Source organism: Apium graveolens, chromosome 10 (assembly GCF_009905375.1).
Source record: "Apium graveolens cultivar Ventura chromosome 10, ASM990537v1, whole genome shotgun sequence".
Taxonomy (NCBI): domain Eukaryota; kingdom Viridiplantae; phylum Streptophyta; class Magnoliopsida; order Apiales; family Apiaceae; genus Apium; species Apium graveolens.
In genome coordinates, this window is record NC_133656.1 from 202003194 (window position 1) to 202074888 (window position 71695).

The following is a 71695-nucleotide window of genomic DNA, read 5'->3' on the forward strand; positions in this document are numbered from 1 at the left end:
TCAAGTCAAGCAAAATGAAGAAGGTACTTTTATCTGTCAATCCAAGTACACCAGAAATTTACTAAAGAAATTTGGAATGCAAAATTGTTCAACTGCATCCACTCCCATGGCCACTGCAACCAAGTTAGATAAAGATACTGGCTCACCAATAGATATTACTAACTACAGAGGTATGATTGGTTCTTTACTCTATTTAACTGTAAGTAGACCTGATATCATGTATGTTACCTGTTTTTGTGCAAGATTTCAGGCTGATCCAAGAGAACCTCATTTAATAGCTGTGAAGAGAATTTTCAAGTACCTTAAGGGTACAATTGATCTGGGATTGTGGTATCCTAGAGAATCAGATTTTAAACTAATAGGTTACTCAGATGCAGATTTTGCAGGATGCAAAATAGACAAGAAAAGCACTAGTGGAAGCTGCCAATTTCTTGGAGGCAGATTGGTTTCTTGGTTTAGCAAGAAATAGAAGTCAATTTCCACATCAACTGCAGAAGCAGAATATATTGCTGCAGGAAGCTGTTGTGCACAGATTCCTTGGATGAACAATCAGTTACTGAATTATGGGTTAGAATTTTCTAAAATCCCTATTTACTGTGATAATCAAAGTGTTACTGCTATGATAGGTAATCCAGTTCAACACTCAATAACAAAGCACATCAGCATTAAGTACCATTTCATAAGGGAACATGTGATGGAAGGTACAGTGGAATTGCATTTTGTTCCAACAGATCAACAACTAGCAGATATCTTCACAAAACCACTATGTGAAGCTACTTTTACAAGACTGGTAAATGAACTTGGAATGGTTTCAGGTTCTTTCTCTAAATCTACTTAGTTTTTGTTCTCATGTATCAGACTTTATGATCAGTGTTTACAGATTGTCTTATCTTCATGAAATTTGTTCTTTAATTGAAATACATTAAATACTGATTGTTATCTGATGTGGATCTTTAAACTCTGATAGTGTTTTGAATGTTCTATTACTATTTAATCTAATGAGGATAACTGTGCTAGATGCTGACCTAGTAGTCTTTAACATACTAGAAATCCCATGTTTGAATTAGTTATTTATGTGGAAACTCATTAACATAAACAAATTCTGATTTTGAACTTAGTCAATTTTACTTTGTGTATCTTATTACTAAGTCACAAACTAGATTCTTGCTTCTTATCTGTCAGATTCTGATGTCAGCAAATCTTAAGAATGAACTAAATGCTAACAAGCCTCACTTATCAAAAGAAAAGAAAAGAAAAAGGAAATACAAGTCAAGTACTCCTTTGAGATCTAGAGTAAAAATGTGGAAGGGAAGACCCAAGTGCATTGCTGGTATTAAGTAATATGCATTAAAAAAGTAAATAAATTTTTTTGATGACTTTTCACATTCTCTGATTACTGGAGAAATACTCTGACAACAACATAAATTCTGATAAGCAGTCGTGACTCACTTACACTGAGAAGCCACTGTAAAAAGGAATTTCAAAAGATGCATAAAATGAGCACAAACAGTTGAGGTGGATTTTTGCATAAATTTGTTCTTGAGTAGACTTTGTGATTTAAGACATATTTTAAGCACTTTTCTTAGTTATGCCTTATTTTTAAGATGTACTGAAGTTTATCAGACTTTAATCTTTATCTGATATTATGCTGATTGCACACACTTTCACTCCATATGAATGATGAAAATTAATATGGTGATTAAGTTGTTTTTGACAAACAGTTAAGTGTCATTTGCATAAATTCCGAGGACTAGTTCTGATGATTAGACTCTGAAGAAAACAAGTCAGTATTTGTATGAAAAATCATAGAAAAAGATATTCACTTTTTGAGTTCAGAAGCCATATTCTGATGTCTATTAGAATATGATATAAGTTTAAGTTCTGATATTAAATCCTGATGGAATCCTTGATGCTTACGTGGCATTATTCTTTACTTGACTTATTTGTGGTAAAAACTGAAACAGTCATAGTTAAATCAGAATATATTTGGGTAAGATAAAAATAGTCATAATCATTATGGGTTAGTGGTAAACGTGTTTGCCCTGAAAAACTACATGTGCCCAGTAATTGTTAATTATTTCTCGTGCCCATTAACTCTTGCTTTAACTTTTTACTGACTGTTATTATTACACATCGGTCTAGGGAGACGAGGCATCATTATTTTTTACTCTTAATCGTTAAACAGTCCTCGCGTCCCTTGGTATTCCATTGGCTATTTAAATCGACAATTCATCTCAGCCAAATCATCTTCCATTTTCTCACAAACTCACTCTCTCTTTTAATTCTCATCATTTTTCTTCTTCATAAACAAAAATGGTTCTTTTCAACTTGTTCATGAACTATGAAACTTTCACTATAGAGTTGAGTTGTGATGACTGGCAACAGGAGTGGCATGTCACCGCCATTTCTGAAGAGATCTGGAACTCTGTTCCACAAGAGGTTCACACAAACCTCTTGTTCTTTTCGATGGACTATCAGCTCCATCTTGATCGATTGGAAGAAGAAAGGAGAGAGGCTCTCCTTTAGCAAGAATGGATCATCCGTCTTGCGGTGCTCTTTGTCAGCAACAGGAGGAACTAGTCGATAGGTTTTCTTAGACTAGGACTAAGGCTGTTGATGTTAAGATTCTTAGACTGGGACTATCTTGTAATTTTTGCATGTAATCTATAAATTTCATGAAATGTACTCGTTTGATATATTAATGAAATTTCTCTTAATTGCAAGATTTAGTCTGTTTCTCTCATATTATGTGACTGTGCATGTTCTAATTGTAATTTGTTAATCTTTACTTCATCTATTTGAACTTTATCCTTTGATGAATGTTTTGATTAAGATTATGGTCAATAATAAATTGTGATGATGAGGAAACAGTTGAAGCACGGGTTCATGCATCAGAACCTGTGATAGTTGGAGCTGAGAATGTTACTTCTCAGAAAGAAACTGCAGCTCAAAGTTCTGATACTTTGAAAAAGGAATCTGTAAGTTCTGAAGCTACTAAAGCAACTCCTTCATTCGCAAGGAGACTAAAGAAAATGAGGGAAAAAAGGTACAAGGCCAAGCCTATATCTGAGGATTCAACTGAAGCTAAGGAAGGAGATCAGGAATCTCTGATCTCATCAGAACCTGTGGTAATTGAAGTTCTGCTATTCCCTACTCAAGCTCAAGATACTGTGCCAACGCCTCATGTCTCTCCTATTAAAGCTACAGATGATGCTGAAGAACAAACTACAACTTCTGAAATAGATATTCATAATTTGATTATACCAAATGTTCTTTATCTGGAAGCTCCATCTACAGAAGCTCAACAATCTCCAACTCATTTTCCAATTTTAAATGTTGAGATACCATCTACATCGACCACACCAGCTCTGGAGATAAATTCTGATGTTCAAAATTTAAATGAAGTTGTTCATGAATCTCCAGTTGCTTCACACACTGTTGTGCTGTCAGAATATAATGAGTCTTCCTCAAGTTCTGAAGACAATGTTTCTGTTGAGACTCCAGTTCCCATTCTAGGCAAGGAAGAATTAGTGAATAAATTTATTGAACAGGAAGCACATATTCCTTGGGAGGACACTCACAGAGGTGTGGAGTGGACCAAGAAGTAGAATGACACTGATTTCATTCCAAGTTCTAACATTTTGACAGAGCATATTGCTAAAGTTGATGAGTTGCTCACAAATGCTGATTTAAAGACACAACTCAAGATCACTACTCTATCTACCAAACATCTTCAAGGTCTACATTCTTCTACTCATGAAAAGGTTGATACACTAAAGGAACATGATGATAAGCTAGACCTACTGATCAAGCTTGAAAAGAACAGATATATCAGACCTACTTTTGAGAAAATTGAAGCCATTGAGAAGATTCAAGAGAAGCAACATGCCCAAATTGCTGAGGTCCTGGCTAACCAAGTTTCTCAGAAAGCTCAATTGGATGAATCCAATCTTCAGTTGAACTTCTTCTTTCTCTCTTACTTCCTGATGATGCCAAAAAAGGGGTGAAGGTAGTTAAGTCCAAATGCTCACCTACTCAAATACTGAAGAAAAATGATGATAAAGGTGATGACCAGGGAAACTATGATAAGAGTAGAGGTCAAGGAAAAGTTCAAGGAAAATCTTCTACACAGAACAAGTCAAGTTCTGATGCTATGAATGCTAAAAGACTGAAGTCAAGTTCTGATAAGCAAAGTCTGATGTCAAGTTCTGATATTCTGATTCAGTCAGGATCTAAAGACTCTCAGAAGTTTTTACAAACTCTGAAGCTAAAAGGGAAGCAGACTACTATTTATTACAAAAATCCTAAAATCCAGACACTTGATGAGGAGATAGCTAGAAGATTATTTCGGAAACAAAATCCAGGAATGGATTTGGAAACTCTCAAGGAGGAAGAAGCTAGATTTGCAGCTGAGAAGACAAATCTTAAGTCTAAAGCTTCTGATGCAAAGAAACCTCCAAAGCCTAAGGAAAAAGGCATTGTGATCAGGGAAAAGTCAAATTCTGAGACTTCAAAGTCCAAGACTAGATCACAAACTGAGATTGATCCTAAGTCAAAAGGAAAAGAAAAGGTTAGTGAACCTTTAAAGATTGAGAAAATGATAAGTTCTTCCATTCTAGTCTATCAAACTATAATGCATGATGATGATTTGATAGAAGATGAAACTGTTCAAATTCTGAAGAGAAGAAAGATAATTGAAGAATCTAAAACAACCTCTGACACTGCTCAAGTTGTTCAGAATGAAGAACAACAAGCTACAGAAGAAACATCAAATTCTGATCAAGTTAATTTGGAAAAGATGACAATTGCTTATAAGAAGAAGTTGTTATGGAAGAAGCTGTTATGGATTAACTTACATACTAGCTGATACTGATGTGCTAAAGAAGTTTGTCATAGAACTTCAACATATTCACTATCTTCTGGAAGTAAAATCTGATGTTACAAGAAGATAGTTAGAATACATTTTGAAGGCTATAAGAGATCTATTTAGAATCTTTGGTACAAAGACTTCTCAGTATATACCAATGATTACTGAAGGTGATAGAAGAGAAATTCCTATGCTGAAGAATTCTGCTAAGATGGAAGTTATTCTGAAAGGAGAATGCTTATGTTATAATGAAAACTCTTCACATATCCTAGAGTTATCAGACTTGGTGATGGACTTAAAAGAACATCAATTCAAGCTCTCAGAACAGCCATTTATCAAATTGGTGATAGTAAAGATGAAGAACTGATGCAGGTCAAAGCACAGTTAGTTAAATTTCTGAGAAAAGCTGAAGACAAGCTGGTAAGAGATTTTGTTAAGAATCATTATGGATTCAGATTGATCCAGTGAAGTTGGTAAAGCTACAAGGACTGTAAGTTGTAGTTAATAGTCTTATTAAACTCTCATTGTATTTGAACTTAAATGTTTTTGACATCATCAAATCTATTAACTTGTATATTTTTGCATAATTTACAAGTTGGGGGAGATTGTTAGATATATATGAGATGTCATGTCTAATATGTTTCATGTTTAGTTTTCAGATCTTAACAAACAGGAAATATGAGTACTTACTGGAATCAGTACTTACTGGAAGTCAGAACTTAAGGATATCAGAACTTAGATTATCAGAAGATAAATATCAGAAGATGGATATTAGGACTTAAGTACGGGAGGACTAACAGTTAAGGAAGGAAGCTAATTTATAGGAAAGAAGATCAAGATTAATACAAAAGAAGATATGCATGGAAAGAGTTAGAAGATAAGAAAACTTGTATAAGATATCTGACTGATATATTTTAGGAGACAGAATTATATTCCATATCAATTAGAAGTTATCTTGTAACTGTGTACTATATAAACACAAACATAGGTTTACACTATATGTGTTATCATTATGGAGAAGATCATACATTGTAACCTAGCAGCTCTCGTGATATTTGTTCATCACTGAGAGATAACAGTTCCATTGTAACAGAATTTATTATATTGAATATATTTGTTTACTGTTACTTGTGTTCAAAATCGATTTAATTGTATTCTACACTGTATTCAACCCCCTTCTACAGTGTTGTGTGACCTAACAAATTTTCCAACTGAAATAAGACTCGTTGAAAGTCCAGGAGATATAAACACATCTTTTACTGAGGAGTTGATGTCACCAATTGCTTGAATAGGTAATTGGGTGCCATTAGCAATTTGAATATTGCATGTGCCATTATAATTGCGAACAATAGTTAAAGTATCGGGACAACTTGTCATATGATTGGATGCTCCTGACTCAAGCCAAAATAAAGAGGATGAAGTATCCTTACCTTGAAGACCCAAGGTGGAGAAAGCCGAAACAATTATAAGTTGAACCATTTCTGATGCAGGAGTTTATTTTATAGCAGTAACTGAACCAACTACAACTCGATTACCGATTGCAGCTTGACCCGTATTTGATTGGCGATTCTGAGGACGAGTACGATATTTTTTAATAGTGTGGCCAATTTTCTTACAGTCGTTGCAGAATTTCTTCGCACAATTTGCTGCAATATGCCCATATTCCTTACAGGAATAACATTGAACTTGTTTCATATTTCTGCCCTTCCCTTTTCCTTGGGCTGCATAAACAATTGTCTGATCGGGCATGCTGGTTTGTTGTATGGCAGATTGTGTAGCAAGACGTTGTTCTTCCCGAAGTAACTCACTAAAATATTCATCTAGAGAAGGAGAGGAAACACAATTCATTAAATTAGAGCGAGTTACCTCAAATTCAGGACGTAGTTTCATAAGAAATTGATCTCTTTTGCTTTGTTCATGAACCCGTTGAACACTTAAAAGAGATGCAGCTGGCACTTTTGCATAAGCAATATCAGTAATTTAGCCCATAAATTTTTAAAATTCAGCCCATAAATTTTTAAAATTCAGAATAATACTCTTGATTAGATAAAGTGCCTTGAGAATAATTAAAATATCATACTTTATTTGGAAGCGCTTGGCTGCATTATCCTGATTGTACACTTTCTTTAGGTACTCCCACATCTCCTTAGAAGTCTTATATGTCTTTAAATTTAGCGCGGTATTCTGATCAACAACACTTATGATCCATGACATGACCCTGGCATCCTTGACCTTCCATTCAGCTAATTTAGTAGCATCAATTGGAGCTGATTCACTACCATCAACATGACCCCACAGCTCTTTTCCCGTGGCGAAGATATGAAACTAAAATTCCCAATTGGAATAAAGTTTCCCAGTAAAATATAGATAAAAAATACCACCATTGTTGGTTGACATTATGCTTACTAAAGAACTGAAAGATCAACACTTATTTGCTAAACCGGAAACTAATATCCGAAGCTATAGAAACTGAAAATATACTTAAAAGATTGGTTATGGCTATGATACCATATCAAAGTTGGATTCAATGACATTTCCTCTGTATTTCTGTTCAGTTATATACACAAAAGATACACACATTATGGCACAATTATAGCCTAACTATATGCCAAGTATAAGCTAATTACTATATCTAATTACTGCCTAAATGTCTTCTCAGAATCTGCTTATTACTGTCCCTGATCACAGCCTAATCAAAACTGCTAATAATATCTGTTTATCATCCCAAATTTTAGTACCGAATCTGTTGGTTAGCATCTCTTAAATACATATTATGATATCTTAAATAATGTAATCATCTGTAATCCAGATCCACTGACATGTTCATCATTAGTTTAAAGCACTAAAGCTTAAGCCTCATCATGTTGAAATTATTGAGGTTCCTTCAGCGTCTATTAAACAAGTTGTACATGTTAAGTATGTTGATGAGATATTACTAATATACCTTTACAATGATATGGGTTTTGCTGAAATGACATGGGGCAGTGTGTTTACATGCAACCAACTTATTAAGTAATATCTCATCTACAATTATGCTAAAAATGATATTATTTTTTCTTGTTGCTTCTGAAATTGCTTAGCTATGTCTATTCTGTCCGTCAGCTAATGATGTTTGTAAAATCTTAACCACATATAAGATTATGTTGTCTTTGTGTTTATTGATTCCCATTTGCATGAAGTTTAAGATGTCTGGTCTTTGTTTGAGTGCATGTGCCTTGTGCAGTAAACACCCTGCTATATTTTCTTGATACAAATATATTCATAATTTTCCCTGGCCTCTTCCGTTGTTGCACAACTCATCAGGTTGGCTTTGCATCTAAATTTTTTTTGAAGTACGTGAATGCATCATATTTCAATATTCTAATTAGTAGGAAATTATTTTTTTATGCATTTTCAAGAAATCTATATACTAATCGATTTTTCATGCATTTTCAAGAAATCTATATAATTAGAATGAATAGTATTATGATCTTTATTTTCAAGAAAATATGCAATTTGCCTAATGTGTTATATTAAAATAATTGTGTACGTTGGTAATGTTATGCATTAAATTCATACACATTGATAAACAGTCAACTTATATTTATCATATCCAAGACGTTGTACAATATATATCAATGAGTATACAATTAAGAATTTTATGATTGCATTGTGCACAAATCTAGAAATGGCGCACGAGTTATTCTGTTAGTTTATTATAAAACTTAAAAATATTTTAATTTCACAAAATTTGACGGTTGACATATAGACATGTATATACATTATTGTAAAAATTGTTTTTGGAAAGAAAAATAGTAAAATAGGATATTTTTTTCCAATATAAAAGAGAAAACATATTAAATTCATGTAATAAAAATCAAGAAATAAGTATTTACGTATTAAATACACGGATCTTGTATTATTTAATTCATAATTTCTTTTACATAAAATATAAAAAGTAATATGGAAAAATGTCGAGTATTCTAATCTTGTACCATTTTTTCCCAGTTTCATTTTTGATAATTATGAATATCATTATATCCTTTTATATTATAACCGTAAGAGACTTTTTATTCAAAATTTTGGTCATATACCGCTAAAACAATCTCAGTCGTTGGTATGATTTTATAAAATTAGACGATCAAATTTATATCATATTAGAAAAAAAGAAGACCTCAAAAATCAATTGAAAAAATTCGTAATATAATCATGAATTGAAAATGATTATATTGTTCTACTACTACTCAAACACCAGAATGCGATACAATGTCCTAATACATTCATAAACAGGATATGATTAGAGGTTCAACCAATCATAAATATAAACAAATTACATTGTTCTACTATGATGCAACCTTAGATATAATATGATTAAATGTTCTACTATATATAAATACATTATATACACCGCTAAAAAGTAATTAAATTCAATATCCGCAAGTTTCTCAATATCTGCATATTAGTTGCAATAATATTGCAATAAATGATCAAATAACAATAATATTAAAATAAAGATTAGAAATAAAAATATACGTACATTAAAGAATTATAAAAATAAATTTATAATTTTTTTATTATCTTTTAATAAACATAAAATACTTCTTATCCAAAAATTTGATCGTGAACATTCTCGACCGTTATTTTAAACTCAGACTCATCATTAAAAAATTTCACAACCACATCGTCTAAGTTTGTCATACCGTCGAGTCCCAAAGTCCAAGAAATTATAAATAATGATATTTTTTCAATAATAAAGGAGAACATATATCAAATATATGTAATAAAACAAGAACCAAATCTAAAAAGTAACAAAATAGGAAAAATGCTGAATATTCAAATATTGTACCATTTTTTCAAATAATACTTTTTTCATTTGAGTAAGTGATAACATTTCTAATAAGAATATAAGATTGAGCGTCAAAACATGTCAATATTTGTAAAAAAAATTGGAATAATTTTGAGATACTCGTAAAATAAAGTTATATTACTGCAATAAAGATAGTAATAAATTTGTATTACTTTGTTATTATTTTTTATTACTACCGCAAGCGCAAGTACATTTAATTTCCTCGTTTCTTGTAAATAGTACGATATATGCTCACATTCCATTTCGCCCTCGCCGGTACAAAAACACCTCCAAACCTTTCTCCTTACTATCCAAATTGACTCCAACTTCCTCATTTTTCAATCAAAAATATATACATACATTCATACGTACATAAAACTCTATACATAACCACCCTGCCTGTCGGGTCCTTACATGATATCACTTCTTACCTGGTCTCGGATCTCTACAGTAATCTCTCTCTCTCTCTCTCTCCCCCCCTCCTTCTGTAATCTCTATCTCTCACCAAGTGCAATTTATTGTTGCCTAGGGTTTTCATTTTAGGTTAATTTTAGTAGAATTGAACTATTAATTTATCTTGTTATGCTGTATGTTAATGTTATATTTGATTAGATGTATCTAATGTTAGATATGTAATGTAATTTCTCAAATTTGTTTAGTTTTAGTTGGCTAAAATGAACAGATTTTTTTGATTTTGTTTGTTTCGATTGCTGGTCTTAATTGATGATCTGAGCTGATTAAGTAATAAACAAATTCAAATTTTGTTTTGTTTTTATGAAACTAGTTATGAATTAATTTAGGGGACTAGGAATTTATGGGTATGCCTGGATAAGATATGATAATGGGGAAGCATATGTAGTGTAATTGCTAGTTAAGGAAATTAAACTGATTGTTTTTAAAATAAAATCAGTTGTTGATGCGATTGAGATTTTAGAGAATTATGCAACAACACATCGGAACGCGTTGAATTTGACAGGCATTAGGATATGCTTATTTTGCGTTACGTTTTTTTAACAATTAAAAGTAAGCTAGTGGAATTGGTGCAAGGTTTTGTGGAATCATATGGCTTTTGCACATGAAACTTTAACGTACTTTAGCACCTAAGTATACTATGTTCCAGTTGTCTTTTGTACATTTGAGCTGGTTGATACGTTCAAGCTGATCCAATGATCTTTGTTACACTCCTGTTGTTGTGGCACCTATACCAGTGTTACAAAAATATATAGATGTATAAATTTATACCTGATAATTGATTTTGCTGTCAAGTTTCTATTTGTGAACCTATACAATGTTATTGGTACAACTTTTAAGTGTGACACATTTGTCAGGGCCCGTAAGTGCTGTTACATGTTTTGAGATTCTATTTGTTAATTCAGATCTTCAATTTTTTTTTTATTACATTATAACTAAACTTCAAACAACATACTTGAATTGCAATATTCAACTTTACCACAGGAAAACCCAAAAACTGCAGTTCACTAGAACTTACAAAGTTCAAAGATAGTGTTATTTTATCACTGAATTTTATTTTTTATGGCCATTTTTTACTTGTAATGAATGATGATTTTTAAATTTTCTTACCTATTGTATTGAGTATCGATCTATTTGATTTCTCTTTAGTGTTGAGTATCTGCATAGATTCCTTGCCTTTAACTTAAAATGAAATTATTATCATATATTATTCTGCTTCAGATTGCTCAGAAAAATGGATTTCCTGAAGTGCTCATCTTTCAATGATACGCCTTTCAGTATGACACCTCGAAATTTTCCGCACAACGCACACATAAAGGGTGAAGAGAACGAGGAAGCTTCTGGTCATCCTGTTGTAAAAGATCTGGATGTCGATCTCAGCGAAGTTTACTTTCTAATCATGCATTTTTTATCTGCCGGGCCATGCCAGAAAACTATTAGACAGCTCTGGAGTGAGCTCGGAGAACATCAGCTCTTACCTAGAAGATATCATGCCTGGTATTCACGTAATGGTGCAGTGAGTGGGGATAGAGATGATAATGGTAGTTCTTTCCCTTTAACTTATGAGGAAGTTGTTGAAAGGTAATTTAATATGCTTTCAGTCGACTTATTTATCTTAGATTTATTTTTTTGCACTTGCTACTAAATATGCTAATGATCTTTTTTTTTTTTTATTTCATACCTATTCTTGCACGCGTATACAGAAACTTGACTAATGATTGAGACTTAATTTTGAATCCTGATCGTGTTTGTGAATATATGTCACTGTAATTTCAATTGGTTTCTATAGGTGTATACTGATTCTTTCTACAAAAAGGCAAACTTCGTAATTGATGCTGAAAACTGACATTGTTTATATATGTTGTGACTAACTAATCATTGAAACATTTAGTTCTCTTAGTTGGCCATATATTGATTGAGATTTTCATTTCTGCGGAGATTCGTCTTTAAATTGATAGACATCTGTCAGTATTTATCTTAATTAGTACCGCATAGACGTACAATTTGTTAGCCGCATCCTGTATCAGTTATATCCTATATATAATTTGCCTATGAAGCAAGGGTGTGGGTGCGGGGATACGCAAATTCGGTAAAATTAAATATATGAGGATTAGGGTGCAGTGGGATTTGGAAAATATAAAAAATATATAAATATATATTATATATAAATAAAAAGTAAAAGAATAAAGTATATACATTCAAGGTCAACAAATTTTCACAGAAATCATTGTATAATGGTTAAAATTAACTTCTTAACATTAATTTTTAAAACATTATAGTAAAAACAAAGTGATTTAAAAAGTCAAGCACCCATATAGAGTGGTAAGTGTTAACTTTGGTAATAAACAGAGTCACGGCAATGATTTTTACGTATACGACATTCACATATACATCCAAATCCAAACAGAAAAAATTGAAGAAGAAAGGAGAAATTAGATTGAAGAAATCTATTACAGATTACTAATATATATATATATATATATAGACACACACACACAAATCGAGAAGAAAGAAGAAAGTGAATGGAAAGTTGAAAGAATAGGGCTTACTGGAATGACGACGGAGAGATGACCGACGTGTGAGAAGACGTCTACGAGTAAGTGTGTAATTAGGACTTAAATCAATTTGGGGAAGTCCCGTTTTTTGTTTGGCTGGAAAATTACAAAAAAAATTCTTTCTGAATTCCCCACGAATCCCCGCCGAAAATTGCGGTACCTAACAACCACACACCCATGCTACCCAGTAATTTACATAGTTAATGTGGTTTGGTCGTCAGGCTAAAGTAGTCATTTCAGAATTAGTAATATTAAGTAAAGAGATTAAGATTCGATTTCCTTGCAAAAATAAACATGGACTCAATATTACTGTAGCCATTTCAGAAGTAGTATTATTAAGTAAAGAGATTAGGGTTCGATGAATACAAACATTAACTTAATATTACTGTTAAAGGAAGTTAATATGATTTGGTCATCGGAAATCCGTGCCCCATTATGAATAGTATTTTAGGGTTTAATTGCTTATATACATTTATACAGTGGGGGACATTCTTCCTTGAGAATTAAGAAAATTGAGGTGGCTTTTCTTGATGTGCTTACTGCTTCTATGTGAGCCTTGATCTGGTTTATCCAAAAATTAAAATTCTTAAAACTTGAAAAAGCAGCTCCCATAACTTCATTATGTTATGTTTGTCAGTTAGTCAGGTGCAGGTAATCCTTGATCAAACCAAAAAAAATGATCTTGATTGCAATTTTAAGCAGTTTCTTTCTTTTTAAAGCACAAAGAACAACTAAAAGATGATAATAGTGGGAAATCTAAACTTTTGAAACTTGTTAGTCAGTTGGTGCATGATCACGGTGGATCTCAAAGCTTTGCAAAATATATATTTGTGAATTAGGTTCGGTAAAATTTTAAATTTACACCTTCCCCCCCAATTTTCATGGCCTCTTTACTTTTCCAATATATTTTTACCCATCGGATTACAGACATGTAATAATATTTTTTTATACACATAAGCTGTTAAAATATGGATTGCACCAAGCATAAATAATCTTGATAGTAGCTTTATATTAGGTTATATGCCAAATGGTTTAAGTTTTCATATTTTATATTTGGTGTTTTTTCTAATTAATTTAATGTTCATCCAACTGCATCAGTATGCTGACAGCTACTTCCTTGCTCTATTAGGTATTCTTACATTGAAAAGGATCACTTGCTGAAGCTGCTGAAACAACTGATGCTGAATGTGACACCATCACGGAGTATAAATGATAGATGTGATCTTAGCGCTGCTGATGTTCCTACGCTGCTTGGGGATGGTCTTTTCTCTCTTCTAGGTTGGATGCACTATTATGTTAATTCAGTTTAATAATTAACAAAAAGAAACCTAAATTTGACTGCTCAAATCCCCAAGTCCCTGCTCTAAATTCTATCCCGTGCCCCTCCCTACGTTCTGGGTATGTAGTAGAGAAAAGAATATTGCATAACTTTCTAGCAAGAGCTTAAGCACCTCCCTCCAAAGTTGATTTTTTCAATGGATTGACATGAATTTGTGAAAGTTATTTCCCCCCTCAGATCATAGCTTTTAAATAAATCTTCATAGTTTCAGGAATGCACCTTCCAGGTTGGCTATTAAAAGCATCAACTTGTCAGCACTATAGCATTTAAGTTTTTTTTTCCATCCATATTAATAAATTGATGCTTATCTTTAGGAAATGTTATGAGCAGTATCCAAGATTCGTGGCTACTGCCTTGCTCTTTTAAGCAATTGGCTGCAATGATTGGTGATGGTTATTGTTAATTATTTTCCCTTCTCTGATAATAAGTGTCCTAATTGACTATGAAAGTAAATCAACTATCTTGACAATTAATACTTGTTGATCTTTGGTGGACTGTGAACCTAGAACTTAAAAGTTTAAAGGAGAATTCTACATCAATGTTTTTTTTCAAGATTTAAATAGTCATGTTTTTCTCTGAGGCATGCTCACTGCATTAATCGTATGTGTCTTTATATTTTTTTCTACTAAAAAAATTGTATTTGACTATTCAAATCAACAAAGAGACGATGGAAAAGTATTATTTACTAATTTAATATAAAAAATTTATGCCCTATTTTTCTATTATAATAAATGGTAGGTTAGCATGCATTTAATCCCGCTGGATGTTCAGTTGACGTTAAGCATTACTTTCCATTTTAATTTCAAGCAATATAGAATATTTTTTTGCTGGCTTTCTGGTTCTTGTCATACAAAATCTGTTTTTCCCTTTGGGTTTAAAGGTTCAAGTAACCTATAGGTGTGATCTTTTGGTATATCTTGAAGTGCTTGGCTACTCTGCTGCAGGTGCTAAATGTAGAGCAGACTTGCAAATGAAGCCTCTTCCAGCTTACCTTAGATGGCCTCATATGCAGGCTAATCAGGTTCTCGGTCTAACACTGAGGGAGATTGGAGGCGGTTTTCGGAAACACCATCGTGCCCCATCCATTTGCTTTGCATGTTATGCTGTCGCTAAGCCAAAAACCATGGTACAGAAGATGCAAAACATAAAGAGGTTAAGGGGGCATAGAAATGCTGTCTATTGTGGTAAAGTCTTCATTTTTAGTTATGAGCAATTGATGACATGCTTCTGCTTTGTTATTAATGTCCTTCTGAAGTCAATATGTTGCTTTGATCAACATAACATTGCCAGTTTCCAATTATCATTTATAGTCTCCATAACATTTTATGGTTATTAATTTTGAGGTTTTCTAGCCAGAAGTAAAAAATTGTGCTATCTACAACATTTTAACTTGAATTCTGCAGCAATATTTGATCGTACTGGGAGATATGTGATTACTGGATCAGATGACAGATTGGTGAAGATTTGGTCTATGGAGACTGGCTTTAGCCTCGTCAGCTGCCGTGGACATGAAGTAAGCTTAAACTCATAAATGTCCGTATAAAATAGTTTTCCCTTTCCGATTTGTTTAGAAAATCACTTTTTACTAATAAGAGGAAAGCTAAGAGGGCTGTTCAATTTTTTTCTCTAGCCCTTTTGGAATTTGTGTTGGAGAATTTTTTTAAAAAAATAACCCAATTTTTTTTGAATGACCTGCTTTATGTAATGAAATGATAAAGATGACAAGAAGATGAGCAACAAGTATTTTAAAGTGCATAGGTTTACTATTATAGAAGTCTTGCATGTAAACTTTAACGGCCTAAAGAGGACTTAAGAGTTGCGAACAAGTTGAGATAAATGCATATTATGATGCTCAATTGTATAATGAAGTGTTTGTTGACCTGTACATGCATCTTTTTTCACTATGAAGGGTGATATAACAGATTTGGCTGTAAGTTCCAATAATGCTGTGGTGGCCTCTGCTTCAAATGACTTCAGCATTCGAGTTGTATGAACTTGACCCATTAAACAAATAATTTCAAATCCTTCTCATTCTTTTAGTATAAGATACTCGTATATGTTGCAGTGGCGCTTACCAGATGGATTACCTATTTCTGTTCTGCAAGGACATGCAGCAGCTGTTACCGCTATTGCATTCAGCCCCAGACCTAATTCTTTCTACCAACTCTTATCGTGAGTCTTCATAAGTACCAGCTCTATAATTCTAAATGGTCTATCAGTATAAGCTTTCTACCCAAGTTGCACTTATATGTGACCTGGTTCGGTGCTATACTTTCCGGACATTCCTTTGTTTTTGGGGTCACAATGTAAAATTTTACAGTCAGATAATAATGCATCCTGCCTTCTATGATTTGTAGATATTTTGTTTTAAGTATTAGGTAGCCTATTTGGCTATTTCTCTCTCATTATCCCAGGCAAAAGTGGTCTTCTATAGCTTCTATTGTAGTTTCTGTGTTTAGTAGCTTTCTTTTAATAATTGAGAATTTCAAAAAATATGGATAATATTGTCTTACCTAATTATAAGCCATATTACTCAGAACTAAACATGGACATAGATGTATAACATTGCTAATAGGGGCTTCATGTTTGTTTCTTATGCCGATCTCTATGATTATGCAAATGTTTATTGCATTAAGATGTCATTAGGATATTATGTACTTGCGTTTGCATTACTTTACACCTTGTTGTGACTTGGTTGTCATGGAAATTTCGGATGCATCTTATTCATGCCAGACTACTTTACTTTATAGTCACTGTTTGCTGGGTAAAGAAGCATAATACAAATTTTTATTTATTATTGTTTCTTTTTTTTTGTTTCTGTTCGCTTACCAAATGTTGGTAGGTCGTCTGACGACGGGAGCTGTCGTATCTGGGATGCCAGGTCCTCTCGTAGTACTCCCCGCATATATTTGCCAAAGCCAAAAGATGAAGTTGCAGGTTGATTGTAGTTTTGTGTTTTCTGGTGCGCTGTAATGTCTGTAACTCAGTTTTGACTCTTGATTAAGAGGCTAAGCTGATCATTTTACAGGTAAAAGCAATGCTCCCTCCTCAAGTGCTGCCCCCTCATCAAGTGCTGCTTCACATAGTCATCAAATTTTGTGTTGTGCTTACAATGCTAATGGAACAGTCTTTGTAACTGGTAGCTCCGATACTTATGCAAGGGTACGTCTATCGGTAGATAAATTTTAGCCTTGTTAGGGTTCAAGTAGATAAATTAGTTAGGAAATTAATTTGGCCACATCCTAAAAGTCATCTGCAACAGTCTTTCTTTTAATTAGTGAGACATCCTAGGCTAGTGATTTACAAAAAGGTACCGCGTTGCAGGTTTGGAGTGCTGGGAAACTCAGCGGAGATGACTCTCAGCATCCGTATCATGAGATTGATGTATTGGCTGGTCATGAAAATGATGTCAACTATGTACAATTTAGGTTTGTGAGCGACTGTATACGGTTAAAACGTATGCTTAGTTATGTACAAAATTTTTATCACTGCTTTTTCTTATGCAGCGGCACAGCTGTGGCTTCAAGGTCTTCAATTTCGGACTACTGCGGAGAGGAAAACATCCCTAAATTTAAAAATACTTGGTTTGTATCTCCATTGAGGGTTTTTTTTGTTGTTTTTTTTGTTTTTCCTTTTCCAAGGTAGAAAATAGTTCTACATCTGCATTTTGCTTAAGTTACCTGAATGATCATAATTCTAGGTATAACCATGAAAACATAGTTACCTGCTCCCGTGATGGCAGTGCAATCATTTGGATTTCAAAAACACGGAGATCTCAGGTGAGTCATACCGGCAAGATTTACAAATTCTGATTTTCAAAAGATTTCCTGTTCTAGACATCTAGTCTTAACTATAGGGGTCAATACAGGGAAAAGTTGGGCGCTGGACACGGGCTTATCATCTCAAAGTTCCTCCTCCCCCAATGCCTCCTCGCCCTCCTCGAGGAGGCCCACGTCAGAGATTACTTCCAACTCCTCGTGGTGTAAATATGATTGTATGGAGTCTAGATAATCGCTTCGTGCTTGCTGCCATCATGGGTAGTCTACTTGACATCATTATCTTTTTGAAAATCTGATCCTTCGAGGAACTTGCAAATAACATCTACTGCACATGAAAATAATTGACTAGCTGTAGTTAACCATGTGTTCTTACAGTAATTGGTACAGAAGTATTAACTTTTATTTTTGGCTGTATTTTGGCTGTGTTTTTAATTATAAATGTATAATTAGGTTATTGATTGAAAATATGTAAGCATTATCAACTTATTATTACCTAGATTGAAAGTCCCATGTTAATTTTTTCCTTGTATATGATCTCTCATAATTTGAGACCTACTTGAAACCTCAGATTCCTCTTCTTTCATTAAGAAACAGACTTGCTAGTTGGATTCTTTATCTACAGTCATTAAATTTGTTTTCGTCTGCATATTACTTCTTCATTGGATACGCCCATATTTTGAATCTCCTACTCTTTGTTTGTTCCATTTCAGATTGCAGGATATGTGTTTGGAATGCTAGCGATGGTAGTTTGGTACATTCTCTGACCGGCCATAGTGCATCTGTGAGTGTTTTTGATAATGGAACTAGTAAACTCAATTTAAATTCTTGTTAACCTGTTGTTTTGTTAGTTTAAAACTAGCTCTGTAGCCAGTGCAATGCACAGCCATGCTCTATATTGCGTGAATTGAATTTTATTTTTCAACTGTAATTGTTAACGTTATATTTATATTGTTTGATGGATAAATAATGTATTTAATTTGTGTATATGAGCATTAGTGGTGTGGTTGCAATGTTGTTATGAGTATTTTTTTAACTGCAATTATTGACCGGATATTCATGTCGTTGCCCAGTGAATTGAGGACATATTTGTTTGTGTGTATGACTTATTTTTGGGGTGTGATGATATTTGGGTTGAACGTGTTCTTCGAATTTTGACATTAAGCTGAAATAATAGAGACTGAAAGTGGTATTTCTTGTTGTCCACTGCTAATGGTGATCCACGGGATTTTTGTAGAAATGTTTGTGGTATTTATTGTTGTCCACTGCTAAGGATGATCCACGAGGGTTGCTTTAAAAGTGTTTGTGGTTGTTTGAGATACTGCAAAATATAGTCGTTTGTACGCTTATAATTTTATTTTTTATTGTTATTTAAATGTTTATTCTTGATCTTCGTAACTTTTCACATCCATCATTCAATATTAACAAATACATAGAGTTCTGAACATGCTAGGCTCCTTCTGGTTTCATTTGGATTTGACACAAAAACATTAATAAGATTATCTGCTTAATGTATACCATTCTTTCAAGTTGTGACGTGTAAGGCCGCAACCAAACACCAATATAAACCAACATGATCATAAGTTTAATTAAGGCTATAAGCCAAAAATATACGTGTGTCTGTGTTCATTTTCTACTATACATTTCAAAGAAAACAACACTTGAGAAATAGAATGGTACATAACTCACTGTGGATGATAGAGAAAATAATAATAAGATATCTTGGAGGTCGGTTACTAATACATAACATAATCTTTAGTCAGTGTGATGCACGAGCATTCTCTAAATATGTATAAAATATTGATTCATTCATAACTATTTTATTTGTTTGTATTGTGTTAAAATTGTGATTGACCAGTCATACAACACTTAGTGTCAAATGTTAATACAAGTTTGTTTTTTACTTATATAGAAGAAGAATCCTTAATTTTTGTCTGAATTTGAATTTGTTTGTATCATAAAAATATAATAGTTAATATGACAATAATATATAACTTATCAAATTATAGGCATAAATAGATCAATGCACGTATGTATCCTTGATACATAGTTTTTTTTTCAGTTGACATCTAACTTATACATTATTATTTATCAAATTAATAATATAAAAAAGTGAATTATAAATGGTAATATTTAGAATTTTAAATTTCACTAAATAATTAAAAAGTACTTAATTTAAATTAGATTTATGTTTGATATGTTTCTCACGTATAGTTGTTGGATGATATATTATTATGATTAATATTATTATTATTATTGACAAAATATATGTATATATGGATCTACAGCTCAAACATAAATCTAAATCAAAAATAAGTAATTTTGATATTTCAGTGATATTTAAAAATATAAATATTAATGATGCGTTAATTGAGAGAATAAGTGTGAAATAAATATTATTAAATTATGCACCAACATGAAAATATGTATAATTCGTTGATTTTGTGAGATTATTTTATGTGTATGTATTAGAAATGCGGTTAGAATTATTTTGTTTGTCAAAAATGTGATTGATGAGTAAAAATTAGTATCTCAGCCGGGTATTGAATTCTAGGATTCACCGACCCCTTAGTCTGGTTCAAATAAGTACACGTGCACAAACAAGTACACGTGCACGTGTGTGTATATATACGTGTGTGGGTGTATATGTATATATAAATATGTATCTACGTGTACTAATCATGCAAAATTAATAGATTTTAACAAATAGTGATTTAGTTAAATAAATTTTACATTTACATTAATTTATATATAAAGTTAATAATGATAATGATGAAGCATATTAATTGAATGTTATAAGTATGTATTAATAGTCAATTAACAAATTTTAATTGTGAGAATAAATGTAAATAAATATTATATAGATATTAAATAAGGGCATAATAGTCATATGAATTAATTTGCTCAACAACCCCCCTATATATAATAGACTTAGATCTTTTTACTATTGTGCGGGCTATCTCTTAGTTTGTACTATGACTTGAATGTTATATCTTTCCGGTTTCATGTTGCTTTGTGTATGCTTTCTGGCAGACCTATGTTTTGGATGTTCACCCTTTTAATCCTCGAATCGCAATGAGTGCTGGCTATGATGGGAAAACTATAGTTTGGGATGTAAGCCTTTCACGTTATATATTGTGAAATAGTTTCATCCATTATCCCCGTCTTGAAATATCTGCTGTGCTGAATTTTCAGATATGGGAAGGCACTCCTGTTCACATATATGAAATTGGACGCTATAAGTTGGTGGACGGGAAGTTTTCACCGTAAGTAATCTGCCAAGAACTTGGTTATCTCTAATATTTCCTTCATTACGCTGAAAGAGAACATGGTCTATTGTAAATTGTAGGTAAGCTGTACTTCTGAAAATAGTGATAACCAAAATATATAGAGAAAATAATTGTTCCCTATATAATGATAACCAAAATATATAGAAAAATTGATTGTTCCCTATATCGCACTGTAGTCTACCACCCAGTTAAATAATTTCCTTAAATTCTGATGATACTAGAATGCAAGAGTTGGGTAACTGTCTCAAAGTAAAGTTGGCCCCAAAGAGATCTGCTGATATTGCTGTTTAGAGATCGCAAGTTGGTTGGATTGTTTAAGCTATACTGTCATTATAATGGTTTAATAGCTGGAAAGGTCAATAGCATGGGATACGGCTTAACATATAAAAGCAGTTCATATTTCAGATCAGTATTTTTAATAATACAAAAAGTTCCGGTGTACCACCGGAGATATTGTAGTTGAAAACGTGGTCCCTATTCATTAGCAAAATGTGAATTTGCTGCATTTTATCACAGCTAATATGATAAGTGCCTCTTGCGACTCATTGAAGACCATTTTTTTGCATTCATTTTGTTTTCTGTTGAAATTGTTTACTCTTATTTGCAACTAGTGATGGCATGTCTATAGTACTTTCTGATGATGTTGGACAAATTTATCTAATAAACACCGGCCAAGGAGAGAGTCAAAAGGATGCCAAATATGACCAGGTATATAAGTTACAACATCTTTTATTTTTTTTGGATGGCTACCAGTGGTATTTAATTGTAACTGGTTATTGATATTTATGCATTATAATTTCTACAGTTTTTTCTTGGAGATTACCGCCCCCTTATTCAGGACGAACACGGGAACGTTGTTGATCAGGTTGATATCTCTTTGTTTCCTTTGATGTGCCTTTGAGCTAATCTGTCACACCACCAGTGCATTTGTTTTTATTTGCTTTCTGTGACAAAGTAACAAATAATATTTTACAGGTTATAATTATATGCGAACAACTATTGCAATATGCATGTTGGTTCATGATCTTGGAAGAAAAAAAAGCTAAAATTTTGACTAAATCATCTAAAGGGTTTTCAAAGTTGGCTACTAAACATTCACATTCTGTTTCTTCCCCTTTCATTTGTACTGCCATTTCATACTTGCTGTGTCCTAATCTATATGACCTTGTTTTGATCCCCTCCCTAAAATCCCTTTTAAATAGTTAAGGGCATTAAGCTTTCATAGTTAGTTGTAAACTTTACATGGTATTAGGCCAGTGGTCATGGTTTTATGTCTTTTGTACACTTTAGGCTGTTGTAGTTTTCTGTAATAGTTTCCACAAGTAGTTGAACTGTTGTTATAATGCTTTTTTATTTATCTTTTCTCTGAGTGTGGGGTGGCATGATCATGTGATAACATTACAGCAGCATAGCAGCTAAACTCTTAGTACTACACATGATGCAGGAAACACAACTTCCTACATATCAGAGAAATATTCAAGATGCTCTTTGCGATTCAAGTATGTTTTGTGGTTCAAATCATCTACAATAAATCCTTTCTAACATAATTTTATTAAATTGTAGTTTTTGCCTCTGAAAACTGTAGGTATGGTTCCATATGCAGAACCTTATCAAAATATTTATCAGCGGCGTCGGCTCGGTGCACTGGGTATCGAGTGGCGCCCCTCATCCATAGATAATATTCTGGGTACAAATATCGGCCTAGGTCAAGAATATCAAATATTGCCTTTGGCTGACCTGGACATGGTGTTTGAGCCGCATATAGAATTATTAGATGCTACACTATTTGAACCTGAAAATGATGTCATAATTGATGACACTGATTCAGAGTATGACATTGCTGAGGAAGTTTACAGTGGTGATGAGCAGGGAAATTTAGGTAATGATTCTTCTAGTGATTCAGAGTGTAGTGAAGAAGACAACATGGCTGCAAGGAATCAAAGGCACGGCCTTCGTAGATCAAAAAGAAAGAATCTTCAGGTAGTTACAAGTTCAATTTTGCAGGTCAGTTTGCATCCCGTGCCTTTGCTAGCTAATGACCCGATTCTCCTTTTTTCTAGGTTGACCATGATAACAATGCATCCAGTAGCAAGCGACCACGTAAGAAATCTAGAGTCACTCGTTTAACTATAAAAAGGAAGTCATCTTCAGCAATGTCATTAAGACCACAGCGAATAGCTGCACGCAGTGCATCAAATGTACATTCTGAGATTTCTGAAGCGTCTACTACTGGAGAAGATGAAGAAGACTGGGAAGATGTTTTATATGAGAGCGATTCAGTTTTACAAGCTTCAAATGGTCAGAGCGATGAATCAGATGAAAACTTGCAGACTCTGCATAGAAAGTATCCTAAAGTCAAACATGGATCAATGGACACGTCTGGCGATATAATCAAGCCACCAGAGCAAGTCGCTACTCAGATGAATGGTGAAAACAAAAAGAGACTGGTCCTAAAAATTTCTCTTAAAGATCGCAAGAAATCTGTGCCCTCAGCGATCACCGTATCCCAGTCCAACAACCAGAACGAATCATCTTCTTCGTTTTTTAGACCTAATGGAGAAATTCCTTCCTTTGTAATTGATGCAGAGCTGTCAAAAAACCATAGCTTGAATAAAATCAGAGACAGTGAAGATCGTGAAATAAGTGAGGGAATCACTGCAGTCAAACCTTGCAGTGATTATCAAGAAATTCTTGGTGGTCGGTCCAGAAATGAAATCGATTCCGTCACCAGAAACATATTTATAAATGATAATGGCACTTCCCTCTCTGGTTCAGGCCAGAAACTGGCCGGGGATTTCACAGATTGTACCAAGTCTGATGTACTTGCTGGAACTAGTCATCCACATGAGCTAAAAGAGAACCCCACACCTAAACCTATAAAGTTAAAGATCAAATCAATAAGTAGTTCGAAGTCCAGTTGGCATTTTGATAGAAGCACAAAAACGAGTAATGCTGTTTTCAGTCCGTACAGGTTGGGAAGCAATGTAGAAGGTGTAAATGAATATATAGATCCAAATACGTTAAATAATAGTGATGATAATCAGGAAGCAGGAGCTGAGAAATGCGAAGCTGCACCCCAAGTGATGTCTAAAACAAGATCCTTGCGGCTGAAGGGACCTTTACGGGAGAACAATTACGATGGCACTTTCACGACGGGAGAGGGTAATCTCCAAGCAGGGACATCAGAGAATGCTAAAAGAACATTTAATAATCCCCAATCAGATGGATGGATGTCAAATCTAAAAACGGTTGCCAGACCTAGGTCTACCAGGAATAAGAGAGGCATTGCTAATAATTATGATAACCATTTGGCTGTAGGAGATTTAATTAGTACGCAGAGAAAATCAAATTGGCTATTATTGTCGGAACAGGAGGATGGCTACCGCTACATTCCTCAGTTGGGTGACATTGTGGTTTACGTAAGACAGGTATCTAGATCTACATGTTTCTTCATCTGTTATTATTTTTTTATAATTTTACTAGTATGTAAGCACTTCACAGTAATTATAAATATACATATTATAGTTAGCGTTTACATAATTTGTGTTTGATGTTTTGTTATTTTCAGGGCCATGAGGAGTATATAGAAAACTGCCAATGCTCATACGACAAGGTTCCTTGGAAATTGTTTGGAGAAAGCATACGAGTCGTAGAAACTTGTTTGGTTGAAGGTCTTGATTATGCCACAGTTCCGGGTTCAGGAGAGACCTGTTGTAAAGTTACACTTAAATTCACAGATTCAATTTTATTGGGCCGAACTTTTGAGTTAATGCTCCCAGATCTGATTGACTTCCCTGATTTTGTTGTTGAGAAAACACGGTATGATGCTGCTATCGACAGAAACTGGGCACCGAGAGATAAGTGTCTTGTCTGGTGGAGGGAGGATAATGAAAATGGTGGCAAGTGGTGGGAAGGTCGGATCGTTGATTCGAAAGATAAATCTGGCGACTTCCCTGATAGTCCATGGGAAAGATTTCGTGTTCGATATACAATTGGAGGCACTTATCAGCAACATAGTCCCTGGGAATTACATGACCCAGACAGCCAATGGGAGCAACCCTCTATAGATTGTGAAAGCAAAGATAAGATGATGTCTTTCTTGTCGAAGTTGTGGAGATCAGCAAGTAGAAATCAGGTCCCTCTCCCCCACTCTTCCCCCCCTTCCCTCCCTTATAACATTTATAATTTTAGTGTTCAATTGTTGAGAAACAGAATACTTTTTTTACAGGATAAATATGGCCTTGCAAAGTTGAGTCAAGTTGCACAAAAATCAGAGTATATGAACAGGTATTCAGTTTCCCAAATATTTTGAGGGATGGAAATTTATATATATATATTATGTATATATATATATATATAAAATAGACAAATAGTATCAACTATAAACCATGGGAATTTACAGGAAATTAAGATGTTTAATGTGAAGCAAAGAGAGGACAACAAACCCAAAATTCTGACTTACATAAGAGGCAACCCGCAGGATTTTTTTGGCTGATAAATAATGTGCTAAATTACTTCAGATTGATATAGCCACTTCAGTTTCCCATAGCAATATCCCACATTAAATGTTGATGTGGGAAATGAAATTTATACCAATAAGGTACCGTTGGTCAGATCATGATAAGTAATAACTAGTAATTTTATCTCAATCCTGTTTTACATAATGGCAAGCTGTAAGCCCTATATTATAAGCTATTACCAGTGACAATGTTCCAGAAAGACATGACCCTGGACATCCCTGGGTCTGCCTTGGCTTGGTATGAAAATTAAAATGTTCATTTGAATAAAAGTAATTTCGAAACGTAAATCTGTTGCAGCTGAAACAAATTGAAACCGGTATGAATGTTACTCGGTAATTGTGCTTGCATTATTGGAATAGTATGGTATTTATAGGCAGCACTAAAAGATGTCAGTTTTGTTCTTAGGTTTACTGGTTTTCATTGTTGCAGGTTTCCTGTTCCATTATCTCTTGAAATTATTGAGCTACGGTTAGAGAACAACTATTATCGTACCTTGAGTGCAATGGAACATGACATCACGGTGATGCTAAACAACGGCAGGGTATATTTTGGAAAAAATGCAGAACTTTTAAGAAAAGTTACTCGGCTGTCTGACTGGTTTACAAATACATTATCAAAGATCGAACATAAATCTTAATATAATTGTTATTTTCTTCTGTAATCAATGAGTCCATTTTTGTAGAACTAATTTATGTTCCTAAAGTTGTAGAGAGAAATAGCAAGGAACATTTGTATTTGTAGACATTACATCTCACCGTACATACGAAATCAATGACCATACATAGAAACTTCTGACATGATCGTTTTTCGAGCATGGTATAAGAATTGCCTAGAATGTGTTTGTTTCTTTGAGATTATTAAATGAATGTACTGTGTCCCAAATGGTATTAAGTATGTTTTTCTAGTATTATTGTAAAAATACATGGAGAAATAATTGAAATTGTAAAATTTAGAAATTTTAAACCACTGGACTTTGAAAACAAATGCATCTGAAATCAGTTTTGATAAATCATTGCTAGTAAAAGTTGGTGAAAATGAAATAATGATGTTAGTCGGTAACAATAACCTCAATCTCATCTTAATCTCATTTTATTTATGGAGGCAAGTAGTTAGCTGTCTTCTTCAAATTACTTTTTCTAATCATCACTTCAAAAAATATAATCAAAAATCTAAATAATTAGTAAATTCCAACCAATCTCTACATAGATCTGTACTTTGACGCAATTTATCATCTATCAATCTCTTGTACGCATATCATGTACATTTACGAATTTTTTTCATGTATTTTCAAAAGATGTATATTATCTACATACTTGTAAGTTATAACACAATTTATTATCTATTAACCTCTCCTACTCATATTATGGGCATTTTCGAAAAATATTTCCGTGTTCATCTAAAAAACGGTATACTCTCTCATACTCGCAACATTTACAGTCCCGGAAAATATTATTTTTATTTATCCAAAAAAATGTATATTTTTCAAAAAAAACCATTTGTCTATCTAGAAAAATGTATACGTTTAAATAGTATAACAGACTAAGGTTTGAAAAAGAAGGCACAAGCATATATTTCCAAAAAAAAAATATTTTATTAATTTATTTGCTCAAAATATATTAAAAAGGTTAAAAAAAATTATTTCTTCTCCTTGTTCATCTTTGTTAAAAAAAATGACTTTTTGCATTCAAAAACCTCCACACTCCCTGACTACCAACCAAAAACCCCCCACTAAACCCTAATTAAACACACCTATACATACAAATATACACACATTTACTTCAACTCAATTTTGATCTCTAATCAACTCAATTCACACTCATTTGCTTATATATATACACACATATATGGCCGGAATTGGAGGCTTCGCCGTATCGCGAAGCCACGGCGGCGACAGATTCTACAATCCACCGGCGATCCGCCGTCAGATTTTGCTTCAGCAACAGCTTCGCCTGCCGGAAAAGTTGCCGCCGGAGAATTCGCCGTTGCCGGAGAATTCTAGTTGTGTTGATGACGGGGCGAAGAGTACTGGTTGCGATGAATTAACAGCTGCATTGTTGAAAAATAGTTGCGGTATTGTGGCGGGAGGGAGTAATATTGATCGGTTGATCGAGGCTGTTACTCCGTGTGTTGCAGCACATTATTGTGCTGAGGTAGTAATAATGTTGTTTTTGTCATAAAAATGCCGATTTTATGTTTTATGCTCGGTGGAATTTGGTGTATTGTGGATATGATCTCGTAAAATTTGTGTGGAATTCTGTTTTTTATGTCGATTGCATGTACATGTGAAGTTATGTGTAGTTCATTGTTTAGTTATCTTGTTAATGTTTGCTACGAAGACGTAAAAATTAAAAGAATGATTTTTTTATATCAAAGGTATGATTTTTTTAGATATAATGTATATATTGTCTGGTAAATTTCGTGCTGTTTGGTTAGCTATGGTTGTTTTTTACAAGCTAGACTTATTTTTTTGCATAACATAAATTGGTAAAGGAGATTTTTTTTAGTTGTAATATATAGGTATATAAATGTAATCTCTGTGTAATTTAGTTACGTCACTAAGAAAATGTGAATGTGCGTGTGTATATGAATTATGCTGAGAAAATATGTGATTACTGAGAGTGTGCGTGTGTGTGTGTTTTGAATGATGTGGAGAAAATGTGAATTGAAGGTTTATTGGATACGCAGGTAAATGATAGGGAATGGAGAAGTAGGGAAGCTGGTTTGCAGCCTTTTTACCATCTTGGGGATTTGTGGGAGTCATTGAAAGAATGGAGTGCGTTTGGAGCAGAAGTTCCGTTGATCATTAAAGGAACCGACTCAGTAATACAGTATTATGTGCCGTATTTGTCTGGTGTACAAATATATATTGATCCATTAAAGCGTGTTTCAAATATCAAGTGAGCATATTTGTGTTTGCATGATGTAGAAATTATTAATTTGTGTTGACATTCTGTAATAGGTGTTTGCTGCAATTTTTAGTAACATTTATTACACATGTAAAATGTTATGGAGTGTCGTTGAGCTATGATAATAGTTTATTAATGTGCTGAAAATCTTGCTCTTTCTAGCCTTCTAGGTACATTAGCTGATCATCATGATACAAAAACAATTAGTATAGTTGAAGATTCCCAACATAATGAAGTTGAAATAGGACTATTATTTTGTAATAGTAATTTTAGTAACAAACCATTTTTGATGATTAGCTGTGATTGAAATTATGAAGTATTATTTGGAGAGTCAAATAATTAGGTGAGAACTAATAGGTTAATGGCAATTTGAATAAGTTATTAGTGATCTCTTGAAATAATGGCATTAACGTTTAACCATGTTTATACAGATTAATAGTAAAATGTGTTGCAATGTGAGAACTGTTTAAATTTAATTGTACCTAAATGCAACAATGTTTAAGAAAATAATGGCTTCGGCTTTTACCTTGTCCAAGCATAAAATTATGAGTCGTAAAGTTTACGAGTTTGTACAAGGTAAAACTAATGGCTTTAAGTTAGGCCAATTTAAAGCAAATAAATGTAAATCTACAATGTGAAGTTAGGGGAAAACAAGGTAATATATTAGCTAATGTATCTAAGATTTGTGTCTGGGATCTGCTTCCCCTTGGGGTTGCTAACGCCATGACTTCAATATGATTCACAAATTATGTTGGTGCTATGTTCCTTCCATAAGGTTTACCTTTCTAAAGTAATGTCTCATCAATTTATATTTACTACTTGTGCTCCATGACTTCCTTGCATTATAGACTATCATGTATTAGGAAAGATGTTAAAATAGTTATATATTTTATATTTCTAAATGTATTCATAAGGGCATGTAGGTGAATCCAGATTCCTGCCAAGGTTTTTGAATGTATATCAGCTACATGTTACTGATGTAGAACTATCTCGTACTGTTGTCAGGCGCACGTGCGAAAAGAGCAATGTTGAGTCTTTAAAAGAGACAATTAGCGGTAGTAGCACTGACTTGAACTCCCAGAAGTTGAAGAAACTGTCTCTGAAAGATAAATTTCCCATGAATACATCTGGTGGTGAGGGTGAGATTAGCGATGTCCCTGGGCTGCTTGTGTTTGAATATTTGGAGCATGAACAACCATACTCTCGGAGACCTTTAACTGATAAGGCAAGTTTAGTTCCTGACATTAGTATTTTGTGATTGACAGCATATTTCCTTTTCCCATAATTGATTGTTTTGCATCCCTTTTCACATTAATAGATATCGAGTCTTGAAGCTCAATTTACAGAATTGAGTTCATATCGGAGCTGTGACCTGCTACCATCAAGTTGGATTTCTATAGCTTGGTACTTGTTTAGTCATGTAACATTTGTGATCTTCATTTTGAACTTTGCTTTCCATGAAGTTTATTTATTAACTAATCTGCGCTACAGGTACCCTATTTATAGAATACCTATGGGCTCAACACTAAAGGACTTGGATGCATCTTTCTTAACTATTCATCCGTTGTCCACACATTCCAGAAGTACATTTCTCTCTCTGTTTCTGTATGTGTGTGTGCATGCATGTGCACATGTTCCTCTGCATGCTGACGTTTGCATCTGAGCTTTTACCACGCGCATATCTGCACACACACACTTCTAACCATTTAATATTAGTGAATTATGAATATATGGTAATCTTTTATATATGCTACAGATGGTGGTCAGTCACATTCTCAGAGTTCCAGTTGTGTGGGAAAGGTCATCGGTGCTAGCTCTGGATCTCCAAAAATTACTCTACCAGTCATTGGCCTTGCTTCATACAAGTACAAAGGTTCAATTCTGAGTCCCAGTGGCCCCCAAGATTATGAGCAAGAGAACTTACTCTTGCAAGCTGCAAACAGTTGGCTTCAAGGTTTAAATGTTGTTCTCCCCGATTTTCAGTTTTTTCGCTCACATCATTACTCATCTCGGAGATGATAATGCATGGAATCCTATCTGTACACATCATGTTCCTTTCCATTGACAAGCTTTAAAGATGTCGGTGATTGAACTACAGTACTGGCTTAAGCCTATCTGCAACCAATCAACTGGTTAAATTTTGTGCTTTGTTGTTTTACCCTTCTCATCTACCTAAATGTAAAATTCTCATCAAATCATTTGCTTTACAATAGATTTAGGAAAATTGCCATTGGTTTAAACTAGGCTAGGAGTCAGGTGGGAATGATCAACCCAACATTAGCAAAACCATTGCCAGAGTACACTCTGTGTGCAGTGACTTGTTTTGAAGGACTTCCCAGGATGTATGCGGAAGTAGGCATTCAACAGCGTGTTTTGCTTGTGTTGTTCCATTGGGGCTATTAGTACTATTGCTCATCATGCTATACAGGTAAGTTTGCTGTCTTTTCTTAAGGAAACTTTGACAATTAGCTTTGGTGACAATGACAAAAAGTTTATATGACCTGTACTTAGTCCCGCTTGTACAAGCTTATACAAAAAGTTTACAGAATAGGTTATATATTGGATGAGTTTATGCTCTCTTTTTTGGCTAAATGAGTTTGCTCTTTGAATAAGAAGTTTAAAGAACTTGCATATCTTTATCTTTATCTTTTAGATTACAAGAAGCTGTGTGTTAACAGGCTTTGCTAGTGTTTGCATTGTTTTTCCTTGAAATCAGAAGTCCTTCACGGAAAACACCTCTCTGTCTCCCCCTTCACATAATGCATTTGTTTGGTTTGATTCTGAAATGAATGGTAGACTATAATATGGGGTAAAATTGGTTACATATAATCATAGATTCATTTCAACCTTGTGTTTGGCGTTGTATTTTTTAGGGGTATAAGTTGAACACCGGGGAAAAGATCTGCAGTTGTCCTCTCGTAATTAAAAAATAAATTATACGTTTTTAATTTCATAACAAGAGCATGTAAAGCATTCAAAAATTTGTAACTATTTTACTAAAAAGAAAATTTAAAGGAACTTCTGCTACATCCTTCCGGTCAGGGGATTAATATAAGCTTTAACAGTATGCGTATTCCTGTCCCATTCTCTCTTTACAATTCAAAGCTTTTGTGTGGGACTGACAACCCCTCAAACTTTCGAATTCTACCCCTGTGAATTACAAAAAGACCATGACGACCTTGTCGCCATGATCCTAAGCCCATTGTCATTGTGTCTGATCTTTTTCTTCTTGCTTTTCATCAACCTCCGTGATCCGTGAGTGGATCTTTGCGTTTGACCGGTGATAATCGACCACCGAGGCAAGCGCCTCGGCCGTAGGTTTAACAACCAAAGTACCAAGCCCAACAATAACACAAACTGCAGCACATAAGAACATAGCAATTGTAATGCCTTCAAATGCTACCTTTCCAGGTGACGAAAACGCAGACAATGCAAGAAGCACAATTTGTAGAGGAATCGTCGCATTGATCGTCATAGCAAGATAGTTAATCCGATAAGTTATAGATTTATTGATTGCTACGGACAAAACTTTCCAACATGACAATGAAAATCCTAATGTGTACGACATTCCGAAGCATGCAAAGACAATTGTGCTTGACCAAGGATAAGTGCAGTAGACATTCTTGTCGCCATGCAAATCTTTTGAGACCACCGAACCCCTGTAGAAGATTTCCGGTAGCTGCGCTTGCAGAGGAGAAAAGAAGACAACAAATATTTGGCCCAACAAAACTGGTAAACACATACTTCCAACCTTGGTGATTGCTGATAATTGGCTAGGGCAATGTTTCTTGACTGAGATCCGTAAAAGGAAAAGAAGGGTGGCTAGGATTGCAGGTTCATACAGTCCGAGAGATAATACAACATAGATTTTACAAAGTTTGGCTTCTTGGGGTAGATTTAGAGGTCGAAAATGTGGATAAATTAAACGTTTGCGGAAAAATGGTAATCTGAGAACTTCATTGCATGCCCAAAAAGAAACCAGTACAACAAGGAGTATTCGAATGGACCATGCGCTGCTGAATTTTTGTAAATAGTGAGACCATTGTGATCTAATGCGAAGGTGAAAAATGAAGAGAAGAGAAAAGAAAGAGAGGACGAGGAGAATGATAATTATTGAAATGGTGGCCATCTCAGATGCACTGTCCCCAGCAACTGGTAAACCAGAAGGTAGAAAGTAGTTGTAGACAGAATCATAGTTGTGTTGCGATTCATTGTAATAAAATGATTTGGAGGGAGAAGGGGCAGGGGATGGGGAAGGTGGTAATTGTGGTGGCAATGTTGTTCCAATGGGATCAAACAAGATTTTTCTCATAGATCGTTATTAACGATTGCATAACTATGATTTTTCTTTAAAGGCTTGATGAATGTCGAAAGCATATCAAATGGGCTGGGGAGAGAGAGGAAAAATTGGTTTGCTGTAAACCTTTTTTTCTTTCTCTTCTCCCAACCAAGAAGAAAAAATGGCAGTTGTTGTGATACAAAGGGCTTGAGGAGAGAGGCGGAAGGACAAAAACAGAGACAGAGGAAATTGTGGTGTTATGAGATGTTGCCTAAATTCCTGCTTTTCTATGGTTAGTTCTATGTTGTTATTTTTTTCATTCTCTTTTTGTAGATTTCTCATTCTATTCTCAATATAGATATGTTACAGAATATTGTTAATGTAAACTGTTGTATTTATATTAAAAATAGAGGTGTATGTTAACTGTCAGATTTGATTATAGTTTTGTAATATTATGTGAAATGACAACATTTTGGATATATACAGTATGTCATTGCAATTCAATTGTTCAAGGTTAGAAATTTTGTGTAATCTGAGGCAATACAAGATTTTTGTGTGCATACCTTTTTATATACTTGTACATGTCTCCTTCTAATAGATTCCTAAGATAGCAGAGGGAACAGAAGAACAAATGAATGTATAAAAACAGCATGTATCAGTTTTTGCTGCACTTATACCATGGCCATCACTTGGCAGTGTACAAGGAAGAGAGCACTATTTACCATTGAAGTAAATTCTGCTAGTATATCCGGGGACGGATCCATTATGTGGTGAGCATTCTCTGCCCCACCCTGAGTATCTGTCCCCGTGAGCCACATTGATTCCAGGTGTTGTTTTCCTAGTAAACTAGACAATCGATCATGAGGATCTTTCTTCGGAATATTTACATCTGTTACAAGATACTATAATCCAGAAGACCGTGAAGACTAGTGTTTAATTACATGATAAGTTCCTGAGAGGGCTGAATAAATATGCTTGTTCAAACCAGGCATTGCATTGTCCAATTTCCAGTTAAACTTCAGCAAACTGATCTGCAAAGTCAGTTTGACCCTATTTCAAAGTCTTACTTATAGGACCGCTCCACATCTCTTGATAGCAATTGCCAGTTGATTGCGATGCTACAATTATCCAGACAATGTAATGGTTCAGTTAATACCAATGTGTCCATCATTAAATGCGTTTCTAGTTTAGTATAATTGAATAAAATAGAGGTTGTGAGAGTGAGGAAGTTCTGGTGTTGTAGCATTGCACATATTGCTCCGGTTCATTTTGCATCAACAAGCACAAGTATTGCAGGGTTTAACAGAGACTAATTGTTTAACAGTCCGGAAGATACACAATAAATCAGGATCTCTGACTTTAAACGGTGACAATACTTGCGAAAGGCAAAGTTGTAGCGTGAATGTTGGAACAGTGGATATGAGATCTTTACTCATGTTTGTACATATGTGTGGTCATCGGGATTATCTGAGGCTCTTTGATGAATCTGGCAAGTTGTTTAGAGGTCATGACCACATCCTGGGAGATCGAGATGCTATAACACTCTCCTCGCCATTTTGTTGCTGCCAAGTTTTTGCTTGCTTTCTTTGAAATCAGGGGGTGAGGAACCACTCACCGTGATTGGTAGTAAAACGAGCAGTTCTTGATGGAACTAGGCAACTTATGCTTTATCCAACAATTCTGATTAGTGACAAGTCATAACTGGTGTTGATATCTTCATAATCTGCATTCCCAGGATCTGTTAAATAGATGCTGTTACTACATTCTTGTCTGATTATAGAACATGCCATTCAGTTCAGTTTGAGTTGATAAAATTTAGTACCGTTCTTTGTGGGAGTGGCATGGCACTTGCAAGCATCAGTAATGTTTGTCAAATTGGAAATACGAACATGATTTCCCCGCAAATATTAGGGCTAATTTTGGTTTTCAGGCAGGCCTGTGTATGTGAATAATGTGATCATTGTTCTATTATTACAGTCCACACTATAGTCCTCATTCTATATCCTGCCTTGCTCTTCTGCCAGCCAAAGGATTTTTCATGTAACATTTCTTTGCACGACTCTTAAATAAATTCCCATTAAGATTAATACATGTTAAAAACACTCATCTTAAATATATTTTTTTAGATTAAAGGGATTATTTGACGTGATAATCAATTATTCACTTGAAATTAAATCTTTTGTGCATTGTATATGCCTTTTTTTTTTACTTACATTTTATGTTTGATGATTAATCACAGTTATATAAACTGATAAGTTGGGCTAGAAGCCACAAGGATTCAATAATAATTGAATTTCTCAGTTTTTTTTTCCTTTAGGAGCAAAATATAAGCCATCATGGAATCTAATAATTTGCACATAAGCAATATACCAATAAGACAGAAGGAGCAAGATGAGATGTGAATATTCTTTTGAGCGAAATGTGCTAATCAATTTAATACTGATGTTGATTAGTAGTATAACTTATGGGGGAAGAGAATAGCTGTATTAATTCGATGTTGACCTACATTTTAATAAAAATAAACTAATGTGAAAGGAAAGGCCATGGATTCTACGAAAGGTCTTGTTTGTGTATTTGTCCATTCTCTCCGCAGCACAAGACAAGCTTCCAACTCTCAACGACTCGTATAAAGAGTGAGAGCGAGAGAGAAATATCGATAATATCAAGAGGTGTTACGTTCTGCAAAACAAATTTGTAAAAGCCAATGGACCTGTTTCTAGCTGTAAAGGGTTTTCAAGACCCCCTCTACTTTATTTTGGTGTTACATGTGTATTATACCATTCTTCTCTCCTCTTTCTCCTCACTTTGTGCTTTAACAATACCAAAATGTCCCTCACATTTCCACCTCCAAATTATTACATACTTGCTGCATTGTTACATGTTAGAATGTTTTTTTCGAAAATTAAGATACCCGACACGACACATTCTTCGTGTCTATACTGAAATTTCAATGTTTCATTTCAAAGACAACTCCACTTCTCATTTTTTTTACAGTTTTGTTTGTTGATTATCTCTATTAAAGTACAATGAAATCATAAAACATAGCATCTCTTCAAGTTGTAAGTTAACTTGAAAACAGAATGTTGCAAGGTCTGAATTGATAGTGCTGACGAAAATCTCTAGTTGTGGTATAGAGAAAATGAGCTAAAAATGAAATGTGATGAAAATAGTTGGGGACCAAGGAGAATGGGCTCTCTATTGCTGTAGGACAACCTGTTATTCTCAACAAAGCATAAACAGAGAGAGTCTTAAAAAGATATTTCTAGCATCATGGAATATTATCATTATTATGCCTACTCTCTCTCTCTCTCTCTCTCATAATGGAAAACCACCCTGCAACCCACAATATCCATGAACAACCTACTCTATTCTCAAGTTTTACCTACATACAAATACCCACAGATATATCATCTGAGTAATTTAAAAGAAATGAAACATGTAGGATCATATGACTAGTATAGTCTAGTACAATAATGAGAGAGCAAAGTTGTGGGTCACAAATTTACATTATTAATGTTAATTAAATGGTAAATCAAACTTCAGCCTGGGGGTGAGGTGAGGTGGCCTTCATGCTAAACTTATGTCTTAATCATCTTTATCTCTCAATCTAATTTAGTTTAAGATATGCAATGCTGAAAGAGAGGTCCGGCCAACTAACAATCCACAAGCACATCCCAATCACTCATTTATGTGCTCTAAGAGAGGTGTTCTTAAACTTGATTGACTTGGACGAGTACTCGGAAATTAAAATCAATTGATTCTAATTTAAACGGGTGAGTATTCGGATGTTGAAAATTAGTACATCTCGAAAAATCGACCAAATACTCAACCGATTATTCAAAATCAACTAAGTATAACCGATTTCCGAGTTTCATAATCATAATTAAGAGTTCCAAACAATCGATCTCACGGTTTCTTGATCTTCGTGGACCAACCGACTCATGTATTATAGGTTAGGTGACGGTGGTGCCTCAATTAAGAACAAGTTAAATTAAGAAGTACACGCTAGAGAGTAATGCCAATACAAAAGGAATCATAGTCCCCCACACTCCTTTTTTATTAAATACCACTTTCTTATTTTACAATGACACCCTAGGCCCCCTTCTTCCTCATGCCACATATCCTACCCAAACAAAACTAATTCATTTCTTTTTAGGTTTCCTCAATAATTTCATTCAATAAAAACACATATGACCTGCATAGCCCATCAAGAGAGTTCTGAGTTTCAACTTTTACAACTCCGTGCACCATTTGCATTTCTGATCTTCACCGACATCCCCACATTTCCTGCATATGCGTTTCTTTTGATCTGCCTAATTATAGATAAAGAGCATTTCATCACTCTAAATTGATACATACTCATATCTTTACTTGTACTTATCTTTTCCCATTTCTCCTTTCCCTTTCGTAAATAAGGTCGCATGTTTGATTTCCCTTCCCACGTATTTGTAAGAGACGCATTGTGATTATTTATCTACGTATAATATATTATAACATATGTTTGTTTTGAACCGTTACTCAATAAAATTACAAAATAATATAATACAACATGAGAAGTTTTGTCTAACAAATATTATATATAGTCCTAGATAAGAACATGTGTTTATCGTTTAACAAAAAGAAAATATTCTTGGTTGTACATGGAAGAAACCATATAATAATACACAAGAAGGAGAAAAAGGATGGATTACTCACATAACTTCAAAAACAAAAGATGTATAAAGATCTTGTTTTCTACATCCACAAACACAATGCAAGTAGATTATAACTAAACAAAGTACAGTCTGTAAAATTGGCTGTCCCTTTTGCATTAATGATAAATCTATGGTACATTTACTAATTTTAATATTACAAGACAAAATATTCAGATATGTTTTCCAGGTACAAGATCATCACTAAATATTACAGTACTACTAGTTGGCCAACAAGACCTGACATCTAATAATAGTTGTAAACCTATCATATGTTTTTTTTACTAATTCACATCCATCTTGTGTTACTAAAGAATTTACCATGCCACCAAAATTGAACCATAACCTTCTCTGGGCCCTTTTTAATTATGCACAGTCTAGATCGCCTGAAACCAATTTTTGACCGCCTCATTTTGTCTAAATGTAATTTTGACTGATTTTTAAAAAAAAGCTAAACCACCGTGCTCACTACATTCTAGGATCTCATATCGTCTAGATACCGCTAAGGCCGCATTCTCAACTGATTTTTGAACATTAATCCTAAAACAAAAATCTTCTATTAGACTTCATATGATATGTTATGAAAAATGTGTATGTGTACAAAAATCCTGTATTTAATTACGATGCAATTGATAAACCATCGAGAGAATAGAAATTCGTCAATGGAATATTTTTTCTATTTATTATCAAATACAGGGGAGGGGACTAATAGAATAGAATACAGACGGCCTGAAAACTGGTAATCAGTTAATATTCCACAAAAAAATTAAAATTATACTGAACAGTAACATAATAAAAACAAATTTTAAGCTAACAAAAAACATTTACCGGCAATACTTCCGTTGAGTTTCAGTCCCGTTCAATCACCTCGACTGTCCGAACAAATCATAAGGGGCCCACAACATATCCAACGGACATGCTTGCTTCGAATCAAGTCGAATCCAAGGCTTACCCGACCCGCTCCAATGCAACAAACTAACCGGGCCCGGATGCAAATCTCTGCAACTCCCTCTTACATTATCACCACCTAGTCCGTGTTGATTCCACCTATGCTCAATCGGTGCCACGTGTCCAGCAAATACTAGTAAATACGGTGGCAATGACCCGAGTTCATAGATCCGTTCACTCTTCTGGATCTCCATCCATCTTTCGATTCGTCTTGTGTACCCGATACGCCTCCATTTTTCGATATCTATTACCATTACGCCTGTATTAAAATAACAAGGCTTTCGGCCCGAAAATATTCTCGAATAACGGTTATTAGACCAAAATCGCTCGGTAAAGTATTTCGTGAAATTCGCGTGACAATATTCCGGAGCTCCGATTGTCTTTTTCCCCAAATTTGTATTCCATAACTTGGAAACATCATCGACAAGTACTAAATCAGAATCCAGATATATAACGCGATTAACACAGGACGGTAATAAATCGGAGAGATAATTTCTGGCATAATTGAGAGGCTGTTCGAGAGCTTGTCGAACCGAAGATGAAATTAAGGTCCTAACAAGATCCGGATTGAAGAAATAGACCTTAAAATTCAGCTCACTGAATGTCGACGAAATCAAATTGTCCAAATTCATTTCCGAGACGAGAAAATGAAAGAAGATATTTTCAGGACACATGGAGTGTTGTAAAATTGAGTGTACAGCTGCAATTGAGCCACGGAGATACTCGATATCGAGAGTAATCGCTACATGGACAAGATAAGGATCACAGACACTTAGTTTCCCCAATTTTGAGCTTCTGCATTCGTCTGCATTGCGGAAATGTGAAGCTCTCCGAAACGAGAACTTGTTGACCGTGTTTTTAATCTCCGTGCTTAATTTTGTATTATGATCTTCGATATTTGAAGATCTGATTGCTTCGGCTGGAGGATAGGACTGAAGAGACGGAGATAAAACAATCATAATCATAGCAGCGGAGATGAAGCCGGAGAATCTCATTAACCAGAGCATTTTGTAATCTCTTTTTCTTCTTCGAGTTTTAATCTTCTTATTTAATTGTAGATATAAAAGAGACTCCGGAGAGAATGAAGATAGCAAGAACGCTAAGGTTCCTCTGAGGTCCGCCAGAGTTATGTTTGATATAGACTTGTGTTTAGTAATCCATGCTGCGACGACGGAGCGTCGCAGTGAAGTGTAGTAAGGAATTGTGGTGTGTGTTTTTGTCGGGGGAGAGGTTAGTAGTTGAGTATGTTGAAATGCTTTGCTATGTTCACCATTGAAATACAAGGAGAGGAGAAAGGTGTTTTTTATTGGGTTTTCTCTTTGTTTAGAACAGGTACAGCACAGATGAGAGAGAGAGAGTTTTATATGTGTTTTGTATGTATGATAAATGAGGGAGAGAGAAAGATTTTTATATAAGTGTGTGTTGTGTGTGTAGGATAAAGAAGGGGAGGAAGACAATAATTTTGATATAGAAAAGGGAAGGGGAGGAGTAATTTAGAATAGGAGGAGCAGAGGAAGAGAGGCGGAGAGAGAGATGGGAGAGAGACGAGAGAGATAGGGGAGAGAGAGAGAGAGAGGGAGAAACAGCTGGAATTGTTGTCATCAAACATAATGACAGCTGAATATCTTAGGCCTAGGTGCCACCACAGGCTTCTGCACTGTACACATGGACACTTATGCACGTCACCTTTTTCTATGTTTTGATTTTCAGTCTTTTCTTCTTGATTTTAGGTTACAGTTACATAATTTATGATCATAGATAAGGATGACAAAAAGCTAGATATTGAATTAAAAATTTATTTAAAATTTTAAAACGTAATCATTGTAAAATTTTGAATATCTCAAAGCAAAAATGTAAAAGATTTGAAGTTCAAATTTTGAACAAATAAGAATCATAGAAAATATAGATTATTATTAAAATGTGTATCATATATTGTGTGTTTATAATACAAAGTTCTAAATGTTAGTGAAATAACAAAGTAAAATTATTTTCCTTTATAAAAATATATAATAAATTATAAAACATAAATTTGTAAATTGAAGAATAATTTTTCATATTAACAAAAATATCATAATTTTTTAACCTTCAAAAAAGTAATTGTGATCATTTTGAGGACCATTTTTTTCGATGTAAATTTTCGAAATTAATCATGTGGTAAAATTAATTACTCCTTCTATTCTAACCATTTTTTTATATTTTTTTTTTGGAATTTCTCTTTTCAATTTTTTACATTTCAAATTTTTTTAAAAATAGTAAAGTTTTTATAATATAAAAAGTAAACTATTACACTATTTATCTCCACTATATCCTAATATATATAAAATATTAATCGATCTCATAATTTTACTCAATTTATTAACTTACCACCGTATCTTATCACTTTTCTTGACCTCAATGACCAATACAAATGTTTTACTCAATTTTTTAACTTGCCATCATTATTTTATCACTATTTTTGAGAGTTGAAATCAATACAAATATAAACAAATAGTTGGGAATGAGTAATAAAATAAACACCTAGGTAAAAGTTGAATAGGGCGGTCGTGCATCCGCTGGAATTTGATAATTGAATTGTACGTCTGTGCAGTAGTACCCTACTATTTCAGTGGTAATTGGCAGAGTGACTAGCTGTAGAATGAAAACTATGAGTACCAATATTTTCAGTTTTTACACCATGTATTCGAAATTGATCCACGAACAGCTATATCTCCCATAGCCTCTCTAAATAAATTCATAAATAAAAATTAAAGAATTTAATGCACCAAGATTTTTAGCAGCCCTTAAATCTGCTATATCGTTGCAAGCAATTAAAAATTATAAGTATATAATTAAATGCAAAATTTTACGCAAACTATTTAACTAAATAAAAAATGAATGACGCACTGACATATATCTTAGTCATTGTAGCCGTTGGATTACTCAGTCTTTAGAGTACGTCGCAGCCACTTGACCCGGTCCTCCATTTTTTACGTTTATTTTTTCTATGTTCACACTTACACTCCCACCAATCTAGAAATTATTTTATCGTTATTGTAATATCCTCAACCACGATATAATTACATGAAGTTTAAACATATCAGGACGACGAAATCAGGATGTAAATTTATCGAAATTAAAATTTTAAGAACAAGCATTGGGATTGGGAAGTAAATTAAATGATTTGTTTAACAATTAACAATCATTAAGTGTTTGCATTGTATATGCTAATTCTTTTGCATAGTAGTTAATTGTTTTAACGAGAGAAAGAGTTAATAAGTCGTTTGATTCAAGATGTGTTATCAGGTTCAAATCAAAAATCGGGTTAAAGTGTTATAGTAATCAGCTGAAATCATGTGTTTGATTGAGTAATGTAATAAATATGTTTAATTATAAATATGTTAAATCAATAATTTTAATTTAATTAAATATATTAATTTAATTATTAATTTAATATATTTTAGCTTCATAGATTTTTTTAGTACTAAACATGTATATTTAATTATTTAAATTAAAATTAAAATTGTGAAATAAAAATTGATACTCATATCCCTCTCTTGGGGATGAAAAACTCATATTTTTGGGGTTTGAGTAATGAGTATGAAATTCTATTTTTCTAAAGTAAATGTCAGGTATTGGATTAAAATGGCTGAAACTCATATTTGATTCCAGAATTTGGGGACACAAACGACCGCGACTACGAATTGACCGTAACGATGTTGAGTGAATGTGTTTCATAATATTTGTTTAATCAAATTGCTCATACTTTAGCAAGATAAATAATTAGTTTCAATTAGAAAAACTCTTCAAAGTTGTCCTTTCAAAAATTAGGGGATGGGTTTAAATCTTTGTTTCAGTTAATTAGTCACAAACATCAACATAAGAAAAGTTATGTAGTCAAATCTTTATATGATCAAATCATCTACTAGTATTGTTTTTTTTTTAAAAAAATCCAAACTTCCAAACACCGCTAATATAATTTGTGCAAAAAGTACAAATTCTGATGAACTGAATTTAATAAAAAGTTCTGGGAGGTTAAAATGTCAATATCATTCTCATGGCGTTTTGGTTGATTTAAATAAAAGAAAAAAGAGTATCGAGGTTAAATACTAAAGGCGTTGTCGGTGCAGCCATACACACGTGTATAATGCTTAAGTAAGCAAAACATAGAGTTTATGTGTTTTAAGTTAGTTGAAATAAATCAATGTATAATGTCGACCAAGGAACTTTTCAAGAGCATTATTCAATATTTTATGTGATTTGAAGAAGTGCCTTCCTAGACCTAGAATTATAAAGTTTGAGTGATTACAAATTCGAAATAATCTCAAATGAAATTCGATCTTATACAAAAAATGAAAAAAGTTTGAATAGAAATCATGTTCGTCCGACCCGTGGTTCTAAAACAGATTTTATTAGGAGAAGTATGATATAACCCGATTTGATTTTTAAAAATACCCGATTTTATATATTTAAAAACAGGCTTTTTAAAGATAAGATTGATGGATTTTATAACATCTATAATATGTATATTTTATATTTCGCAGTTTCTTCGTTAAGCAGAATATATTGGATATGTTTATTTTAATTGGATATATTTGGTTTGATTTGATTATACAATATAGTTTTCAAATGGTTTGAAGGAAAAGAGCAAGCAAACCTAACTAAATTAACAAATGATTGTCATGAAAAGTGCATATCACCGAAAAGAATACACCTGCAACTGATTTATTATTATTTTAGTACCATTTAAATGTAAACCCTTTTTTTTCTTCTATATAAAGAGACTAAAAAAGGTTTGGGAGTAAAGAATAGAACATTCAACGACTTGGGCTGTACACTAAATCAAAACATATGCAAAGCCTGCTTCAGGGAAAAGGTATCATCATCATCCCATGCTTCTTTATAAGTCGTCCTTTTATTATTTTATTCACAATGGGTTCTAAATAATTTAATTATTTTCAATCCCGAAGATAACTTTCTTTTTATTCACGAGTACAAAGAAAGAGTGAATTTTACACTATGAACAAGTGCGCCTCCACTTGCTGGCAAAAAAGCATATTGTTAGGATTCACCAACACAAGGAAGCCTTTTTATTCATAAACCACGATTTGATACTATCAATGCTATCATCCAGTTTGAAGTGCTGCTGTAATGAAGCATCCTGTTCATCTAAATGCAGATAGTTTCGAGTGTAATCTCTAGTAAAAATAAAATTCCGGGTAACATAGTTCATATATAACGAACACATGTTTATTCAGTGACTGAAAAAATTGTAAGAAAATTTGAAAACCGTAATAAAATTTGAATTACATAAACCAAATTCGGCCCAAGCATGTGGACTCCGCAATTAGAGGATGCAATCATATAGATATTGCGATTTCAAATACCATCATGGCATGGCTTGGCCCAACCTGGGTAGGACAAGGTGCCCCTGTGTGCAACGATCATCAAATAAGTGGATACAATTCAATCATAAGTAGCAGCATTGCTAATCATGTATTAGATTTCATAACCAAATAGCAGATATTGGAATTGATCATATCCCCTCAATTCACATACACTAAATATTGTAATAAAATGTACAGATACTGAAATTGATATTATAATTAAATATATAGATATCGGAATTGATCTCACAAACGATAATATACGATCTGTAATCACTTGTTAATCTTCTTAGTTGCAGCACGCTTGGAAGATTTCTTCATCTTCTTCTCTTCGAATTCCAATCCTTTATTGTTCTTGACTTTCTTCTTCAACACATCAGGAGTCTTGACTTGACTCAACCTCTTCATTTTTTTCGGTTCGGTTTCAGAGGACTTGTTGATCATTTGACTCGCATCCTTCAAATTCACGACTCCTGGTTTCTTGGCAATTCTTTTCTTTAGCACATCAGGAGTCTTAATTTCACTCAATTTCTTCATTTTCTTCGCTTTCTCAGCAGCCTTTTTGGTTTCTTTTGTTGTCACGGATTGTTTAACCATTTTTGTTAGAAATCACAATATCGTTGTTGATGATCTGAAGTATCTATAGACGTTGATACACAATTGAAAGGGGTTCAGGGCTTCATATATAGAGAGGTAAGGTTTTCAAATTTTTTTGAAAAGATATCCGTTGGATACCTGAATTGCTAAGTGCGTGGACTTGTGGTAGTTACTTGGCCCAATTAGTTTGTGGATCTGGTATATTCAGAAAATATTAAACGGTTGACAAATAACGTTTCAAACGGTTCACATATTTAACGTGACAAACTTTAATTAATGATGACACAAAATTAGCCGGGCTTACCCGAATTCACATTGTTCGTCGTGTGAGCGTCACGAAAGACCTGCTTTTATAATTCAATATTATGGATTTTTTATGTAAGAACATAATTTTATTATTTTGGCAATATATGTCAATTAATCTAATGTAACTCCTAACACTATTTGCAGCTATAATTGAGTGAATGTACTTTGCGTTAAATTATTTAAGGTTTTAAGTATATTGTAAGATGGATTAAAAGTGATTTTAGCTACAAATTTACAAATTTGTATGTTTACAATGGAAACAAGTTCCAATTGAGGGAAGCAACTTTGATTTGTTGCTCTGTATATCAGCCAAAAATGACCTGTTACAACTTTGTTTTGTTTAGTACCATCTGATGACTGATGCAAAACACTATCAACTACCCGGATTCCGGACTGAAATGTTGTTGAATGCAGGTCAGATGCAACAACATGTGAAAATTTTGTAATGTTAGTCGGAGACGTAAGAGCATCTCCAAGAGACTCCTTATCTCTACTCTAAAAATAATACTAATATTGACGCCTAGTGTGTTAATGCGGGTTATTTTCAACAATGCTTTTTATATAAACTTTTAATTAATTTTTTAATATTAAATGGAAGTTGAATTCATAAAAAACAAAAGATAGTGGAGAGAGAAAGAGATTGTTTTCATTAATATATAATATAATATTATTTAAGAGTAGGAAAGAAGCTCTTAAGAGTGAGGAGAGAGAGGAGACTATTAGTGAATTTAAGAGTTGCTAAGAGTCTTTTGGAGTGAAAGAAATCATCTTACTCTTAGTGATATATTTATTGTTCATGATATTTGCAGAGTTTTATCAAGCGGAATGAAGAAATTGGATAACGTAGATCATAAGAATAACTTGTATACGGTGCTGAATTTTTTTAGATGAAATGAACTAATCGACTTGAATCTAAAAGGATTAAGCATAATTGACATGCAGCATAAACTAAGTAATCGACATTCAAATATTAAATAAACCAAACCAAACCAAAAATATCCGTTTACATTATATATTAAAACAAATTACGTAGATATTAGAAATTGAACATATTCCTCACGCTATGCATAATATCCATTATTTCTTAGTTGCATCACGCTTTGATGATTTCTCCTTCTTCGTCTTCTTCACTTCATCATCTGATCCTTCATTTTCCCTGGACTTTTCCTTTTGTACATCGGGACTCTGGATTTTGTTACCCTTGATTTTAGGTGGCTTCATGAGAAGCATTTTCATAGGAGCAAGTGGTGTCTTTAATTGACTCAGTCTCCTTTTTATGAGTCTTGTTTTAGGAGAAGAGCTCGCTAATTCTCTCTGCTCTTCATTTCTTATATCAAAGAGCTTGTTAGTCGTTCTTTTCTTCTCAGCTGCTGGAGTCTTGGTTTCACTAGCTTTCTTCATTTCCACAGTTTTGTTACCCGGCTTATTAATATTTTTAGTTGAAGCTGATTGTTTAGCCATTTTGTTAGCATTTTCTTGTCAAATGATCTGAACTATTTATAGAGGCTGATATGGTCTACTGGTCCAGGGGTTAAGAATTTTGAATTTAAGTTTTTCCGGGAAGTGAAGAACTTGCTGCACGGATATCCAATAGTCATCTTGTTCTCTGTGAACATTGATTATTTTACGAAAAAATTGTAATAACTAATTGGACACGGAAGACTAATTTGTAAAAATTAATCGACAAAATCAAACGGAACTTGATTACCAAACATGAATATGATTGAATTCGATAAAATGATATTCACTTGGATTTATGTGATTTTGTCATTTTTTAAATGTTCACGCCTAAGAAGTGATAGAGAAGTCATATGGCCTCCATAAATGGGGGGCAGGGTGTTTTTGGTTCGTAGGGTCTTAATCCGTAGTTGAGGATTTGAAAGTATAACATACAGTTTGCCCAGATACACCATTGATAAAAAAGATACAAAGTTATATACTGTAAGTTCACGGTACATTTGTATTGTATGCACATGAAAATCATCTTGACATTTAGTAACTTTTACATTTTCTACACATGGCCTTTTATAGATGTTTTACTTTCACAGTTATGGAAGGAGGCTACGATAAGTTCTGAAAATGGACCAAGTATTTATCCGTGAGAGACATGACTTACCAAGAACAAGAAATCCTTAAATTGTCCAAATACAACTAAACAAATAAAACTTCAAAGAAAACCAAGATATTCCCGTATATAGTACTTATTCTCTTTGTTACCGATTTTTCTTTGATTATTAGTATTGTTTTATGTTGATGATTGTTAAATCAGTAGGTGATAAACACCAAAACATGATGATGATATTTCTGATGTTATGTCCTTCTAACTCCAACTTTTAGGCAGATTAACGTTGTGTTTCCCGCCTTACCATTCCAATCAAAAGAAGCATCTGCACACTTTTTTAGCACATAAATCTCACGACTCGTTGCGATTTAGATTTATAAGTTACTACTGGTATACTAGCTACGCCAGAGTACTAACCCATTTTGATTTTGTTTGTGGTGGCCTGGCTGCTGGTGGATGCTTGTTTGCTCTGAATGGCTGTGTCGATGGACAAATACGTGTCAGTTTTATCACTCATGATCGAGTTTATGAGCCTCATTGTATTCTCCATTCTTGACCTTGTTGATTTCCTTCTCTGTTACACGTACAAAGTTGCAGACTTCAGTTTTGAAGCGGAATGTAAGCCATGCTATTGCTTTTCAACAACCAAAGAGGCCATACCCGATAATGGCAACATTTTACTCTCTGAACGTGTAGAGTCGAAGAAAACTGGCTGTCTTTCTTCCTCCAAGTTGCAGCAAGATGGAATCTCGGACACTCTCTACACTCGCTCATCATTAATCTCTAAGCTATCAACATTAACAATTGTCAGTCACCTTAAAACTGAGACGATTAGTGCTGTGATACAACAAATAGCTAAGTTCATGAAAGGACGATTCACTTCCACCAACTTCAACATTATTGAAATGCTACAAGGTAAGATCGGAGGCAAACAATCTCATCCCCTTCCAAGATGGTCAGATTGTGATTGTGAAACATGCAATGCTTGGTCCTTTTCTACCAGTGACACTCTCTTTTTAAAAGCTGAAGGAACATTAGGTAATAAAGGATTTACATTTGTTAGGATTTACTTGTTGAATTTATAAAAAAAACTACTCTGGCAATGCAGATATTTGAAATTTGAAGTGCATTTCCTAATTTATTGTGTATAGAGTATGTTCTTACTAGCTAGATAGTAATATTTCGACATTGTGCATCAGATAATGCAGAAGAGAATGTGATATTTATTCATGGATTTATCTCATCCTCCGCATTCTGGACAGAAACTCTGTTTCCTAACTTCTCAAAATCAGCAAAATCAAGGTACAGGCTTTTTGCAATTGATCTGTTAGGTTTCGGAAAGAGTCCAAAACCAAATGATTCATTGTACACTATATGGGAGCATTTAGAGATGATTGAGAGATCAGTTCTTGAACGCAACAAAGTCAAGTCGTTTCACATAGTAGCACATTCTTTGGGGTGCATTATAGCTCTTGCTCTTGCTGTAAAGTATCCCGACTCAGTCAAATCCCTAACTTTAGTCGCACCAGTGAGTATATTTTTTCCCCTTATTTCAACAGACTCACACATCCACCTTGTTTTTGACATAATTTGAATCCTCAACCTCCTCTGGAGGTAAGGGGGGAGATATCGTTTTTTAACCTTTCTACAGCATTTTTAATCAGAAAATGGAAAAAACTGATTTAATATCTAAATGAATATGGACAGCCGTACTTCAGAGCACCAAAAGGAGAAGAAGCAACACAATATGTGATGCGAAAACTGGCACCAAGGCGAGTTTGGCCAATGATTGCATTTGGAGCGTCGATTGTTTGCTGGTATGAACATATAGGTCGTACAATTTGTCTTGTCATATGCAAGAACCATAGAGTCTGGGAATTTCTCATCAGACTACTTACTAGGAACAGGTGAAACAAGTCTCGTGCATATCTAACTATACACCTTGATGTAATTGTTGTGTTATCAGTTGTTGACGATATTTAATTTATTAGGATGAGGACGTACTTGATTGACGGATTTTTTTGTCATACACATAATGCTGCGTGGCATACACTCCACAATATCATCTGCGGAACTGCTGGTAAAATGGAAGCTTATTTAGATGTCCTTCAGAAAAACATGACATGCAATGTCAATATATTCCATGGCAGAGATGATGAACTTATCCCCGTCCAATGTAGCTACAATGTACAATCCAGGGTTCCTCGTGCCCGAGTTCACATTAAAGAAAAAAAAGATCATATAACCATTGTTGTTGGAAGACAGAAAGCCTTTGCCAGAGAACTCCAGGAAATATGGAATTCTTCTTGTGATTGATTTTGTAGTTCATGAGTGCATTTTTAGTTTAAAACGGTACTTACCTACACACCTGACACGTCTCCAGACGTAGAATAACCTAGTTACAATGTTAGACAGAGAATTATGTCATGGAGGTGAAGTACTTGGCATACACACCCCTGAACAAACAGATTAAGTATACAGAGAATTATGTTGAACAATATAGATCATGTTGAGACATTTCTTCGACACCTTAAGGTTTCAGAGTCACAGATTACCTAACAAATTTGACTACTACAGTCAATGCTAGTTCAGTATTGCTCATTAGGGAAGTACGCAAGTAGCTACAGAACAAATTCGGGTTTTCTCCATCACCACACTATGTACTGGTTCCCTCATTAGTGGAGTAGCTACAAAACAAATTCGGATTTTTATATCTGCCACACTACATACTGGTTCTCCAAACCATGCCACTCTTTACTCTGCATATTGTCATGATTCTTCAATTATTATACATGTACAACATGAAACCAGATTTAAAAAGATCCAGTAAGTGGGCAATATGTATCCAATACACAAGTAATGCTCCAGTGTCCAACTTTCCAACCCCTGGAGCTAGTTCATGACTTGGGGATCTTGGTTGTCACAGACAATACTAGCGCCACTCCCACAAAGTCTTGGAGCTAGTTCATGTCTTGGAGCTAGTCCACCACGCCTAGGCGCGTTCTGCCCTAATCATGTGCTTCCAAGCTTTTTTATCATAAGACCGTCTTTCATAAAACACCCCCTCAAAGTTGGGCGTGTTGGGCTTGCTAAGAAGACCTAACTCCACATTAGTATGCTATTGTCCGCTTTGGGCCGAGCCCGCACGAGTTTGTTTTTGGGCACCTCCCAAAATGCCTCATACTAGTGGAGTTATCTGGCTGCTTATATTTTAGCATACTGCCCCTCCCACAAACGATGTGGGACAGCTCCTAACAATCTCCTCCTTCACACATCAGGCTCGACACCTGCCGACTCTACCTCCTTTAGTGTGACCAGGCTCCCCCTCGACCCATACTGGAAGTCCATCTGGCTATCTGGCTCCCCTTAGACCCATACTGGAAGGCCCATCTGCCTCGCCCATTAGCCCATCCGGAGGTAGCCCATCTGCCGCTTCCTATGTTCATTCTGGAGCCCACATGAGATTGTTATGGACCGTTAATAACCTGAAGCTCTGATATCACTTGTTGGGCTTGCTAAGTAGACCTAACCCCACATTAGTATGATATTGTCCGCTTTGGGCCGAGTTCGCACGGGTTTGTTTTTGGGCACCTCCCAAAAGACCTCATACTAATTGGAGTTGTCTAGCTGCTACTATCCTACCAAACCGCCCCTTCCACAAACGATGTGGGACAAATCCTAACAGGGCGCGCCCTGTATGCCTTGACGCGTCCTCACCTTCTACAATGCAATATCGAGTCTGTAATTAATCTGCGTTTGACCCGAGTTATTCCAATACCAAAATTCGGGTATAAGACAAAACATCAACCTTAATTACTTTGTAATCATCATCATGATACCCGAAACATAAAGAAGTTCTCCCTGGACGTTCCGACAGTGGTTTGAATTCACATGGTGGAGTAATAAGCTTCCTCCCTGATCTGATGGTGGGATTATAAAAATATATCAGATATTGGTCAAGATGTAAGAGACTTTCATGACCAGAAATACATAGTAGCCCGTCACAAATTCCGTAAACCTCCAACACTTATATTTTGAATTTGCACAACTTAATTGTTAATCGGAAACATTACGTTGATTTACATAGCGAAAACTTGGAGGATTAACGTAATTGTGTAGAAGATATTTGTTAGCGTCTTTCGATATTTTTTGATGAGCAACATGGGCTTTTGATGAAGGTCTTTACTACTAATGACTTAATCCCATAATTTGCAAACACACCTCCATTGTGCAAGACGTACACTTAACCGGTTGTGGTAAGAAAATATTCACCAACAATTCTTCTTGTTCCCGTATTGCATTATATGTGACTCCCATGCAATGAATTGATGAGTTGAGTAACTAGAAGGCTGTAAAAATTTTACTAAAGAAAATTATGCCTGTATTGGTGGAGCCAATGAGGAGGGGCCAAATTTTTTCACTAAGAAAATTCTATAATATTTGTTTTTTAAAAAAAAGTTGATTTCAAGATTTAAAATAAAATTATGATGCAACAAATAAAACTAAAAACATAATTAGATTAGTATCATAATTTGTTGTGAGTAACTATGATTTGGCTCATTTATTTTTTAATTTTTTTTTTTTTTTACAATTGATCTTGATGAGTTTTGGACTGTGTTTTAATAATCATGAATGGATATGAGTTTAGAGTTTTTGATAACAAGGACTTGGAGAGTAAGTAGAAAATAGGTAAAAAAATTGGCACAATTTCAGGGAGGGTCCAGACCTATGCTGGCCGGTAGGGGTGGCAATATGGACTGAAACCCATTTACCCAACCCAAACCGATCCATCTTTTAGGGTCTTGGATCAATTTAAAATCACATATTAAATATCGATTTGGATTGGGTCAAAGAACAGATATTTTTGGTTTGGTTAGGGTCTAAAACTGTGATTACCCATATTACCCATATTTTATGAAACTTCAATCCATTCACTTGAAATGACTCTCAAAATTGGGCATTTCACTGATTCACGTGGGCTGTTATAGGAGGCCGAATTGATGATGGCTGAGTTGACCCAGTAACTCGATAAAAAATTAGTTTATATTTTATGTGTAAGCTTTTTTTGGTTGGGTGTTCTATAACTTAGTTGTATGTATATGTGTATATACATGTCCTTATATATTTGTGTGTATCTGAAGCTTGTAACGACCGACATCCCAAACTAATTTGCTTTGTGAAATATGTGGGTTCCATTCATAAAAAAATAATCTAATAATAATATTTTCACGAAGTCTCTGGTGATGTAAAAGATGGTACAAAGTACAAACTTTTTTTATATAGCATTGTGGAGTTATTATTTTAGCCTTTAGTTTCATATTACATCATATCTAAATTTGAAATAATATATTTTGTTATTCTATCAAAATAATTGTGAGAAAAATAGTTTACCCAAATTTTGACCCGGAACCATTATAACGCAAACCAAATTTAACCCTATTGTAGAAAAATTGAGGATAACTTGGATTATTCTGAAGCCTTGATAAATAATTTCAGATTGAAACAATTTGGTGGTTATCCAAACTTTTCAACCGGATAAAATCAGAATATAAGAACAGAGAATGATATATTTTGTGTGAATTCAACAACCAACCTTTTGTTTTTTTCTATCTCAATGACCAAATCTGTTGCAAGTATTATATAGGTGTCCAAAAGACATGTCCTAAGACACGTCCATACATGTCCAAAAGACATGTCCTAAGACACATCCATACATGTCCAAAAGACATGTCCTAAGACACATCCATACATGTCTAAAAGACATGTCCTAAGACACATCCTTTGAGGTATGCGGTTGTGTCTAAAAGACATGTCTTTTCACATTAACACGAACCCCCGCCAATACCGAAAATCATAATAAACTCAAACAAGCATGCACTCCGCACTCTCCCGACTTATTTGATGAAATATTACAATCACATTGGTCAACTAGTTAATCCAATTATACTAAAATATCTAACAATTCTCCCCCATTTAAGTGTAATCCATGATTAACTAAACAAAATCACAACAAACAACAAATTTATGCATAAATAAAATATCATGACGATTGAATTTCATATTAGTATATTACACATTCCAGATATTCAAATATCAAGGTATCACAACTGATTGAACCTCTGTTATTAATAATGAATACATGAAGATAATATACACATAAAATTACATTCTCAAATGTTCTCACTTGATACTATCTTTTACTAGCCTTGTGTCCTAATCCTTCATAAGCATAATAAAGTCAAGTCCTAACTTCTTGAAGCGGCTAAACTTCATGCTCACATAGGTAGCTCTTTTATTCTTGCACCTGCATATGCAATTTTTCAAAAGAACTATTAAGAAGATAAACTTCAACCTCCTCAACTTGCAGGTCTGAACACATACCTTGGGATGATACTATTAATGTGTTCCAATCTCTAGATGTTAAGCTTTCTGCATTGAATTCAACATCTAATGTCATATTAGATGGGAATCGGGTATCTCAACATGAGAAATTTTAGATGGACTTTAATCCCACCCCTACAGCCGAATTATGCACAAGATCTCTTCTCAACCCTTTGGTCAAATGATCGGCTAAATTATTTTGAGTTCTTATAAACTCCACTGATATAACACCATGCATGATAAGCTCTCGAATCATGTTGTGTCTAACACCTAAGTGTCTAGACTTGCCTTTGTACACTTCTCTATAAGCATTAGCCAAGACAGACTCACTATCACATCTGATAGATATGGGAGATATCGGTTTAGGCCACAATGGAATTTCATAAATCAGATTTCTTAGCCATTCAGCTTCTTTACCAGCAGCTGATAATGCTACAAACTCAGATTCCATTGTTGAGTTAGTAATGCAACTCTGTTTTTTTGATGCCCAAGAAATAGCACATCCCCCAAGAAGGAATACCCAACCACTCGTGGAAGAATGATCTTCTTTATCACAAATCCAACTTCCATCCGAATGACCTTCAAGAATCGAAGGAAATCCAGTATAAGTCAAACCATAATCCATGGTTCCTTTTAAGTACTTGAAAACTCGGCTTAAAGCTTGCCAATGATGTGAACTTGGTTTGCTAGTAAACCTACTAAGCTTACCAACAACATAGGCTATATATGGCCTAGTGCTTATCATGGCATACATGAGGCTACCAATCGCTCTTGAGAATTCAAGTTGAGATACTACAACTCCTTTACTAGATACTAGCTTAAGACTAGGATCAATAGGAGTGCTAACTGGAGAACAATTATTAAAGTTAAATCTTTTCAGAATCTTCTCAATATAATGAGATTGAGAAATTGAAATACTATTTTTCGTACGCTTGATCTTTATACCAAGAATCACCTCAGCCTCTCCCAAGTCTTTCATGTCAAAATTAGATGACAAAAATTTCTTGGTTTTATCCACTTGATTTTGGTCAGTACCAAAAATCAACATATCATCTACGTATAAGCAAATTATAACTCCTAAACTAGAAGCATCAAACTTTCTATATACACATTTGTCTGCTTGGTTAAGAAGAAAACCATTAGACAAAACCACACTATCAAATTTTTGATGCCAATCTTTTGGTGCTTGTTTAAGACCATACAAAGATTTCTTCAATTTACACACCTTGTGCTCACTACCAGGCATAACAAACCCTTCCGGTTGTTTCATATAATTCTCCTCCTCTAATTCACCATTCAAGAATGCAGTTTTTACATCCATCTGATGAATTACAGGGTTGTGTATAGATGCAAGTGCTATCAACAACCTGATAGTAGAAATCCTAGCAACAGGAGCATAAATATTAAAGTAATCAATACCTTCTTTTTGTCTATAGCCTTGTATAACCAATCTGGCTTTAAATTTGTCTATGGTACCGTCCACTTTCATTTTTCTTTTGAAGATCCATCTGTTTCCTAATGCTTTACAACCAGGAGGTAGATCACTCAATTCCCATGTGTTATTATTCATGATAGAATCCATCTCATCCTGAATAACTTCTTTCCAGAATGCAACTGCCCTTGATGTCATTGCTTCATTAAATGTTAAAACAATATTGGTACTCAGACTCAATCTCAACCTCATCTCTTGAACCTTCAACCAAATAAAGTTGAAAATCAGGTCCAAATGATTTGTTTTTTCTAGCTCTAAAACTTCTCCTTGGTTCAGAAGGTCCATGAACATCTTCAGTTTGAACCGGGTTCCTACTGAAAGAATTCTGAATCATGTCTCTTGGTCTAGGTATAAATGTAAATCTATTTTCATCAAAGTCAGCATCTCTTGACTCGATAATCGTATTCACAGATACATAATCATTAGATTCTAATACATAGAACCTATATGCAATGGAATGTTCAGCATAACCCACAAAAATACAATCTAAACCTCTTTCACCCAATTTTCTCCTTTTGGGTTCAGTGAGCCTTACAACTGCTCTACATCCCCAAACTCTCAGAAAACTTAATTTTGGTGGCTCTTTATACCAAAGTTCATAAGGGGTAAATTTATTCCTCTTAGTAGGAATCCTATTTAACAAATAACAGGCTGTTTACATAGCCTTACCCCAAAAACCTTCATTCAAACCCGAATAGGATAACATGGAATTAACCATCTCTTTCAAAGTCCTATTCTTCCTTTCTGCCACACCATTTTGTTGTGGTGTATAAGGAGCAGTGGTTTGATGTATTATACCAGTAGATTGAAAGTATACTGGATCATAATACTCACCTCCTCTATCAGTACGCAGATTTTTAATCATAGTACTTTTATGTAGCTTCACTTCTTCTTTATAGATTTTAAATTTATCAAGAGCTTCATCCTTAGTATTCAACAAATAAACATAGCAATATCTAGATGCATCGTCAATAAATGTAATGACTTATTTTTTATTTCCCAACGAAGGTGTAGCATGAAAATCACATAAATCACTATGTATCAGTTCCAACACTTCAGATATTTTATTTACGTCCTTGAAAGGCTTTCTGGTTATCTTAGTTAACATACATGTTTTACATTTGTCATTGTTTATATCAATAGCCGGTATGCGACTCATTTTAGACATATCCTTTATTCTTTTATAATGTACATGTCCCAGTCTAGCATGCCACAATTTAGATTTATTCGAATTATTACTAGCACTATTAGAAGCCATACAAGCAGATTCATCATCAAATAAGACATTAACATTCAACATAAACATGTCATTACATAAATAACCAAAGCCAACAAAAGTACCATACTTTGACAAGATATACTTGTCACTTTCATACACTTGTTTGTAACCACAATTATTCAATACAACACCAGACAAGAGATTCTTTCGAATTCCAGGAACATACAACACATTATTTAATAATACATATTTTCCCGAAGTAAAAACAAAATTTACATTTCCAAGTCCTTTTATTTGTTCAGTTGCACATTTCCCATCTTTAACATAGATCCATCTTCGATTGGTTGAAAATCTTCAAACCAACGAAGATCTTTACACACATGACTTGTTGCTTCAGAATCAATCCACCATGCAACATTATCATCCTGCACATAAAATGTCTCAGAGATTAGTGACACATAATTCTGCCCAGAATTATAATTTTGTACTAAAATCTGACCTTGTTGCTTTTCTGGATCCTTATATCCACTTGGACCAGCGTTATGCTTGCCTTTACCAACCCGACAATCCTTCTTGAAATGACCAGGTTTGCCACACTTTCAACATGCCAATTTTGGTTTCTTGTTGGAACATGTATTGTTATTTCCTTTAAACTTCCTCTTCTTACCATTGTCTTTGTTTGAATTCTTAGAAGATCCACCATTTCAACCATATTTATAGAAGAGTTACCGACTTGATTCTTTCCCTTAGGATTATTCTCAATTTCTTGAGCCCTTAAAGCCTCTTCAATTCTGAAGTGACTTCCAAGTTCAACCAAAGTCATCTCTTCCTTATTATATTTCAGGGTGTGTTTGAAATCTTTCCACGAGGGTGGCAGTTTGTCTATAACACTAGAAACCGAAATTGGATTCATCCATTTTTATGTCGTGTTGAACAAATTGTCCCAAAATCCTTAATAGTTCATTGTACTGTTCCATGACCGGTCTAGTATCAACCATTTTATAGTTAATAAAATTACTAACCAGAAACTTTTTGCTAGAAGCATCTCCAGCCATGTACTTGGATTCAAGGGAATCCCACAATTCTTTTGCAGACTCAACATTTTGGTATATATCAAAAAGAGAATCAGACATACCGTTCAAGATGTGACCCCGACAGATGTAGTCATCATTCTCCCATTTGCAGCGTCTTCTAGTCTGTTCTACAGTTTCCTCCTCAATCATTTCTGGCATTGGAGTACTCAAAACGTACACAACTTTTAATGTGGTTAACAAGAAATGCATCTTCTTTTGCCATCTTCTAAAGTCATGTCCCTCAAACTTGTCTAGTTTTGCAAACTTGCTAGTCATGTCTTTTACAGATTCGTTGTTCGCCATCTTCAGAAAACAAATTTGTTTCAATCTTTGTTGTAGAAAAATTGAGGATAACTTGGATTATTTTGAAGTCTTGACAAACAATTTCAGATTGAAACAATTTGGTGTTTATCCAAATTTTTCAACCGAATAAAATCAGAATATAAGAACAGAGAATGATGCATTTTGTGTGAATTGAACAACCAACCTTTTGTTTTTTCTATCTAAATGACCAAATCTGTTGCAAGTATTATATAGGTGTCCAAAAGACATGTCCTAAGATACGTCCATACATGTCCAAAAGACATGTCCTAAGACACATCCATACATGTCCAAAAGACATGTCCTAAGACACATCTTTTGAGGTATGCGGTTGTGTCTAAAAGACATGTCTTTTCACATTAACACGAACCCCCGCCAATACCGAAAATCATAATAAACTCAAATAAGCATGCACTCCGCACTCTCCCGACTTGTTTGATGAAATATTACAATCACATTGGTCAACTAGTTAATCCAATTATACTAAAATATCTAACAAATCCATGGGTCAAATATAATTTTGGGTCACAACCCAACTTAAATCCATATTTACTAATCCAAAACCGACCCAAACCCATTTTTTGCCACCCCTTGGCCGGTACTGCCTCCGCCCCTGCGTGGTTGTGTAGAATGTAGAAATTCAGGGATTCAGTGATGACAAATGATGGGGAGTTTGGCGATCTAATTTCAAATCTAAATTCAAATAATTCGGCTTTTTTAGAAGAAAATCAAAATTCATCAAAACTTGAATTTTCAAATTTAATTCTACCAAATATTTTAATTGGTTCAGGTTTTTTTTTTCGGATATTCAAAAATTGAATATTTTGTTCAAATTTCGGCTCGGCATGCCAGAAATTTAAATTCAAATTCAAACTCTTTGAATAAAATTCATTAAATTAAAATGAACTGGATATCCTGTAATTAAATTTATATGAAAATAATAATAATAATATATGTATCAGTGTTATTATTCGTTGTTGATCATAAGGCTTTACGCGGGCTTAATAACGGCATCCTATTTAAATTTAGAACCCTTAAAAAAGAGAGATTAATGTATTTAGCTCAGAGATTAACGAATCCTCCCAAAATCTATTTCCGAATTATTTTGTAAAATGATGAGTTGTCAATTCAAAATTGGTTATTGGTCATTTAATCAGGCCTGTGTAAAACCAATTATGGGAGCCTTGTCACTCTGCCAGTATTAACATTTAGCGATAACTTTTCCTCCAATAACAAAATTTATCCATACACATTGTTCATTTTGTCAAGTTTTCTTTTTCATTTCAGCTGATCACTTATCTAGAACAGGATGAGGGTAACTTTTATCTTGTTTTTTTACAGCTAAGGTCATGCATAACGCGGTTAATTTATTGTCCAAATGTATTATAGGCATAATTATTTTGGAATGGAAAATGATAACATGTACTCAACACATAAATAAGGAAATGTATGTCAAAATTTGTCTATATCCCTATCTAATCCTTTATCCTCTGTATGAAACATTCCCTTGAGCCCTCTATATAAACTGCTTGTTAAACTCCAACATTTGAACATCCACTTCTTTCAACACAATGGCTTCACATTTTCTCAAATTCTTTGGTTTTTCTCTTGTTGTTTTTGCTAGCTATGTGAATGGAGTTTACGAGGATGATTTTAGCTTTGATCAGAATTATTTTTCGTTGTGGGGATCTAATCATCTCACTCGTGTTAACAACAATAAAGAAGTGCAACTCATGTTGGAGCAGTACTCTGGAGGTACAATAATATGCACATGCTTAGTTACCTATCAGATTATTTGGTACTATAAAGTACGTGACTAGACTTATACGCCTTGTAAATGAGTATCTGTTCTAAACAATATATGTATCTGGTTCAATGTATTTTTGCATTACAGGAGGCGGATTCAGATCGATCTCCGATTATGGTTCTGGAAGGTTTGGAATGAGGATGAAATTACCATATGCGAATACCACAGGAATCATAATCAGTTTCTACGTATGTTGAATATATTTATAATATTACTCCTTTTTTTAAATTCTAATTCTGGTTATGAAAGCCTTGATCATTTTACTGATTATAATTTTTTGGCATTCAGTTGACTTCAGTCCCAGATAGCTATAACCCGGGAAATCAGGATGAAATCGACTTTGAATTCATTGGTGGTACAGATTTGCAAACTAATATATATGCAGGTGATTCCGGAAACAGAGGGGAAAGGTATCGACTTTGGTTTGATCCTAGAGAGGACTTTCATTTATATGAAGTTCTCTGGAACCCAAATATGATTGTGTAAGTTTGTCATGTTCTCGTACTCTGTACACAAGATTCCCGTATCACAAACTCTTGTACCGATAACAACTCAATATTTTGATTTTTATGTGGTATAGGTTTTATGTTGATAAAATTCCAGTTCGAGTATTTAAGAACAACAAGGACAGGGGAGTGAATTATCTATCAAATCCAATGCATACGGAGGCTAGCATATGGACAGCAGACTGGGCCGGAACTGTGGATTGGAGTCGAGGACCATTCATCACCAACTACAGAAGATTTGGTATAGATGGTTGTGTATCACAAAACACAAGTCTGAATCAAGAATGTCTATCACCTAACCTCCCGTGGAATTCACAGAAAGAACTCAGCCCGCGTGAAAAAATGATGTATCGGAGGATCAGGAAGCAGCATCTGGTGTATGATTATTGCTTGCACAATGAAACAAAACAGAATCACCCAGAGTGCCTTATCCCTCCTATATAATATTTGAATACACTATGAAGAAGTAGATTTTACTTGGCAAGAGTCAAGTACGTTTATATATTTAGGATAATTTCTATGCAGGATTAGGATCATGTAATGGATGTTAGAACTAAGTTAACAATATTAATGGAATGAAATAGCATCATTATACATCTATTATTTTGTTGGACATTACAGTATCTTTATTATAATGGTTTATTTTGTTGTATCTTTATGATACATCGTTGAAATCTCAATTATTCTAAAGGTTTACGTATGTAAATTTAAGATTGAGAATCTAATCTATTAAAAAGGTGTTTTATACCTAACATGATTGGAGATGCCCTTGGTGAAATAGCTACAAAAAAAATTCAGATCGCTACACTGTGTACAGGTTCCCCAATACATACCACTGATTTTGTACTCTGCATATTGTCAGGTTTTTTAGATTTTCATACAAGCACAACGTAATAAACAGATGACAGATGATACAAGCGATCGTTAATTGGATGAAACTAGAGATGATATAGGACAACGTTAATTGGATGTAAATAGAACAAATATAGAACCTAATAACTCTGTGCTCCGTGTGAGATGATAGAAGCCAACGTTAATTCGATAAATTTGAACAAATATAGAACACCCTTGGAGCCTAATTCTGAAAGGGTTAACTAACAATTACCAAGATGGGGATGTTGGAGCCACTTGAACAAAGCAGGAGGCATGGTAGTTTCATTCAGCAGAACAAGGCTCTCCGTAACAATATTTATTCCGCGTAAAAACACTTCATCTGCTTGTCCCTCTGAAGAAATTTCAAATAGTTGTTGAGTTCCATTCTCTACATTTAATAATGAGTACTCATACCGTTGATATCCGCTTGTCACCCAGTCCCAGCTCCTTATTACAAGTTCACTGCCATTTATGAAACCTCCCATTGCTTGACACCCCCTTGAATTTTTTCTTTGTATATAACTGAACCTTTTTTCCCAGTAATAAGAGTCGTCTATCTGTTTCAATACCATCATCACCAAGCCACTACTACCGTTGTTGTTATAACTGGGAAATGAAGATCCTATAATAGCTATTGATTCTCCGTATTCTTCCATAATAATGTACCCGGTAATATCATTAATCCCCTCGGGCTTATCTACTTTTCGGATAATCTCATGATTGATATCAAAAGAAACAACTTCATGACCTTGTAAGAAATATACAACACCGTTCACTAATTTGGCCCTAGGGCATCGCCAGAATGTAAGCTTACTCGTACCAGCAAAAACCTCGATTTCTATAACCTTCCAACTATCGTCGTTTAAGCTATAAATGCAAACTCTATACTTGTGCCAAACCCTGTGCGAGAAAGCATCAATCTTGATTACTTTGTAATCATCATCATGATACCCGAAACACAAAGAAGTAAACCCTAATTCTGGCCGCTCTGATTTAAATCCCCGCGTTGGAGGCATCAGCTTCTTCCCTTTTCTGATACTGGGATTATATAAATATATAGGAGGGTCAAGATGTAAGAGATTGCCAAGACCAGACAGACATAATAACCCGTCACATATTCCATAAACTTTTAAACAATCGTCTGTTAAATTGTCGTGACATTGATCATTGTTACTATCGTAGAGTAGTGGTTGTTGTCGTTGACGACGAATGTAATCGTGTAAAAGATATTTGTTTGTGTGTAGAGATATTTTTTGATAGGCAGTATAGGCCATGATGAAGGACTTACTGCTAATGACTTGATACCAAAATTTGCAAACACAAGTCCATTGTACAAGTGACTTGACTGGTTGTGGAAGAAAAAACTTTATTAACAATTCTTCTGGGATGTGAATATATCTGCGCGCCATTGCATTAGAAATTTAGGGTTGAGCCAAACTCAAATCTAAAACCTCAGAACAACAAATATTAGTAAAATCTTACCACTTTAGCCCTTGCATAAATTGAATGGAGCTAATCGATCGAGGTTGCATTCGCCTTTGTTATTGGGTTGCGAAGAAATCTACAGGATTTGGGGTTTTTTATTAGGGTTTCATGACATATACCAACAGGTATGAATGGGATTCCCGAAGTATAGACCCGACTATCGCAAATGAATATAAAGTATATTTAGGAAATCATTAAAATAAATTTTTATGAATAAACATGTATATATATATATATATATTTCCTACAAACATATCTTATATATTAGAAGTTACTACCAACAATTAGTGCGATATAAGGATGCACAATTTTTTTTAATATTATATATTTTCTTTAAACAAATTATTTTGAATTTAATTCTTAAAATTGTTCATTAATTTTTTTTTTAAATGATATGATTTCATGATAATTATATTAATACACCTATATGTTTATAGTTTTATTAGAATAGTTAAACGTATTTAAGATAATAGCATTAATACCGGGAAAAAAATAATATTATTATAATGATTTTATACTTTTTTGAGACTAAAAATACAATATCTCCATTATGTTGAAACTTTAATAAAAATATTATTTTAGAGAGTTTATTAGTTAATTGATAAACTATCAGAGTTATTTGAAAAAGACAATAGTACTGATTGAACGATATAGTTTTATTTATCATTTATGTGTAAAATAATAATAATAATAATAATAATAATAATAATTGATAGGGATAAATAAATTCTAATTACATAATATTACAGTAATTATAAATGGTTTGGGCTGCAAGACCCAATAAGAAGATGTATGACATTCAGACCAAAATGGTCAACACATTGATCGGGTCCGATGGACCAGATCAGGCCTGATGGAACAAAGAAGACCCAAAAACCCTGAATATTAATTAATTTCGTAATTAATAAGGGAAAAATCAGCTATTGAGAAGAGTCCCGATAAGGATATAAATCCTTGTAGATTAGCCTCAAAGGGACCTGAAAGGATAAGGAATCAGTTTCCTACTATTTAGGACTCCAAAGTCCATTCTAATTATGAGACTTGCCCACCAAGTCTCCTATATCAAGCCCAATTCAAGGACCACCAACATCTATATAAGGGGCCTCACCCCACAAATCAGAACTACATTTTTAGGCTTGATTATCTAATTTACAGAGATACGTAGGCATCTCGTAAATGCAGAGTTAAGCTACGAAACACGAGAGCAGCCATTAAAGGACTTGAGCTCCCGAACCTTAGTAATAAATACAGCAAATAATAACCTTAGTTTTTTATCCATAACATTTGGCGCCGTCTGTGGGAAAGTACAACAACAACCATGGCGAGAACACGGAGAACAGTTAGAGCTCTGGAGGAAGGAACACCATCGGGGACAACCCAGGTGATTTTGTCTACCGTGGAGATACCTCCTCACTCGACTTATGCACCTACCCAAGGGGGGGAAGCCCAGATAGGGGCATCTGAACCTCAGCAACAAAGGACGATCCCATCAGCTACTCAAGGTACGAATCCTCAAGTTCAACAAGTACATGCACCTGTGAATTCTCGACCCGTCGGGTATGAATATTCAACTGTTGTTACTACTAACCCCCTTATGGGATGCCCCTTTACCCCGAGGTGGGAGGAAGCGGACATGCTGGGCGGAGTGAAGCACGAGGGCGATCGCCCCCCTACATACGAGGTTTGGCTCCTATCCCTGAAGATCAGGAGTTTTCTGGTCCTTACACTGAAAGAGACTCCAAATCTTCGGATGATGAAGTAGCCCCAAGAAGGAGACGTGTTGGCAAAGAGCCGATGGCTAATGGAGGCCAACGTCCTCAAAGCACCCAAGGGACGAATCCCCAAGAAGTGCAGGAAAGAATCAGGGCTCATGAGGCTGAGATTCAAAGGCTGAGGCGTGACTTGGAGGCGCACCAGACCCCCAGTACCTCCTAGGGGGAGAAATCCTCCTCCTGTCATAGACCTAGATGGTCCGGTACGGAGAAGGGCTGTTGTCCCAAGGGCTGATCCAAACAATATTCTTCCCCTTGGAGATTCTGATGATCCTACTCCGCCCTTCACTGAAGAGATAATGAATGCCCATATCTCAAGAAAGTTCAAGATGCCAACTATCAAAGCCTATGATGGCACGGGAGATCCCGCTAATCATGTTAGGACATTCTCTAATGCACTGCTGCTGCAACCCGTGAATGACGCTATTAAGTGTCAGGCCTTCCCTCAAACCCTGTCGGGTATGGCTCAAAGGTGGTATAGTCGCTTGCCCCCGAACTCTATTGGGTCGTTTAGAGAGTTAAGTCAGGCTTTTATTAAGCAATTCATCAGTGGGAGAGTTCATGAGAAAAGTTCAGCATCTCTTATGAGCATTGTGCAGGGAACAAAGGAATCCTTGAGAGACTACCTGAATCGTTTCACAAAGGAGGCTTTAAAAGTCCCAGACCTTGATGATAAAGTAGCCATGATAGCACTGCAACAAGGAACTAGGGATGAGTTTTTTAAGATGTCCTTGGCCAAACGTCCCCCTGAAAGCATGTTGCAGCTCCCGGATAGGGCAGGGAAGTATATCAAGGTTGAAGAAAGCATGAGGAAGACCGTAGTAAGTAATGAGCCCACTGGAGGCAAGAAGCGGAAAACTGATCTGTAATATATTGCTAAGGACAAGTATCCTAGAACCGAACAAAACTCTGATTCAACCCCCAAGAAGGGAGGACCTGGGCAAAAGTTCACTGAATACGCTAAGTTGAATGCTCCTAGAAGCCAGATCTTGATGGAGATCGAGAAAGATAGAGATATTCGTTGGCCTAAGCCCTTGAAGGCTGATCCCGCCAAGCTAGATAAGAGCAAGTATTGCAGATTTAACAAAGATGTTGGTCATGACACCGATGAGTGTAGGCAATTGAAAGACGAAATTGAGTTTCTGATTCGAAAAGGAAGATTGAACAAATATACTAGAGAAGGAGGGGATAGAAAAAACAACGTGAGAAGGAACTTTGATCATTTGATAAATTCAATCTAGGGGACCGGTGATAAATTCAATCTTCAGAGGACCGCGCCCACAAGGGCCTGTGATCAACACAATTTTTGGAGGACCAACTGCTGCAGGGTTATCCAAGAACTCCAGGAAAGCGTATGCTCGAGAAGTTATGCATATTGTTGGGGAAGCCCCGAAGAGGGCTAGGACAGGAGTAACAATGTCTTTTGATGATTCTGATCCGGAGGGTGTGAAATTTCCCCATGACGACCCGTTGGTCATAACCACGATAATAGGGAACAGCCCGGTAAGAAGGGTCCTTGTGGATAATGGTGCTTCAGTGGATATTTTGCTCCATGACACCTTTTTAAGGATGGGATATAATGACTCCCAATTCACCCCAACCGACATGCCGATATATGGATTCGCAGGAGTGGAATGCCCCGTAGAAGGAATAATCAAGTTGCCAACAACCATAGGACATGAACCAAGGCAAGCAACTCAGATGTTGGACTTTGTGGTGGTGAAGGCTAGTTCGACCTACAACGCTATCATGGGAAGAACAGGGATACATGCATTTAAGGCAGTCCCTTCTTCTTATCATTCAGTTATAAAATTTCCGACTCGAGATGGGATTGGAGAAGAAAGAGGAGATCAAAAAATGGCAAGAAGCTGTTATGTGGCCTCTTTGAGGGCAGATGGAGTTGGGGGGCAGGTTCTTCCCATTGAAGATCTGGATATCCGAGAAAATGATGAGAAAAGGGGAAAGCCAGCAGAAGACTTGGTTTCGATTCCTTTAGACCCCGAGAATCCTGAGAGGATGACTTTTATTGAAGCCACATTAGAGGAGCCCCTTAGAGGGAAGTTGGTGAAATTTTTGCAAGAAAATAGTGATGTTTTTGCATGGTCAGCAGCTGATATGCCTGGTATAGACCCGGAACTGATTACTCACAAGCTGAATGTAGACCCAAATCGGAAGACGGTAAAACTAAAGAAAAGAAGTTTTGCTCCAGAAAGGCAAGAAGCTATAAAACAGAAAGTGGAGAAGCTCTTGGAGGCTGGTTTCATTGAAGAGATCCAATTTCCAGAGTGGTTGGAAAACCCTGTAATGGTGAAGAAGGCTAATGGAAAATGGAGGATGTGTATAGACTTCACTGATCTGAATGATGCGTGCCCTAAAGACTGTTTTCCATTGCCAAGAATTGATACTTTGATTGATGCCACTGCTGGGCATGAGATGCTGAGCTTCATGGATGGATTTAGCGGATACAATCAGATTAAGATACACGAGGATGATATTCCAAAGGTATCATTCATCACTGACTTTGGTGTATATTGTTATCTTGTTATGACATTTGATCTTAAGAATGTAGGAGCCACCTATCAAAGGTTGGTAAATAAAATTTTTAAGGATCTTATTGGTAAGACTATGGAAGTCTATGTTGATGACATGTTAGTCAAGAGTCTTGTAAAGACTGATCATATAACCCATTTGAGGGAAGCTTTGGAGGTCCTGAGGTACCATAAGATGATGTTGAATCCTACAAAGTGTGCTTTCGGAGTAGGATCTGGAATTTTTTTGGGATTGATGGTCTCCAAGAGAGGGATCGAGGCTAACCCCGATAAAATAAAGGCAATCCTGGACATGGAACCACCAAAAACTGTCAAGGATGTTCAGAAGCTCACAGGAAGGGTTGCTGCGCTGGGACGATTCATTCATCTCCAAGTCAGGAGACAAGTGCCTATCATTATTTGAGTCCCTAAAATATATTAAGGACTTTGTATGGAGTGAGGAAAACCAAAAGGCTTTCGAAGAATTGAAGAAATATATGGCACAGGCCCCGTTGTTGGCCAAGCCAGCTTTGAATGAAGTTTTATTCTTGTACTTGGCTGTTTCAGAGAGTGCCTTGAGCGTTGTGTTGGTTAAGGAGGAACTGAAAGTCTAGAAACCCGTATACCATGTCAGCAAAATTCTGCATGGTGCTGAGTTAAATTATTCAACTATCGAGAAATTTGCTCTAGCCTTGGTAATGGCTTCGAGAAAGCTGCGTCCTTACTTTCAGGCTCATCAGATTGAGGTGCTAACGAATCAGCCCCTGAGAAATATCATTCACAGTCCCAAGGTAAGTGGGAGATTGATTAAGTGGGCAATAGAGCTGGGAGAGTTCGATCTCAAGTATAAGCCACGAACGACAATAAAAGCCCAGGCACTAGCTGACTTCGTGGTGGAATGTACCATACCCAACCAAGAAGTCGGGGGCAGGAAGATACCATACCTCAAGACAAGGAAGTCGATAATGGGCACAAAGAGAAGGATGATAAGGAGAAAGAATATTGGGTTCTCTATTTTGATGGAGCATCAAAAACGAATTCAAGTGGAGCAGGTTTGGTCTTACAAAGCCCTGATGGGTTATTAATTGAGTATTCTATGAAGCTGGACTTCCCAACCACAAACAATGAGGCAGAATATGAAGCTCTGATAGCTGGCCTAGCTGGGACACTTAGAGCCAAAAACTTAAAGGTTCGTGGAGACTCAAAGCTGATCATATCCCAGGTAAAGGGCGAATTTGAGGCAAGGGATGATACAATGGCTAAGTATGTCCGCCTAGTAAGGGCTGTGATGACCCAATTTAACGAATGCCATGTTGAGCACATTCCAAGGGAGGAAAATGCTAAGGCAGATGCATTATCAAAGTTTGCTTCATCTGAGATAGAAGAAAGTTCAGGGAGTGTATACTATCGCGTTTTGAAAACACGGAGCATTGATGTTAAGCTTGTGGCTCCTATAGGCCTGGGGACGTCATGGATTGATCCCATTAAGGCTCACATTCAAACCGGCTGGTTACCAAACGATGCTACTGAAGCACGAAAATTGGTTGTTCAAGCATTAAGATACTCTTTGATAGATGGAATTCTGTATAAAAGATCTTTCGTGGTTCCCTACTTAAGATATCTCAGGCCTGATGAGGCTCGCTTGGCTCTTGAAGAAGTACATGAAGGCATATGTGGGCAACACTTGGGGGGCAGGGCCTTGGCTCATAAAATAACCCGTTTAGGCTTTTATTGGCCAGAAATGATGGCCGATGCCAAAGAATATGTGAAAAAATGTGACCGTTGTCAGAAGCACGCACCAGTTGTTAGACAACCCCCTGAGATGCTGGCTTCTATCAACTCGCCCATTCCCTTTGCTATGTGGGGGATGGATATATTAGGGCCTTTCCCCATGACCACGACACAAAGGAAGTTTCTGATTGTGGCCATTGATTATTTCACCAAGTGGATTGAAGCCAAACCCTTGGCCAAGATTACAACTAAGCAGGTCGCATAATTTCTGTGGGAAAGTATAATGTGCCGGTATGGAATTCCCCGCATCCTAGTCACTGACAATAGCACACAGTTCAACAACGAGGAATTCAATAAGTATCGCGAGGAAAATGAAATTGAGTTACGATTCACGTCTGTGGCTCACCCGCAAACTAATGGGCAAACGGAAGTGGCCAATCGAATAATCCTAGACGGACTAAAGAAGAGGATCGAGAAATCAAGGAATAACTGGGTGGATGAAATACTCCCCATATTATGGGCCTATAGGACTACCTGTAGAGTCACGACTGGAGAAACTCCTTTCATGTTAGCATATGGTGCAGAAGCAGTTGTTCCCGTAGAGATATCACATTCTTCCCCCAGGATTCAAGCCTTCAATGCTGAGGAAAATGAAGAAGGTCAAAGGTTAGCCCCGAATCTAATTGATGAAGTTCGAGATGAGGCACATGCGAAGATAGTGGAATATCAGAAAAAGGCTTCATTCTACTACAACCTAAGGGTTAAAGAGAGGTTTTTCAAACAAGGTGACCTAGTTTTGAGGAAGATAGAAGCTTCTGGTGTAGGACAGAAAGGGAAGCTTGCCCCGAATTGGGAAGGGCCATACAAAGTCAAGAGTGTTCAAGGTAGAGAAACCTACAAGCTGGAGACAATGGATGGTTTTGAAGTCCCGAGAACTTGGCATGCACAAAACCTGAAGGTTTACTATGTGTTAGGCAACTGAATACGATTCTCACTTGTCAGGATGACAAGTAGGTTGAAAAGCACCTTGAAGCTTTGCTTGCGTAGGATTTTATATTCCAGTAGAATTTATATTGTCGAGTCATTATTGTTAAGGGTCGAACCCATACTATGTAAGGTTTTGGAAAACTAGACTTCATATTAATGAGTTTGAAATTATTTCAACCTATGGATGTTTAAGTTGTGATAATACCTTGTGTGGTTTTAACAAAAAATCATGCTTTGATCATTGAAAAAAGGAAGACTTCAAGGATTCTTTTATAAGAGTGCACGTTGCACAATTCAAATGGCCAGTTAGTTCAAGTTTAAATGCATGTTAAGTATTAGATAAAGGAGAAAGGTGTACATATGAAATAACCCCAAAGGGTAACAGGTTCTGATACAAACGAAGTTCAAATATTGTCTAATAAAAAAGAAATACATAAAAAAACTTAAGCCTTGGAAGGCTGGGATTCTTCGGAACCACTATCCGAAGTCTCCTCGGATGTCTCAGTCGTCCCCTTGGACGTCTCAGTCGTCCCATCGGAAGTCCACGTAGAGGTTCCATCAGAACTGCCTTCGGGCGCTTTGGATGCTGCGGGAGACGATGGTTGCTGAGGCGCTGCCCTTGGAGGCTCTTCCACCCTGACCTTCTTTGCAACGGGCTCAGACTCCTCTTCAGAAGAAGCTTCCTCCTCTCCGGAGCTGGACTCAAGCTCCTTCATCTTTTGGCCTTGGCTCCCCGACGGGCCGTCCTTGATCAGGTCAGCGAGCTTGTCTGTAACACCCCCAAGTTCTGGAACTCGCACAGGGCAAGGAAAGGAGGACTGCTCGAAGACTTCTGGGAATTCATCCTGAATGGCCTCCACAGCAGCATCCCGACCTTCCTTATAGCTAGCTGGGTGTAGGAGGGCATCGTGCTCCACCATTAAGTCCTTAAACTCCTGAGTGTCCATCCAGCCGTCAAAGGCTTTATCCTTTTGAGCCTTCGGCCCGGGCCGTTTCCAGGTCAGAAGTGGAAGAGGCAAGTTGGGCTTCAAGGGCCTCTATTCTTTGGTTGGCCTCCTCCAACTTCTTGTTCGCGTCCTCCAGACCAACCTTCCAAGCCTTAGCTTGGTGAATCGCCCCCTGAAAATGGGCGTTCGCCTACAAGAAATACAGCAAAAGTATGAGACGAGAAAATCGGAAAGGCAACTATGAAGGGCAAAGGAAAAAGACGTACCATCGCCAAAGCCTGAGCTCCAAAAAGCTCGTTCCCCTCTAAGTCCTGTTGAAGGACAAAGTCTTGATAGTCGAACGGGGAGATGGAATGCTTAGACCATTCCTTGGCAAGCTCTGTGCTGCCAACAATTGGATCCTTGCCCCAGATTCCCCAAGCAGGTTGAAAGTAAGACCCTGGCTTCTGCTTGGTGCGCAAAACTTGGCTCGGGCCTTCTTCGCCTGGTTCTACTGCTTGGAGTAGGAACTCCGGGAAGCGATCCCCAAGGCGCGGGTCTTTAAAGACCTTTCTAACACCCTTCATCCTGGTTTTCTCCAAGTCTTTAGGCTTTGTAGCCTCCTCAATTTTCTCAGCCACTGCAACAAATGAGATAAGTAAGTTGAGGAATCAGCAAAATAGAAAATGAAGGAAATAAAAAGAGATGTATAAGGAAGGAAACTTAATTTTCTTAGGGACGGGAGAAAGGCCGCGTTCTACAAGAACGGTCTCCCTGATAAAATCCCAAGAATGGGAAGTCCCATTATCTTGCGTTAGGAGATTGAAAGCTCTAGCCTCCTCCTCAGACAAAGTTATATCGTTTGGGCTCCCATCAACGGCAAGCCCAAAAGACGATCGAAATAGGGTGCCCCAATCGCCACCCTCCCAAATGACTAACAAAAAATCTTTCTTCCACCCCAAGTTGTTGTCAGGGATGGACTTCCCGTTCACAATGTGGGGAATAGTAGGGCGCTGGTTTAAAGAAACCCAACCCGGATTCTTATCAGGGCTGTTCTTGAACTGAAAAATCTTTCTGAAGACAGCAACAGAAGTGGGGACATTGTGCTTGGCGCATTGCGATATATAGCACAGAATGAGCCTCCAAGAATTAGGGGGGAGTTGGCAAGGGCTGATGCCCACATCAGCTAGCAAAAGAGGAATGCACGGGTGAAAGGGGAGTCTGATACCTGCCCTTAAAGTATCCCTGTAGACGCACAATGCGTCCTTCTTCCACTGGCAGGCCCTATCGGTCGGACCTACAAGAACCAGTTTGAAAGGTTCCTTGATCTTGAAACAGCTGCTCAACTTTTCCAGCTCTTTTGGGTCCCGCAAGGCACTAATATGGTCGTGCGCATCCAGATGCGCATCAGACGGGTACTCGTCCCCTCGAGTGTTGATCATGTCAATCAAGGAAGTGTACCTTGATCGAATAGGGAATTCATTGGACTTTCTAACCACGTTCATCTTGGCCAAACGAGTCATTTTCTTATCAGCCATCTGAAAAAAAGGGCACATAAAGAGATAATTTTAAAAGCGCACACTATGCAAAAATAAGCACAAGGAGTAAAGAGAGAAATTTTACCTGAAGAAATGCTCATGAAAAGGCTTTGATACTCCGACTTACTGTTATTGCTCTAAGATTCTTAGCAGAAGAAGAAAGAAGAAGAAATTAGAAATGAGAAAGTGAGGAGCAGTAGACTCTCCTCACTCTTTTATACAGGAGGAAAAGTGAAGTTGAAGGGACAAAAGCCCAGTAAG

At 35.5% G+C, this 71695-nt stretch overlaps 7 protein-coding genes across 9 annotated transcripts; 4 read left to right on the top strand and 3 right to left on the bottom strand.

The window, feature by feature from the left end:
* Positions 1-9940: 9940 nt before the first annotated feature.
* LOC141693748 (uncharacterized) lies at positions 9941-26440 on the top strand. 2 transcript variants are annotated; one of them, XM_074498909.1, is made up of 24 exons: positions 9941-10142; positions 11385-11744; positions 13848-13996; positions 15002-15241; positions 15461-15570; positions 15967-16044; positions 16123-16229; positions 16900-16994; positions 17086-17219; positions 17382-17485; positions 17564-17641; positions 17758-17836; positions 17926-18094; positions 18547-18617; positions 20867-20947; positions 21029-21099; positions 21735-21831; positions 21929-21988; positions 22568-22622; positions 22709-23103; positions 23184-24551; positions 24692-25258; positions 25352-25410; positions 26073-26440. In XM_074498909.1, the coding sequence occupies exons 2-24, from the start codon at positions 11398-11400 to the stop codon at positions 26278-26280; spliced, it is 4722 nt and encodes a 1573-aa protein (XP_074355010.1). In that variant the 5' UTR covers positions 9941-10142; positions 11385-11397; the 3' UTR covers positions 26281-26440. The 2 variants fall into 2 exon arrangements, with proteins under 2 accessions (XP_074355010.1, XP_074355011.1); XM_074498910.1 differs by having other exon boundaries at positions 11442-11744.
* Positions 26441-27311: 871 nt separating this feature from the next.
* On the top strand, positions 27312-33102 carry LOC141689106 (uncharacterized). Of its 2 annotated transcripts, XR_012562248.1 has the most exons (7): positions 27312-27793; positions 28329-28540; positions 29555-29774; positions 29868-29953; positions 30041-30132; positions 30306-30681; positions 30763-33102. XR_012562248.1 is itself a non-coding variant. In XM_074493285.1 (6 exons), the coding sequence occupies exons 1-6, from the start codon at positions 27488-27490 to the stop codon at positions 30566-30568; spliced, it is 1179 nt and encodes a 392-aa protein (XP_074349386.1). In that variant the 5' UTR covers positions 27312-27487; the 3' UTR covers positions 30569-33102. The 2 variants fall into 2 exon arrangements, 1 of the variants encoding a protein (XP_074349386.1); XM_074493285.1 differs by having other exon boundaries at positions 30306-33102.
* On the bottom strand, positions 31755-32861 carry LOC141691652 (uncharacterized). Its single transcript, XM_074496418.1, has one exon. It carries the CDS (start codon positions 32859-32861, stop codon positions 31755-31757), a length of 1107 nt encoding a protein of 368 aa, XP_074352519.1.
* Positions 33103-36841: 3739 nt separating the features above from the next.
* LOC141690039 (putative galacturonosyltransferase-like 7) lies at positions 36842-40060 on the bottom strand. The gene is made up of 2 exons (XM_074494616.1): positions 38348-40060; positions 36842-38059 (listed from the first exon to the last, which is right to left on the bottom strand). The coding sequence occupies exon 1, from the start codon at positions 39472-39474 to the stop codon at positions 38383-38385; it is 1092 nt and encodes a 363-aa protein (XP_074350717.1). The 5' UTR covers positions 39475-40060; the 3' UTR covers positions 36842-38059; positions 38348-38382.
* A 7196-nt stretch (positions 40061-47256) lies between these two features.
* On the top strand, positions 47257-49111 carry LOC141691653 (putative lysophospholipase BODYGUARD 1). The gene is made up of 4 exons (XM_074496419.1): positions 47257-47833; positions 47995-48323; positions 48503-48702; positions 48787-49111. The coding sequence occupies exons 1-4, from the start codon at positions 47269-47271 to the stop codon at positions 49109-49111; spliced, it is 1419 nt and encodes a 472-aa protein (XP_074352520.1). The 5' UTR covers positions 47257-47268.
* Positions 49112-58852: 9741 nt separating this feature from the next.
* Positions 58853-60190, top strand: LOC141691654 (xyloglucan endotransglucosylase/hydrolase protein 3-like). The gene is made up of 4 exons (XM_074496420.1): positions 58853-59036; positions 59176-59276; positions 59377-59570; positions 59669-60190. Exons 1-4 carry the CDS (start codon positions 58853-58855, stop codon positions 60036-60038), a joined length of 849 nt encoding a protein of 282 aa, XP_074352521.1. The 3' UTR covers positions 60039-60190.
* A 230-nt stretch (positions 60191-60420) lies between these two features.
* Positions 60421-62088, bottom strand: LOC141693318 (uncharacterized). Its single transcript, XM_074498379.1, has 2 exons — positions 61950-62088; positions 60421-61865 (listed from the first exon to the last, which is right to left on the bottom strand). The coding sequence occupies exon 2, from the start codon at positions 61739-61741 to the stop codon at positions 60689-60691; it is 1053 nt and encodes a 350-aa protein (XP_074354480.1). The 5' UTR covers positions 61742-61865; positions 61950-62088; the 3' UTR covers positions 60421-60688.
* Positions 62089-71695: the final 9607 nt, after the last annotated feature.

What these genes read in the sequence shown, in the direction of transcription:
- LOC141691653 (XM_074496419.1), top strand. Translation starts at nt 47,269, where the DNA reads ATGGCTGTGTCGATGGACAAATACGTGTCAGTTTTATCACTCATGATC. An exon ending in CCCTAACTTTAGTCGCACCA is followed by an intron (nt 48,324 to 48,502) that starts GTGAGTATATTT and finishes GAATATGGACAG; the next exon opens with CCGTACTTCAGAGCACCAAA. An exon ending in AGACTACTTACTAGGAACAG is followed by an intron (nt 48,703 to 48,786) that starts GTGAAACAAGTC and finishes TTAATTTATTAG; the next exon opens with GATGAGGACGTACTTGATTG.
- LOC141693318 (XM_074498379.1), bottom strand. Translation starts at nt 61,741, where the DNA reads ATGGCCTATACTGCCTATCAAAAAATATCTCTACACACAAACAAATAT.
- LOC141690039 (XM_074494616.1), bottom strand. Translation starts at nt 39,474, where the DNA reads ATGCTCTGGTTAATGAGATTCTCCGGCTTCATCTCCGCTGCTATGATT.
- LOC141691654 (XM_074496420.1), top strand. Translation starts at nt 58,853, where the DNA reads ATGGCTTCACATTTTCTCAAATTCTTTGGTTTTTCTCTTGTTGTTTTT. An exon ending in GAATCATAATCAGTTTCTAC is followed by an intron (nt 59,277 to 59,376) that starts GTATGTTGAATA and finishes TTTGGCATTCAG; the next exon opens with TTGACTTCAGTCCCAGATAG. An exon ending in TGGAACCCAAATATGATTGT is followed by an intron (nt 59,571 to 59,668) that starts GTAAGTTTGTCA and finishes TATGTGGTATAG; the next exon opens with GTTTTATGTTGATAAAATTC.
- LOC141693748 (XM_074498909.1), top strand. Translation starts at nt 11,398, where the DNA reads ATGGATTTCCTGAAGTGCTCATCTTTCAATGATACGCCTTTCAGTATG. An exon ending in TCAGCTGCCGTGGACATGAA is followed by an intron (nt 15,571 to 15,966) that starts GTAAGCTTAAAC and finishes TTCACTATGAAG; the next exon opens with GGTGATATAACAGATTTGGC. An exon ending in GTGGACGGGAAGTTTTCACC is followed by an intron (nt 21,100 to 21,734) that starts GTAAGTAATCTG and finishes ATTTGCAACTAG; the next exon opens with TGATGGCATGTCTATAGTAC.
- LOC141691652 (XM_074496418.1), bottom strand. Translation starts at nt 32,861, where the DNA reads ATGAGAAAAATCTTGTTTGATCCCATTGGAACAACATTGCCACCACAA.
- LOC141689106 (XM_074493285.1), top strand. Translation starts at nt 27,488, where the DNA reads ATGGCCGGAATTGGAGGCTTCGCCGTATCGCGAAGCCACGGCGGCGAC. An exon ending in AAGCGTGTTTCAAATATCAA is followed by an intron (nt 28,541 to 29,554) that starts GTGAGCATATTT and finishes TACTGTTGTCAG; the next exon opens with GCGCACGTGCGAAAAGAGCA. An exon ending in AGTTGGATTTCTATAGCTTG is followed by an intron (nt 29,954 to 30,040) that starts GTACTTGTTTAG and finishes TCTGCGCTACAG; the next exon opens with GTACCCTATTTATAGAATAC.